At 34.6% G+C, this 61,130-nt stretch overlaps 2 protein-coding genes and 1 long non-coding RNA gene across 3 annotated transcripts; 2 read left to right on the forward strand and 1 right to left on the reverse strand.

Moving 5' to 3' along the window:
- The first annotated feature begins 23,884 nt into the window (after nt 1-23,884).
- LOC105060878 (polcalcin Cyn d 7) lies at nt 23,885-24,451 on the forward strand. Its single transcript, XM_010944732.4, has one exon. It carries the CDS (start codon nt 23,944-23,946, stop codon nt 24,235-24,237), a length of 294 nt encoding a protein of 97 aa, XP_010943034.1. The 5' UTR covers nt 23,885-23,943; the 3' UTR covers nt 24,238-24,451.
- Nucleotides 24,452-30,186: 5,735 nt separating this feature from the next.
- LOC105060877 (DNA repair and recombination protein RAD54) lies at nt 30,187-57,410 on the forward strand. Its single transcript, XM_073248091.1, is given in 24 exon segments — nt 30,187-30,555; nt 30,558-30,753; nt 32,830-33,210; nt 33,653-33,739; nt 33,848-34,088; nt 34,234-34,359; nt 34,635-34,691; nt 34,837-34,923; nt 41,369-41,464; nt 41,811-41,823; nt 41,826-41,860; nt 46,468-46,542; nt 46,656-46,742; nt 51,445-51,536; nt 51,615-51,747; nt 54,316-54,435; nt 54,513-54,626; nt 54,716-54,799; nt 54,944-55,021; nt 55,097-55,155; nt 55,768-55,972; nt 56,070-56,168; nt 56,460-56,742; nt 56,875-57,410. Coding segments are annotated over 24 exon segments (2,940 nt in total). The 5' UTR covers nt 30,187-30,521; the 3' UTR covers nt 57,033-57,410.
- On the reverse strand, nt 36,189-45,865 carry LOC109504837 (uncharacterized). Its single transcript, XR_002163251.2, has 4 exons — nt 44,952-45,865; nt 44,289-44,397; nt 42,321-42,392; nt 36,189-36,725 (listed from the first exon to the last, which is right to left on the reverse strand). It is a non-coding gene; the product is annotated as an uncharacterized lncRNA (long non-coding RNA).
- Nucleotides 57,411-61,130: the final 3,720 nt, after the last annotated feature.

Here is a 61,130-nt window from a genome sequence, read left to right on the forward strand (position 1 = left end):
CTGCACTTGTCTTGATTAGACAATCATGACTAAATCCTATTATTCCTAGCAAAGATCATATGATTTCTATCTATTCTGATCCCTTAATATGATCCATATGGCACTTACAGTCACCATCTAAGTTGTCAAGATCAAGTGTAGACACCTAGCAAACATCTGGTGGTTATAATGTACCCATTTCGGTTACTTTGTCTCTTCTTCGAGAAAGGAATAATTTTGTATTATATTTTATAAAATTTAGTAGGTATAATTATGTGGAGAACCTTCTCCCTCAAAAGAAAATAGTTTAGACAACTCATAGTACATCAGTGGCTGGTATCAAATATACCAACATTACAAAATTTTAGCTTTTTAGTAACATCAAAAGTCATCACTAAAAGATCTAAATATCACCACTAAAATTATTAGTGACGGCCATAATAGTTGCAAGTAAAACCACTATTACTAGTCGTTTTAGTGGCAACTTATACTACATCGCCACAAAAGATCATAGTATATATGGTGACTGAATGTCGTCACTAATACTCAAATAATTAGTGATGATAACTATTGTCATTGTAAGTCCTATTGTTTGTAATAAATAATACTACATGCCACTAATGGACTAACTTATCTATGATAAATTTTTTCATCACTAAATATGGAACTAATTATGATAACCTATTGGTGCCACTAAAACTCATTTATAATTAGTGACAATTTATGTTGCCATTAAAGAGATTACATTCTAATGATGATAAGTATCAATGTCGTAACAAAAAATTTATAACATTAAGCATAACGGTCATCATTATAAATACAATTTTCATTGTTGCCATGTAAGCATTTTATAATAGTGAATAGTCACCATAAAAGAGCTATTTTTTTATGTTTCTACTTGTAGATCCATAATAGCTATCTCTATCTTTACCATAGCTATCTCTATCTTTACCATTCATGATAGATGGAAATTATTCTAGCAGCATACATAATAACCATAAGAGCCAAGATGTCCTATAAGAGCCAAAAACAACATAAGCCAAGATCTATTTTCTCAATTCATCAATTAGAGAATAATAATTGTTAAATAAATAATGAAAGAAAGTGGCTTCCATTTATCATCCACTGAAATTCAATCATGCATTGGATCCCTACACAACAAAAAAGAAAAGAAATATATATCAATTAACTTAAAAACTATATCATAAGCTATGAATGAATTTATCATATAGACAAGATTAAAATAAAATGAAAAAGTAATCAAAGAAGACTAACTTATGACATCATATTTACCTAGTCAGTAGGAGAACGTGGTGAGGATGAACTAGATCATATGAGTGAAAAATTGTGTCTCGAGTGAATTGCTCAAACAAAATAGAATTTTACTTTTAGAATTTTGGCTTAAGTTTCTTTTCATTTCTTCTTATTGTATTTTGGCTTGCTTATGTTGCTTCTCCATCTTTTTATGTTGGGCCTTAAGCTCTACTCTAAGCCTCTCAATCTTTTGCTCCAACTAATTTACATGATTTAAGACATCCTCTTTCTCGAATGAAGCCTTTGTTTATGTGGAAGCTTCATACACTTTCTTTTAATCCAACAACGCATGTGCAACCTGACCTCTTTCCTAATACAATAGTAAAGTGCTCAACCAATAGTATATGCATATATAGCAGAAATTTTCTTGTGATCATGTATTTCAGCTACTTCTTTAAATTAATTATATATTAATATATAACAAATAATAAAAGGATAGAAAACTTATAGATTAATTAAAAAAGAGTCAATAAAATTTATACTCCTGACCATAAATCAAAATTAGAGATTTTTGCTCCCAAAATATTATGCTCCCAATTCTTATGAAAAAATATTCAACGGTATTTTTCCTGCCTTTCGAAGCTTAAAGAAATATCTTGAGTACCAGAGATCTCATGAATCTTCCATCGAATAGGAAATGCATCAATGATTCCTATTATTTTCTTTTATTTTCTCTTCTTCTTCAATATTAAATTTCAAAATCCTCTCATCCTTTAATTATATATATATATTATAAAAATTTATAATACATATATAATCAGGTTCGGATAGTGGGTATCCGAGGAGCAAATCTTAAACCCATCCTAAATTTGAATGGATTTTAATTTTGAATCCCAAACTGTTCACAAATCCTATAATTAAGGTATTGCTAAATGGGTTCTATTAGAATTTAGAATGAGTCAAGTATCCAAAAAAATCTGCCAACTATCATCCCTATCGATTAGGAGATCTTAGAAGAGAGTTGAGCCCTTGTTGTGGATATTCATAGAAGCATTAAATTTGGATCCGATTCTTGTGTATGATCCAATTTCATTTTCAAAATATATAAATAACTAGCTCTAGAACATCTATTTGTAATGTAACTCCAGAAATCCATGTCTTTGGAGTTAATCTCATGACAAATTTGATTACAAGTCAAACCATTGTAATTGACAGGATTTTTTATAGTTAATGCAATGTGATCCAAAAGGATAACTAAACTCATTGTGGACCACTTTGTCTATTATGAGTAGGATGGGATAGGGCCCAGGAGTAAGAATTGATACATCAGGAAGTAGAGTTGCAAGTCAAACTTTCAGAGATCATAAATTGATTATATGATATCTCATTTCAATAATATTTTTAAAAAAATTGGATAGTTTGTCGAGATCTACACCATAAAGCCACGGTTCTTAGGGTGCGATGCCCTAGAAATTAGGTCCAAATTCCTTCATTTGTAGCTCAAAAGGGACTAGTCAAATCAAAAATATTTTTTTTTGGATAAGATTTTGATCGGATGTAATCTTCCAATCTGAGAAGAATCTAACGAAGCAGCAGAAGAAAGAGTTGATGCAGAAGTCAAGATGTACCTTTCAAAAAATTTAGTTTTTCTAGATTATTTCTAATAAACACATCTATTTTAGGTAAAAAAATTATACTATAGCTAGGAAGAGGAATTTGTGCGAGGATGTATATCTTTCTAGAAATTAAGAAGAAGAATCCAATCCAAATTATATAAGGATGGATCTTGTTATTATAAGTAGAGGTTATATATCTCAATTTTAGATGAAAAAAATAGAATTTAAGCTCTACTTTCATATTCTTCTCTCTTCTAATTTTATTTTACAAAATTGAGTTAACTTGGTTGAAAAAAATCTTTCTTCTTCTAGGTCGATCATTATCAATATAAAAATAAAATTTTCTTTCTAATAGATTTTACCTAAAGAAATAATCATTAATACTAATATTTTTATCATATTTATTCATTCTAAATTTAAGAAAAGAGAAAAAAATCCTATCGAACATTGTGTGAGCGGCGACAAATGAAATCACCATCTATGTCCTTATAATTAGTGATGATGGACAATATATCAACATAAATAATCACATTATTTTTGACATTAGAATTATGTTGGCAGTAATAACTAAAATATTAGTGACAATGCTATTATCATCCCCTATTAAGTATAATATCAGTGGTAATGTATTAATTACTATCGCTATTATAATAACTATTAGCGATAATAAATCAACTAAAAGATAATATCATTAGTGACGATCTTTTTTATTCGTCAACTAACGTGGTGCCAATTTTTTTTACATGCTCACAAGAATGAGGTCAGTCTTTTTCTGACTATAAGTATAGTCACCACTAATACTAGATATTTGATGGCAAAAAAAATTATTACCATAAAGAAGATTAATATTAGTGATAAATTAATTTTAATAGCCATTACAAAAAGCACTACATCACTGATGATTCTAGATAGTTGCCACAAGAAAGTTGCCACTAAAAAGATGAAGCTTTGTAGTGAACTTATACTAATACAAGATGATTATCATTGTTGCTAACTAATAATTATTTTTAACACAAAGGTGATAACAAGATGGCAAAGTTTCTTGTGTTGACACGAAAGAATTTGGCTGGATTTTTTGAGAAGAATCACTTTGACTACAAAAAAAATTTCAATAAGACATAACTAAAATAGTTGTTATAGAATCATTGTAGCAAAAGAACTTCTAGATAGGTGCATGGGTCTCGAGAATTATGTTGTTTGTATCTAGCAAGATGTTATCATACCATAACAAAGTTTAATAATTAAAACATGCATACCAACCTGCCTTATCTCACAAAGAAATATGTTCAACAAAATGATCTATATATGAAGTATATTTTTTTTTCAACCATAACTTGGCTTACCCTACACCTAAAACCAAGAGATCTTTCCTACGATGCTATATTTTGAACTTTGCTCAACATTGCCTTTGGATAAAATGGACATAATTTGATCTACATTTCATTTATTAGAATTTTTTTGTCATCCTCAACATGTTTTCTCACCACCTTGAATGCACTGAATACAGATAAATATGTAAAAAATTCCTCTAATATTTGGCTATTGGCATCCTTCAGGTTTGTTTCTTTTATTAATTATATTAGGTTTCATATCCTTTTGGGTATTGTAGTTTTATTCTTTTTGACCTATTTAACTATCCATAGTTAATTTGATCTCTATTTCTTGTTAACCAATTGCAACTCAAACATTTTTATGGGCAATGGCCTATGAAGCCTAAATTGTCACTTTTTATTTAGTTTTCTTGATATTAATGTTTTGATAATGCAAGAATATTGTAATGTTACCATAGAAGACACTTTATTGTAGTCTTCTTTTTGGCATGGTTGATGCTTGGAAAGTTGGAATGCAATCTTTTTTTAGATGCATGAGGAACTTTATCTGAAAAAAAGATCTCAAAGAAATTCTAGAGTCGGCATAGAAAGTATGGCAAACTTTTAGAATTGGGTAGAAGAATCGATGTCAAAATCAAAATTTTCAATTGATGAGCTCTTATACTACTATGATCCATATTGTAGGAATGATGACGAAGATGACTACAGTGAGTAATATGTACCATATTTTGTATCGAGCGAGTTGAGTTGGGCCTTTCTCCAAAGCTATCAAATCTTTGTACCTATTTGATCTATATTAAGAATATAGTATCTTCTACTTCTTTTAAGTTGATTCTCTGATTGCTTAATAGACAATTAGATGTACTCCTCAAGCTAAAACTTTGCATGGAAGAGGCTATATGCCCTCATATTAAAATAATAAAGGCTAGGAAAAATCTTCACTTATTGTTGGAAAGCTATTTAGTTAGTACTCTCTAGATATACTAGAGAAGGAGTTCCGATCTAGTGCATTGAGATATTGGTTATGCATTCTTTAATCATATATATATGTAGATGCATAGACAATGAGGTTTCAAAAAAAATTAAAATGTTGAGTAGATGTACATAAGTGTTATGGACGGTGAATATTCAGTTCCTCAACCATCGAAGAGAGTTCAAAAAAAATATGCATAGTTATAAATCAATAATGAAAAGTTTAACCCATTATAAATACTCCACCATATTCATTGCTCAATTAGAACACAAGTGATGGCTATCTCCATCATGAACAAATAAGGACATACATAATTGGTTAGCCTTAAACATTGCTGAACCTTTCATGTTAACATGGACTTTGATCTCAATTAGATAAATAACATCGTATATCAAAGCGTAGGTTTGCTCTCTTATCATTTATATTTATTTCAATCATTGTGGTCCCTCCACATGTGAGGTACAAGCTAAAATTAAGCAATAGATTAAGCCTAATATATATCATTTACCCTTTTCCCATATCAAATTAAACTTTGGAATTGATTGATTAGTTTATCAAAAAGAATACTTACTCTTAATTTGACTTTAGTGATCACAATTTTTGCATAAAAAATAATTTAGTGGTCTTTTAAAGGAATTTTGATGTAGGAAAGAAGAATAGTTTTATGCATGATGCATATTTTATATTTTTTTTGAATTATTTAATATGTTTTTGATGGAAAGATAAGCAACAACTAGCCCATGGGATTAAATTTATCCTATATTAGATGATTTTTAACAGAAAAACATATGGGTGCCTTTTTTTTTTTGGTAGTGGGGTATAATATCTTTTACCAACTTAGATGACTTGCGTTATGAGAGAATTTACTAAAGCACTTTATCGGGACAATAGTATATCAATTTAAGTGACTCAAGATGTAGCATAATCCATCAATCAATTAAGTTAAAAAGGCTTTCCCCCTTTCTTTAGTAGAACAAACTTTATTTAACAATCCTTCTTAGTGACGAATAATCCACTTTAATATCGATAATGATATGAGATGCCTTTTGTCTCAATAGCTTAGCCATTTGATTTGTGGAGAGGTGGGGGACAAAAAAAACATGTGCTACTTCATTATGGTCTAACCCACTACTTTTGACCCTTCAAAAAGTTGTTTATATGCATTAATGAATTTTCAAAAGCAACATCAATTGCTAATGGTAATGTTCTAGTACTTCTAGTTTTATGAATTTTGTAGACAAAATCTATCATCTACTTAGCTATTATTTAGATAAGAAAGTCTGAATTTTTCTTTTCTAGCAGAAATTTTTGACTGATCTTTCTTTTATTTCTTTTTTGCTTCACTCAAGAGGGACATGTGTTTGCTGTAGTTCCAACACAACTATAACAATAGCAAAAGGAAAAAGAAAAAAGAAGCCATCCTGCCCAACCTTTTCTTAAAAATAGTTTTTAAGCTGGAAGGCCCTAAATCTTAATATACTTAACTTTTCGATTCCCTAAAAGGAGCAAAACATCTATCTCTTATTTCTTGATCCATGGGATATAGCAACCTCTCTAATAATCCTTTCCTTGAATAAAGCACATGCATTATATGCCATAGAAGAATTTTTTTTTTATTTTATAAGAGGATTTGTTTTGTTTCATTATTGCAAGAATAATATACTTTGATCCTTAGTGTGTCCTTATGCCCTACCATGTGAGTATCCATTAAGCCTCATTATTAAAGGGCATAACAAGCTAATAAGACCCAAATATATATTCTTGCAAAAACAAATATATAAGCCATTATTTTTGTGAAAATTAAAAGTAGTAATCTTCTTACAAATTATTGTTTTACATTATTTTTGTGATAACTACTATATATGCGTCCTTTTCAAATCTCCTACAAGGAACAATAAACGTTATTGGAATATGTATCCACCATATCAATATAATATCTCCTATATGTCTAGAAAAAGTTTTAGAGATATTTTATTTTTAGTCTATATTTCATAAGTCAAAACATAATGGAAGTCCACCATTTTTCAAAAAATAAAAAAATTAATAAAAACTGAACAGAGAAAGGGGATGCAAAAGTTAGGTGCGTTAGTTTACTGCAAGAGAATACTAGAATTAATTATTTCAAACATATTTTGATACACTTGGAAATTAAAAAAAATAAATATTCTTGTTTTCTCTAAACTTTTTGATAGAATTGTTCCCAATTACATTCTCAATCTGCTTAATTATAGATAGAAATTTTTCTCAAAAATGATTATGTTGGCTGAGGAACATACTTCTCTTAAGTAAGGTTGCGAGCAACATATCAATGGTGAAATAGCATATTGGATCTTTTGTAGGAGGGGCCTTCAGCAAGATGATCTTTTTTTTCATTTTCTCTTTGTCCTGTTAGATTGGAAAGATTGAAAAACTCATGGATCTATGACGGGACAAATATTCTTTAATATGCAAATGATATATTAGTCTTTGCCCGAGCAAGGAGATATTATATTGTTTTGTTGGAGATCATCCTCTACTATTTCGAACAGATTTCAAGGCTTTCCATCAATTACTAGAAAAGCTTAATCTTAGATATTAGTCAAAATTCGTCTATTGGTGTGAATTGTGCAACCTAGTTGAGTTGTTTACTAGTGCTATTACCTCTCAAATAATTGGGTCTAACACTCCATGAAAGTAAGCCTTCCAAGGAGAATGGGTTGCTGCTGATTCAAAAGGTTGAAAAATAGGTTGACAACTAGCAAGTATAAATACCTCTCCTTTGAGGGGTGTCTCACCTTAGTCAACTGGATACTCTCTCTTCCTTCCTGCTCTATTTTATGTCTTTGTTCAAAGAACCAAGTTGGGCCATTGGAACGATTCACAGAAGATCGTTGGAGAGGCATGTCAAATTCAAATGGAATCTCTTGCAAGGACAATTGGAGAATTATTTGTCTTTAAAAACAAGAGGGAAGACTTGGGAGTTAAGGATCTGAATGATACGACCCTATCCCTTCTTGCTAAATAGGGTTGGAGGTTTAGTGGAAGAGGCATATTCATTTTTCTTATGATAGGAAGGTTAAGCTCTCTATGTGTGAAGTCTATCAAAAGATACTCCACCCTTTGGAGGGACATCGTCAATGCCCTCCCAGCTTTTTTGGAGTAGAACAAAATACCAGATTGGTAGTGGGAAAAGGACTTTGTTTTGGAAAGATAGCTGGATTTGCGATGAACCACTTCAGTATATATTTTTCCAATTGTACAAACTCAATAGAACGGAATGGTTGCGGACACCCTCAACTCAAGGTCTAGAACTTGAAGGATCAGACTACCCACCCTTGAACTCCTGGCCCAACTTCATCAACTCTCATCCTTGTTAGTTTTGGTGGATGGAACTTCGGATGGAGATCAGGTGTTATGGAACTTGAGTAGTAAAGGTACCTTCTTTATTGCTGCTCTTACCAATTAATTCCTAAATTCTAGGGGAATCAAATGCAGCTTTGCCTCCTCTTTTGGGTATTATATGTGCCTCTAAAATTCAAAGGCTTTCTTTGGCTTTGCCAAAAGAGAAGACTCGATTCAAGAGACCTGCTAGGAAGAAAATTGGGTAAAGGTCTTGAAGGATGTGCTCCATGTCATCAGCAAGCTTGTGAAACAATAGACCATCTATTCTCTAATTGTGTTTTCTTTGCTACTACATGGAAAGTTGTTTGCTCCTTACTTGGTGTGTTGTATCCTCAGTCCTCCTTTGAAGCTATGTGCATAGATTGGAGATGGAAAAATTTTTCAAAATCAGTCCTGCCTATTATTCTTATGTCATTGCAGCTATGACATGAGGTTGTTGGAAAGAAAGAAATGCAAGGATTTTTCTCAACAAGATATCATCAATTGTCTTAGTTGCTATTGCATCACTGAATTTCAATGAATAGTCTACCCTCTTGTCTCTGCTTTTGGAGAAATATGATCAAAAGTCAAAAACCTGCAATCACTGCTTTCGGATGCATAATTGAGTTTCCTTGGACGTTGGTTTACAATGGCATTCTCTACTCTAGCTCAGCTCTAAGACCGAAATCTATTCTATAAAAATGAGTGGATCTTAAGAGATGAGCTAAGGAATCATCTGACAAGAAGATGTTCTTAAAAATGAAATTGAGTAGAAGATGGGCTCTCAAAGCAAAAATAAGATGGTTATATTGTGAACCGAATTAATTGGCGGAAATGAAGCAAGCTAAATCGCCTCTTGAAACAAATATTCAAGCCATTTTCTGGACCTTTAGGTCTAGGATGTAAAATGAGCCTTATCCAGCCAAGTAAATGCCAATGGAGAGCCACCATAGCCTCCTATGCATACAAAGTTTGAAAAAGATTGGATAAGCTAGCGAGGTTCTTTATCTAATCTAGACACTGTAGTTGCATGGGACTACATGATTGTTATAATTAGCTGGTGCTTATGGAAGGAACAAAGTTTGCATATTTTCAACTTCAAAACTTAGTTTCCAAGTTTATTTTTGAGTAGAGTCATGTTTTAATTCAAGGACCAGACTTCCATCACTTCTAGCAAGTATATATATGAAAACTATTGTTGCCCTCACAATTCTCCTTGCTGATGTATGAACTATTTCCATTTATACACAAGTTCTTATTTTGTAACTCTTCTACCATCTTAATCCATTTTATGTAATTTTCATATATGCTCACTATTCCCATATTTTGTATATACTTCATTTAGGGAGTGTTTGGTTTGCAACCTAAATTAAAATCGAAATCGAAATGGCCGTATCCCTCGGCATGTTTGGTTAGTGATTAGAATCAGAATTGGAACAGGATTTGACTACTAAGAGAGAGTAAATGACTAGGATTGAGGCTTTGCCATTCTCTCATGAAATCAGAATAAAAATAAGATTTTTTTTAACCAAATGACTAGAATGGGAGTCACTCATTCCTATTTCCATTCTAAAATTTAAATGCCCCCAACTAAACATACCCTTAACAAATTAGTTAGACATTCATAACTCTTGTCTCTCTCTCTCTAAAAGATAAAAAGAAGAGGTATAAGAAATGAACTTAAATGACAAATGAGTTGGAAAATCTATGATTTGCCTCAGCATTGTAGATAAATGGATTTTAAATTAATTTCCATGGGATCTGTAAGATTTACACTTGTATGCAGATGGAATCAATTCCCATAAGATGGTGGTCTAAAATCTCTCCATTTAATTTCAAGAAAGAACTTATCATTCTATTTTACCACTGAAGTAATTCTCTAATTGATTTTGTAATAACCCATATATATATAAAAAAAAAAGGGGACGGAAGGAGACTCCCGAAGGGAGTCTTCTTCTCCGATGAATCCCGATCGGAGAAGGACTCTAGGCCTCTTAGAACTCTAGGATTCTCTATAAATAAGACTCTCCTCTCCCTCACGAGCCTCCACCGGCGACCGTCGAGCCCGATTCCTCTCCTTTTCTCCGTAGAAGCCGCGGCAGCCTCTTCTCGTGTTCGTCGGAAATTGAAGGTCGAAGAGGCCACCGGAGTTCAGGTAAGGGTTCAATCTTTCTTTCTCTCCATCCTCTCTTTCTTCCCATGGTTTTAGACTCCTCGCCGGCCGTCAGGATCGCCGGAAAATCCATGAACAAGAAATCTCCTGTTTTCTGAATTTTTTTCTTGTTTTTGCCGCCGTTCTCCTCTTCGCTGCCGGCCGAACCCCATCGCCGTCGTTGCCGGATCTCCGGCCAAGCCGTCGGAGCCCGAGCCATCGAGGGGGGACCTCACGGTCCTCCCCTGTTTCAGCCAAGGGAGGCCGCAGGAAGAAAAGAAGAAGGAAGAAGAAGAAGAAAAGAAAAGAAAAGAAAAAGGAAAAAGAAAAAGAAAAGAAAAAAAGAAAAGAAAAGAAAAGAAAAAGGAAAAAGAAAAAGAAAAGAAAAAAAGGAAAAAGAAAAAGAAAAGAAAAAAAGAAAAGAAAAGAAAAGAAAAAGGAAAAAGAAAAAGAAAAGAAAAAAGAAAAAGAAAAAAAAAGGAAAAAGAGAAAGAGAAAAATAAAAATAAAATAAAATAAAATAAAATAAAAAGAAGAAGAAGAGAGAAAAATTTTCTCTCTCTCCTCTCTCTACCTTCTCTCTCTACAGTTTCTATCTCTAGATTCTCTTTCTATTTTCTCTCTCTAGATCTTTCTCTCTTTTTGTGGATTTTATCTCTCTAGAATCTTTCTACTCTCTCTCTCTGATTGCATCACAGACCCTAGGATATATTTGAATTAAAAATATGATGAATTGAGATTGCTCCAAAATTCATGCAGTAGATCTGATCCCAGTCCGATCCTATTTGAAATTTGTAACACTTGATTCATATTGAGTCACCCTGATAGAACCTCTGATGATCTCGATCATGAGTGCCTCATCTGAAGGATATGAAGATTCTCTCTCTAAAATTTTCTCTCTCTTCATGGATTTTCTCTCTCTAGAAGTCTTATGGATCGGTGGAGGATCCAGATACTTAGGTAAATCCTAATTTTGGTTAATCCTAAGAGAGATCCTCGATCTGTGTTATTAGGATCGATTATCGATAATTTTCTTTATATATGATTTTTATATTTGATCAGAGTTATGAAGAGATGATTGTCTGCATATGATATCGAGTGAAATATTTTGTTAAAAAAAATTTATAAATCAAAGAAGAACATCGATTTCTGTGCTTGGATCAGTCACCGGTAAAGGTAAGAATCCCTGTACATGATCACTATTATATATATATGCTATTTTACTGTTGGTCTTGCATTATTGATTTTGCATCATCGGATTTGAGATCGATGAATTTATTATACCTGAGATACTGTTATTTGATTTTGAGCATGAGTATGTTATGTCAATATATATGTATCAGAGATTGATGACATGATTATATGGATATGACATATCTAAATTGATCATAATGCAAGACAGAATTGATTTGATGAAATCAACACATAATGATTAAATAAAAAGAAAGAAATATATGGTATGGACTAGCCTTGTCATATGGAACAGCCGGTCAGGAGCTTATGCCTAGGACAGCCCGTCAGGAGCTTATGCCTGGGACAGCCTCCACTGGCTTACAAGTGGATCAGCCGGTCAGGAGCTCATGCCTGGGATAGCCCGCCAGGAGCTTATGCCTGGGACAGCCTCTCACGGACTTTGGTACGTGGGACAGCCGGCCAGGAGCTCATCCTGGGACAGTCTTGAAAGACTTTTTAAGTGGATTCGATCCGGATGGTGACTGAGGTATAGACTTGGATAGTCCAGAACCAAAAAGAAAATGTTAAAAATTATGTGATTATGAAAGGAGAAATGAAAGATAATACATGAAATAATTGTTGAATAAAAGGGGTTTCACCTGTTAACATATGATGATGCATCTATTTTAACAAGACAGAAAATTTATGGATGTTTGCATTATTCTGGATATTGAACATGAGATTTTATATTTTATTGCTTATTCTTATTTTCATATTATATTACTATATCAGTGTGATATGAGAATTCTTACTGGGCTGTAAAGCTCACACCGCTTCATCTTTCTTTTCTTCTCAGAGATACAGGACGTTCATGATTGGCTATGGCTTAGATTTATAGATGAGCAGATGGATAGATAGAGTGTCATAGTATCTGATCAGAGGATTGAAGAAATTTAATTTGTAATTATGCAAGGTTTTACAAATTATTATTGAAATTAATGGTATGAATGTTAAGATTGTAATGATTTATTTTTGGCCTTGCATATTCTTTAGGGCTTGCTCTAAGGAGTGTGCGGCCATCACGTATCCGACCCGGGTGTTGGGTTCGGGGCGTGACAGAATGGTATCAGAGCTTAGGTTATGAACATTGGAGATTACGATATAAATGATTAGGATGTGATAGAATAATATCATAGCTCAGATTTAAGGTCACCAGAGATTATGAAAAAATATTAAAACTTTATGTAAGATCAGTAGGATGTGACAGAGTGGCATCTGAGCTTAGAGCTTAGGTTACGTTCATTTGGAGACAATGATACAAATGATTAGGATATGACAGAATAATATTAGAGCCCAAGTTTAAGGTCACTAGGGATTGTCATATAAATGATATCAAAACTTTGGGATTATAATCAATAGAGTATGATAGATAATATAAGAGTTTAAGGTTATAATCATCAAGGATGTAATAGAATGATATTATAGTTTAGGTTATGATCATTAGAGAATATGATTTAGGTGGTATTTAAGCTTAAGATTATAATTATTCGAAATTATGACTTTAATGATTTTAAACTTAGGTTATGATCATGAGGAACATGATAGATATGAAAGAGGAGATTCAATATTTAGATTTTGAATCAATAGATATTAAGATAAAATTTATGTATAAGTGGCATATGATATCTATAATAAAATTGACGAGTTATATCTTATATTTCAATTAGTAAGGTTGACCTAAGTATGAAAGAGTTGATCTTGAAATGAAGTGGGAGGTATTGATAAGTTATGTTGAGTATACTAGATGATTTTAGAATATAAAACTTATATGATTGAAGATCATGATACTTTTCTAATTTTGATGATAATTGTCTGATGCGTTATGAATTTTGGATTTATCAAAAGAAAGTTAATTAGGGTATGGTCTAAGAAGAAATTCCATCATATGAGAGAAAAATATTTTTTTTAGTATTGAACCTACAAGAGGATCATATATGAAACTCAATTTTAAATGAAAAATATACTTGAATTTTATTATAAGAATATGAGATACACATCTTGGTGAAATCTTTGGTTACTCAAAATATCATATTCTGAATATGATTCTTTGATCTTTCAAGTTGCATTGAATTTCAAGTCAAAAGCTTACTTTTCTAAGTGGATCAAAAGTAATTTGATATTGTTGTTAAATTAAAGAAGAAAATTTATTTTGTCAGAGTATGATATATAGGTTATGATGAAATCTTTAATAATTCATATTACTATCTTTGGATTAGATTTTTTTTTAATTCTTCTTGTGATTGTTGAAGATGGTAAAGTGTATTAATTATTCAAGTCAAAGTTTGAATTTTTTTAAATTAAACTGAGGCATCTTGCTAGTGTTAAATTTTGAACGACTTATACAAGGGATAAGATTTTGTATGGATTTATCGATTAATATTAAGGGTTGTGATAAAGAGAGCTCTATAAGAAATAATCAAGTTGACTCTACTTAAGAATGTTGGCTTGAATTCTTCTAGTTTGTCAAGTTAGAATTAATTCTTTTTTTAAAAAAAAGAAGGAAGATTGATTTAGAAATTATCTACATGATTGTAAGTAAATCTAAGGTTAACTCCAATTGATTCTAGATATGTTGGATTCTTGAAGAGTGATGAAACTTATACAATAATTTCAAACATAGAAAGTGGATCAAGATTTAATATGCTATACCCGAAGGTAGTAAAGATAAAGAAACTTAAAATTTTGCCTTAAGTCTTATATGAAATTTGAAGGTTAGATCTATTCTGGATTGATCTAACATATAAGGATATTTTATCTTTGATAGACTTATATAATTTGATAAATTAAAATCAGAATGCGCAGCAAAAGCATGGTGGATTAAATTGATTAGAAATATTAATCTTTTAAATCAAAAGATATTATGATGAAATACATTAGTTGTAAATAAGGAAGGATTTTATTGATAATGAAAGGATGCTATAAATTTTGATCTAATCTGATCATAGCCGGATAATTTTTGTCAGTAGGTTGCTTCATTGTAGATAATGCCAAAAAATCTTAGATATCTCAAGTTTATTAACAGCTTGATAGTTCTGATATTAGCTCAAACTCAAAATATCCTGACATAGATCTCATTTTTTTTTTGTTACTCGAACTGATATAGAAGATTGAGATTTTTCTTAAGATGAGAGTCTACATATAAAATTTGATAGAAGATCAAGAGAAGAAAGAAATCGATGATTGTGAAGGGTGTCCGATGTTTGACCTTTATTTATTTTTCTATCATAGGTAGTTTGAGATAATTATGAATTTTTGAGTGAAATGTATTAGACAAATAATGGTAGTATATTAATACAAGACCAAAATGTTACAGTTCTTCAAAAAGTTGAGAAATCAATAAGAAGGGATGAGTTTGAGATTTCAAATAATTTTTGTTATAACAAGATCATGAGAAATAAATAATATATATGACATTATCGTAAGCTTAAGAATGACATGAAGAATGTATACTTTGAAATAGGTATCTCGAACGACATAACCTAATTTCGAGGATGAAATTATTTTAAGGAGGGGAGAATGTAGTAACCCATATATAAAAAAAAAAAAAAAAAATGGGACGGAAGGAGACTCCTGAAGGGAGTCTTCTTCTCCGATGAATCCCGATTGGAGGACTCTAGACCTCTTAGAACTCTAGGATTCTCTATAAATAAGACTCTCCTCTCCCTCACGAGCCTCCACCGACGACCGTCGAGCCCAATTCTTCTCCTTTTCTCCGTAGAAGCCGCGGCAGCCTCTTCTCGTGTTCGTCGAAAATTGAAGGTCGAAGAGGCCACCGAAGTTCAGGTAAGGGTTCAATCTTTCTTTCTCTCCATCTTCTCTTTCTTCCCATGGTTTTAGACTCCTCGTCGGCCGTTAGGATCGTCGGAAAATCCATGAACAAGAAATCTCCTGTTTTCTAAATTTTTTTTTTGTTTTTGCCGCCGTTCTTCTCTTCGCTGCCGGTCGAACCCCATCGCCGTCGTTGCCGGATCTCCGGCCAAGCCGCCGGAGCCCGAGCCACCGAGGGGGGACCTCACGGTCCTCCCCTGTTTCAGCCAAGGGAGGCCGCGGGAAGAAAAGAAGAAGGAAGAAGAAGAAGAAGAAAAGAAAAGAAAAGAAAAAGGAAAAAGAAAAAGAAAAGAAAAAAAGAAAAGAAAAGAAAAGAAAAAGGAAAAAGAAAAAGAAAAGGAAAAGGAAAAAGAAAAAGAAAAGGAAAAAGAGAAAGAGAAAAATAAAAATAAAAATAAAATAAAATAAAATAAAATAAAAAGAGGAAGAGAGAAAAATTTTCTCTCTCTCCTCTCTCTACCTTCTCTCTCTATAGTTTCTCTCTCTAGATTCTCTCTCTATTTTCTCTCTCTAGATCTTTCTCTCTTTTTGTGAATTTTATCTCTCTAGAATCTTTCTACTCTCTCTCTCTCTGATTGCATCACAGATCCTAGGATATATTTGAATTAAAAATATGATGAATTGAGATTGCTCCAAAATTCGTGCAGTAGATCTGATCCTAGTCCGATCCTATTTGAAATTTGTAACACTTAATTCATATTAAGTCACTCTGATAGAACCTCTGATGATCTCGATCATGAGTGCCTCATCTGAAGGATACGAAGATTCTCTCTCCACTTTCTCTCTCTAGAATTTTCTCTCTCTTCATGAATTTTCTCTCTCTAGAAGTCTTATGGATCAGTGGAGGATCCAGATACTTAGGTAAATCCTAATTTTGGTTAATCCTAAGAGAGATCCTCGATCTGTGTTATTAGGATCGATTATCGGTAATTTTCTCTATATATGATTTTTATATTTGTTCAGGGTTATGAAGAGATGATTGTCTGCATATGATATCGAGTGGAATATTTTGTTAAAAAAAAAATTCATAAATCAAAGAAGAACATCGATTTCTATGCTTGGATCAATCACCGATAAAGGTAAGAATCCCTGTACATGATCACTATTATATATATATATGCTATTTTACTGTTGGTCTTGCATTATTGATTTTGCATCATCGGATTTGAGATCGATGAATTTATTATACCTGAGATACTATTATTTGATTTTGAGCATGAGTATGTTATGTCAATATATATATATCAGAGATTGATGGCATGATTATATGGATATAACATATCTAAATTGATCATAATGCAAGACAGAATTGATTTGATGAAATCAACACATAATGATTAAATAAAAAGAAAGAGATATATGGTATGGACTAGCCTTGTCATATGAAACAGCCGGCCAGGAGCTTATACCTGGGACAGCCCGCCAGGAGCTTATGCCTGGAAAAGCCTCCACTGGCTTACAGGTGGATCAGCCGGCCAGGAGCTCATGCCTGGGACAGCCCGCCAGGAGCTTATGCCTGGGACAGCCTCTCACGGACTTTGGTACGTGGGGCAGCCGGCCAGGAGCTCATCCTGGGACAGTCTTGAAAGATTTTTTAAGTGGATTCGATCCGGATGGTGACTGAGGTATAGACTTGGATAGTCCAGAACCAGAAAGAAAAGGTTAAAAATTATGTGATTATGAAAGGAGAAATGAAAGATAAGACATGAAATAATTGTTGAATAAAAGGGGTTTCACCTGTTAACATATGATGATGCATCTATTTTAACAAGACAGAAAATTTATGGATGTTTGCATTATTCTGGACATTGAACATGAGATTTTATATTTTATTACTCATTCTTATTTTTAGATTATATTACTATATCAGTGTGATATGTGAATTCTTACTGGGCTGTAAAGCTCACACCCCTTCATCTTTCTTTTCTTCTCAGAGATACAGGACGTTCATGATTGGCTATGACTTAGATTTATGGATGAGCAGATGGATAGATAGAGTGTCATAGTACCTGATCAGAGGATTGAAGAAATTTAATTTGTAATTATGCAAGGTTTTATGAATTATTATTGAAATTAATGGTATGGATGTTAAGATTGTAATGATTTATTTTTGGCCTTGCATATTTTTACGGCTTGCTCTAAGGAGTGTGCGGCCATCACGTATCCGACCCGGGTGTTGGATTCGGGGCGTGACAGATTTTTTCAGAGAAAGTGCATTACAGTAGACATTCTCACAAATAAAAATACTCATTTCTTGTCTCTAAGCCATCAAAAAAATTGACATTCTTTTCACATTGATGTTTTCCTTAATCTTTACTTTTCCAATTTTAATATTCAATGCAATAGGTTAATTGAGGAGCTTGTTGTTCCCTCTCTATTTTTTTGAAAAAATCATGATTTCTCTGAAATTTGATTTGATATTTAATCTTTATCTTCCATTTAGCATAAATAGCAGGAGAAAAAATAGCTTTCAGATTCTTCTCGCAACATGTCTATGTAGTACCAATATTTACCACTTCTGCCAATGAACAAGATCTATCCATGAATGGCTTGAAAGTATTTGTATTTCTAACTCAGAAGTCTGATAAAAGAAGTAATGAACGAGGTCCAGCTCTTTTAAGCTTACTATCGTTTCACTATTTATCTCCACAATAAGCTTTGGTTAGATATGTCGTCCTCTTTTTCAGTTGCATAACTTTTAGTTCACTTATATTTAGGGAATCATCAAAATCAATCTTAAAAGTGCAAACTGTGGTGGCTTTTAGTAAATGCAAGTATCAGAGATCAGCATTAATCGTTGTAATCTTGAAGTGCTCTCATGATATATGCAGAAGTACAAAATAAAAAACAATTCATTATACAAAGACCACTGATTACGGTTCAATCAAACATTTGTTTCCAAAACATCCCCTTGGAAATTTGACATCACTACCCGAACATGCTAAATCCAGATGAACTCCATCTAGTGTCAGTATACATAAACCATCATAAATTCCAAGCCAAACATTACAGATTCTGATTCTGCCTTGCATCATGCACTATATAAACTGACCACATACTGGATCTGTATTCCCATAACGTTGAATATTATATTAAGAATACATGCACCAAAATGGAGAGCCATATATCACAGACAAATGTTGAATTTTGTATTCTAGTGGGCTCAAGTCCTCTTTTACCATAACAAGGAATTCTCACCAACCTGCATTAAATCCTTGCTGTGTTCTTGATATAAGTTTTACAAACACAACTTAGCATGAGCAAATACCCTATTTATGAATTGTTCCATATCACAATCTTTAGTTTTTTCTTTTTTCCCTTTTGTTTGATAACAGAGAGGATAAGCCTCACCAAAAGATTCGAAATCAACAAAAGATATATCCGTAGCTATCAGCCACATTTTATCTGGTGTGGATATGGTCCTCGAAGACTTGATTACAATTGAAAGATATTTAGGATTCACACTCAACATATCACCTAGAACAGTTGTATCTTTTGCACCCAAAAGTCAATGAATGAGATTCTCATCAATCCACTTATCGTGTCCTCCAAATCTTATTTCTTACAATGCAACCTACAGTCATATCAAACAAAATGATAAGATCTATTTACTATGAGGACTCACGTGGGGATATGTATTTAGTCCCACCATAGTACTTGGTAGATCTTGGATATCTATGTCATGCCCCGAACCCAACATCCGGGTCGGATACGTGATGGCCGCACACTCCTTAGAGCAAACCCTAAAGAATATGCAAGACCAAATTAAATCATTACAATCTTAACAACCATAATATTTAATTTCAATAATAATTCATAAAACTTGCATAATTACAATTAACATTCCTTCAATCTTCTGATCAGGTATCAATGGTACTCTATCTATGCATCCGCTCACTCACAAATCCATACCATAGCCAACCATAGACATCTTGTAACTCTAAGAAGAAAAAGAAAATGAAGGGGTGTAAGCTTTACAGCCCAGTAAGAATTTCCATATCACACCAATATAATAATATAATCTAAAAATAATGATAGACAATAACACGTAAAAATCGATGTTCACTGTCCAGAATACTGCAAACATTTATAGATTATCTGTTTTATCAAAAGAGATGCATCATCATATGTTAAATAAGTGAAACAATTTTATTCAACGATTGTTTCATGTCTTATCTTTCTATTTTCTTCTATTATCACATCATCTTTAATCCTTTCTTTTTGGCTTTAGCTTTAGCTTTGGCTTTGGCTTTGGCTTTGGACTATCAGGATCATGCGACGATCTTTTATTCGGATCGATTTCTGTGATCTTCCTCGGATCGAAATATTCATGATCTTTCTCGGATCAAAGTGGCCATGATCTTTCTCGGATCAAATCATTCATGATCTTTCTCGGATCAGATTCTTCATGATCTTTCTCGGATCATATTCTTCCACACATAAGCCTGTGGGGGCTGTCCCAGGCATAAGCTCCTGGCAAGCTATTCCACATGACAAGGCCAATCCAAATCATATTTCTCTTTCTTTTCATTTTCATAAAATTATGATATTTAACTTCATTAATCAATTCATCTTTTGCAGTGTAAGAAATATGTCATACACATAATCATGCCATCAATCGCTGATACATATGTATTGATATAATATACTCATGCTCAAAATCACATAAATAAATAACAGTGTCTCAGATATAACAAATTCATCGATCTCAAATCCAACGTTGCAAAATCAAGGAGATAAAACCAACGATAAAATAACATATATAATGATGATCATGTACAGAGATTCTTACCTTTACCGGTGACTGATCCAAGCACAAAAATCAATGTTCTTATTTGATTTATGAATTCTTTAATAAAATATTTCACTCGATATCATTTGCAAACAATCATCTCTTCATAACCCTGATCAAGTATAAAGATCATATATGGAGAAAATTACCGATAATCGATCCTAATAACACAGATTGAGGACCTCTCTTAGGATTAATCAAAATTAGGATTTATCTAAGTATCTAGATCCTCCACTGATCCATAAGACTTCTAGAGAAAGAAAATTCATGAAGAGAGAGAAAATTCTAGAGAGAGAAAGTAGAGAGAGAAGTGAAGAGAGAATCTTCGTATCCTTTCAGATGAGGCAATCATGGTCGAGATCATCAGAGGTCCTATCAGGGTGACTTAATATGAATCAAGTGTTACAATTTCGAATAGGATCGGACTGGAATCAGATCTACCGCACAAATTTCGGAGCAATCTCAAATCATCATATTTTTATTTCAAATTTATCCTAGGGTCTGTGATGCAATCAGAGAGAGAGAGTAGAAAGATTCTAGAGAGATAAAATTCACAAAAAGAGAGAAAGATCTAGAGAGAGAAAATAGAGAGAGAATCTAGAGAGAGAAATTGGAGAGAGAAGGTAGAGAGAGGAGAGAGAAAAAATTTTTCTCTCTTCTTCTTCTTTTTATTTTATTTTATTTTTTATTTTTCTCTTTCTCTTTTTTCCTTTTTTTTTTCTTTTCTTTTTCTTTTTCCTTTTTCTTTTCTTTTTCTTTTTCCTTTTTCTTTTCTTTTCTTTTCTTCTTCTTCTTCCTTCTTCTTTTCTTCCCGCGGCCTCCCTTGGCTGAAACAGGGGAAGACCGTGAGGTCCCCCCCTCAGTGGCTCGGGCTCCGACGGCTTGGCCGGAGATCCGGCAACAGGTGGAGGCGGCGGTGGAGCAAGGGACGGCCGGCGGCAAGGTTGGGACGGCCGGCGAGAATCAAGAAGAGATCGAAAAACAGGGGATCATTACTTTTCTTTTGTTTTCCGATCATTTGCCGGTCGCCGGTGGCCAAGATTTTCAGGGAAGGAAGAGAGAGATATGGGAGTCCGGTCTCGGGGATGGGACGCCGCAACCGGCGGCGCCGGTGGCCGGAAAAGAGAGGAAAAGGTCCGGACGAAACAGAGCAAAACAGGATTCACTATTTTCAAGGATTTTCCGACGATCCTGACGGCCGGCGAGGAGTTTAAAAATATGGGAAGAAAGAGAAGAGGGAGAGGAAGAAAGATTGAACCCTTACCTGAACTCCGGTGGCCTCTTTGACCTTCAATTTCCGACGAACACGAGAAGAGGCTGCCGCGGCTTCTACGGAGAAAAGGAGAGGAATCGGGCTCGAAGATTACCGGTGGAGGGTCTTGAGAGAGGGAGAGGCTTATTTATAGGGGGTCCTAGAGTTCTAAAAGGCCTAAAGTCCTTCTCCGATCGGGATTCATCGGAGAAGGGAGTCTCCTTCCATCCCCTTTTTTTTTTTTATCTGGGTTATTACAATCTATATGGTGGTAAAAAAAAATCCAAGTGGCATATTTTATCTAGCTTTTCTAGATGAGGTTCTAAGTTATTATAAGTAGTATTAGGATGAACTTAGTTCATGACCTATGCGAACTAGGGGTTAGGGCTGATCATGAATTGTTCATATTGTTTATGATTAGATTTGGATTTTTAACCCGATAAAGATATCAGGACTTAAACAAGGAGAGTGTGTGAAGACTAGCTTAGGCATATTTTTAGTCTCATATTGGCTATTGAATAAGGTAGTTCTTGAAAAATTATATGGGGCCAAGAAACCAAATAATATCTTCTTGGTTAGCCTTTTTAAGTGAAGTTTTAGATTGTTACAGTTAAACTAATCTAGCTTCATGTTGGGCCCAAAATCAAAATATGCTCAAAGGCATGAATATTTACTCATAGAAACACTGTCACTGGTATCTTTGGGCTCGAGTATGGTAGCAGTATGGAAATTGTGCAAGAGTGCCAACTCTTAGTGGTATATGGTTAATCGAAAATCAGTGACAAAATTAAGGAGATCATAGTTCTCTATATCACAAGAATGCTCCAATTAAAGGCTGCAACCAAGGAATAAGATCATTCACCGATGACTTGGCCAGAAACCATCGCTCCCATTGGAATCCATAACCCATTTCCCATTAGAAAATCTATCTTTAAAATTTGATATTTGTGCTGTGATAATTCATTCTACAAGCAGACATGCATTCGCCCACATTGCTTAATTGTTCATAGAAGTTCATAGAAATGGTTAGTGTCAATTGAGGTATAACAGAACCAAACATTTGGCCTAAAGCAATTATAAACTTCGTTATACTCAAATCTTTATCTTCCACTTCAGAAAGTGATCACCTAACACTTCAGTGTGATTCCCGCACTATCACTAGAATTTGGTAAATCTGTGTCCATTTATCTGGATACGCTATCTTGTCCGGTGTGATAAAATATATCTTGATTTTGAAAAGGGTGGCAATGGAGAGGCATCCGGAATTTTCAAGATGATCCCCACAAATTATAAATATGATAACGGTTGGAACATATCTTTCAAGATGACCTCAACAAAATGTTTCATGCTGCACTGCCCATGATTCAAATTCATCTCAGCATCTTATTGGAAAGAATAAGATCTCAGCATCTTATTCTTTCCAATTCTTCAATATCGGCTGCCCTGCTTTGGAACCCACTTTTTGTGATGGGTATTCTCTTTGCTTTGTACGATTCTGTTCTCATGACATCATTTCACGTTGCTTGGAAATTGGTTTGTATTAGCATTCAACATTCCCATATAACACAAAGTATTAGTGCTTATTATCATGGCCAATCAAATCTGAAATATGCCAAGACATCTGCCTGTACATTCCACTGATAAAAAGATTTCTTTTCTACTCTCTCTTAGTGATATATATATATATATATATATATATATATATATTGTTTACTATCTTGTGACATGTTCTATATTACCACTTTCTGAACACAGAATTAGCTAGTTTCAAAATCAATATACCAAAATAACATGCTTATTATAAAATTCTTCAGCCTTCTATCTTGACTGAGACAAACCAATATCTTTTTTGAGAAGCCAATACAGATATTTCGCAGCTGCTAGGCCCGGCAGTGTGACCGAACTTTCCAGGCTACTTGTTTCAGATTCGATGGCATAAACATCACTGTGACTTCTATACCCATAAAGCTAAATTTAGCCAAGCTTTTGAAATATTCTAATTGGAATTCCCTACCTAACAATTATCTACGAAGGCACAGGGAGCTTTCTGGGCATTATTTTAACGAGACGGAATAAAGTGATCAATAATGGTCTTGGTTTATAAAAAGAGAGAGAGGCTTCTGAAACCATTGCAGATTTGAGGAATTCACAGGCGCAAATTAATAGAACGGTGATGGCCATCAAGAACGGCGTGACCACCACCACCCGATCTTTGGACGGGGACATGACTGTGGAGGAGTTCAAGGAGTGGCTGAAGAAGTTTGACACCAACAAGGACGGGAGGATAAGCCGGGAAGAGTTGCGGAAGGCCCTCCGCAGTGTCCGCGTGCGGTTCAGTGGCTGGAAGAGCAGCCGTGGGATCCGATATGCCGACACCGATGGCGATGGGTTCATTGAAGATGGGGAGATCGACAACTTGGTGGAATTCGCCCAGAAGAGCTTGGGTTTGAAGATTGTGGCCTATTAGCTCTGGGCATAACGAACAAGACGGTATATGAAAAATAAGTGTTATTGTTGCGATGATATCCGCTAATATGAAGAATATTTTGGGCGGGGCTGTAGGGTCTAAGTTATGTGTTATTTTGTTTATTGCACTTGTGTGATATGTACGTGATCTATGCTGGTGCAATCGGTCGCGGGGTAATCTGCACTACTAATATGCTTGAATTTGTTTTTCTTGATTCGGTTGTTGTTTTGGTTATTACCATCATTAATTATCATCATCATTCATCGTCATCATCTTCTTTACAGTATAAAATCAAAGAGTGATAAAGAAGAAACAGCTGCATGGTTATAGGAGAGGCCTGTAAAGGAGCGGTAAAATACGTGAAAAAAGCTTCATTTTATTTTTCTGATGAAATGAATTGATGAGCAACCCCCATCTCTCTCTCTCTCTGTATATATAAGGTTTGAAACACTTGTCTTGATTCTACTTCTTCATTTAATATATAATTTAGACATAAACGAAAATTAATGCTCGCCTCAGGGGGGAAAAAAAAATCAAAGAAGCAAAGAGAACATAATGTGAACACATATATATCACCCAAAACATTACCATGACATGCTTTTTTTTACCCTCTAAAAGAAATCACGCCCATAATATGTCCTACATTTGTTGCATAAAAAAAATATGTTGACAGTAGTAACTTAATCCAAAACATCTGACTGGGTGATATAATCAAAGATATCGAATGTTTCCTCTTGTTAAATAGCTGGGGACCAACGCTTTTCTCTCCTGCCATTTTTTCTTAAAAAGAGGGAAGGACTTTCCTTGTATTATAACTATGAGGATCCGAGATCATGGAAAAAAAAACAATGCATAAGACTCGAACATTGTTAAGCAAAGAGGTATGACCATTAAGGCAATCCTCAATTCATGCTTGATGCTCTTTATTCTTACCAAGAAACATAACTATAACTATGCTTTGATATCATTCTAAACAGGATATGCTAGTAGATCATAACTCAATTAGTTGGCACCTCTCTCCATAGTTCATACGCACAGGCTTCAACACTATGGTGCCATTCACACCTTACTCTTAATCTAACTAGGATACTAATTCGATTGGGAACAAGAAAAATTCTTCTCAATCTGTTCAATTCGAATCTCTAAAAAAAAATTAGAATAAGATGGAAGAATTGTGAAAGTAACATAAATCTCCTTTTCTTTCATTGATGATCTAAAACCGAGGTACATAGATTTTATTTATAATAATAAAGTCTATCCTTGCATAATTTTGATTGGGTTCCTCTTTTAATTCTAATAAGACTCTCGTTTCTAAAATAGACATAACTAGTAGAAATAAATTTGAAAAAACTAAAATATTTTAGGAGGTAAATTTCAACTTTTACATCAACTCTACCTCATGTTGCTCTATTTGATTCTTCTCGGATTGATATTGCCTGGTTCATGATTAATTGGTACTTAATTATAGATATTATATTGAATAAGAAAAAATATAATTCAATATAATTGATGGGGTGTAGGTGGCATCGAGGTTAATTGATCATGCAAGAAATATGATGCTTATATTGGATCAGTCTCGGACTAAGGTATGACATTGTTTTTGGCCTATCATGGCTGGAGCATGACTATGACTAATCTAATATCAAAAATTAAATTATAACTTTAATAATATGGATGGAGCATGGGCGGTATTTAGACTAATTGGATATGCAAAAAATGTAGAATGTGTGTTGGGTCAGTCTTAGGCTAGGGTGTAGCATTGTGTTGGCCCACGGTAGGCTAGAGCATATATAGTTATAATTAGTCCAATACCGGAAAGATAAATATTAATTTTTATAAGTATAAAAGCAAAAAAGAGTATGTGGACTAGTTGGCCATATGTGAAACATGGCTATAATCCGGATTGAGATATGATTTATGGTTGCCGGCCATGGATGAAAGCATGGTGTATGTTTAGCTTACTATAGGCTAAAGCATAGTGGTGATTGGTCTAATGCTAAAATCAAATCAAGATGATGATGAAGGATATTTGAACTAGCCGGCACATGTGAAATTAACATGGTATTTGTGACATCAACTGCGGGTTAAGATGTGATTGCCGGCCATGAACAGAAATATAATGCATGTTTGGCCTACCACAAGCTGGCCCATGAGCAAAATCTATTCTAATGCTGGAGTGATAATGTTGTCATGATCCAACCATGCTAATCACATAATGACAAATAATTTCATTAAAATATTATTGAATCAAATGGTTGCCTATAAGTGATATGTATCTTGAGATTTTTGTATGGTGATATATATGCAACTGAGTAGTTATACAATTAGACTTGATGTATGTATTGGCATGGTCTATGTATGTATGTTTTATAGCATACATATTGATATGTTGAGCATTATTTAGTTTATTGATATATGAATTTTACTGCTCTCTTATCGGCTAAATATTAACTCAAAGATATTTCATATTCATGCTGATGTAAGTGTGGAGGATTTTGACTGGGTTCTAAAGCTCATATCCCTCTTTTTCTTTTAGAGTCGCAGGATGCATAGCATTGGTCAGATTGATCATGGAGTTCGATGGAGTGATTAGTTAGTTGATTTTTTGATATTAAATAAATATTCAATCTTGTAATCTTATTCAATAATGATGGCTTGGTTTGGTTTGATGAATATGGTTATAATTCTTTTGATATTTTTGTGGGTTTTTTTTTATTATTTAGGTTTTGCATATTGTTTAGAGCTATGCCTTAGAGAGTGTGTGGCCATGTCACGTGGCCGACCTCGGATGTTGGGTTCGGGGTGTAATAGAATGGTATCAAAGCTTAACATTTAGATTCTCCTAATTTAAGTTCAAGGAGAGCGTATATGGGTAAACTGCTAGGTTGGGATAAATTAAATTCATTATGAATGTGAGGCTTATTTGTTGCCAAAACTAAGTAGTTTATTGGATACTAATAATGACCTATGTTGGTTGGTATGGCATGAGGGAGCGAACTTGGGTGTGCTAGGAGGTCTACCAAATTTACCGATGGCTCTAGCGCCAGAGAGCACTCTAGATAATAGGAAGCTGCCCCACCATCACCAATCAATGATACACATTAGCAAGAGCATCCCAATGAGCCTACTAAAAATACTCAAGACATAGGGATCTGGATGAACCCAAAATCTGGCTTGAGAAATACATTACTACCTCTCAATTAGTGCAAAAGCAAGCTACCATGGGGGCGAATATGAAAATGTTGGAGATACAGCGGAAACAATAATAGCAGATGATACAACAACTAATATAGGGGTGACAGTCTCTGCCACAGGGAGTTAGAAACCAATGAGAGCGTCAAATTAATTTGATAGACTTCAAAAAGTATGCATCCTTGACATTCACAAAAATCGCTAAACCCATGGAGCTAAAAGTTGGTTGAAGTGATAAAGAAAGTATTCTAGGCCTTAAGATGTTCTATTGAGGAGAAGGTGATTTTTGCCACCTTTATATTACAAGGTGAAACAGTTGATTAGTAGAGATGGAGATCGAAAAGTTAGGGCCAAATGATGCACCTTTCATATAGAAAGGATTTAAAAGGGTTTTTTATAGAGGTATTTTTTTCAGACTATTTGATTGTAGAAATTCAAATTTTTGTCCGACTGAAATATGGTAGTATGATAGTTGCTCAATATGCGACAAAATTTGAAGAACTATCCAGATATGTTCCAACACTAATAACTGAGGAGGGCATGTGGATCAGAAAATTCAAAAACGGACTTAGAGATCGAATCTAATAGTTGGTAATTGCATTTAAGTTACCTACCAATAAGGAGGCTATTAACAAAGCCTGATGATAGAGAAAGAACTTAATGATGTTTAAGCTGCAAATGAGAAAAATTTGAAGAAAAAAATCGATCCAATGATTCTCAGAGTCAAAATGGTGGATCCTCGAGTCAAAGACCAAGAAATCAAACTCTGCTGTGGAAGGCAAAGAACGATCTTAAGATAGTATTAAGTGTTATAATGTAGTGTGCCTCATTACCTTAGAGGTCCCCCTGGGAGACCAAAGGATGTAGAATGAGTATGGAAGGTAGGCATCCACTTGAGAGTGGCTTAATTACTATGGAAATTGGTGTGGGATTGATTACCATATTGAAGCATTCTCCATCATAGGGGTATCTTAGTTTTCCCTTTTGTGATCAGTGTATAAAGGAAGTAGAATCCATTAATCAAGTTTTTTGATTGTCCTAGTGCGGTATACATTTGGAGTTAGTGTTTCAACTTTTTATCTATTATTATTCTGCCCTAGATCTATAAGTTTTTTTTGACAAATGGCCAAGAGAGGTAGACAAAGAAGGGATGCTAATTGGAGGTCGGTTGCTTTATGTTATATTACCTATTATATCTGGCTAGTAAGAAACGGGAATATTTGAGAGTACCATTGAAGGTTGCATTGTCATTGTATTAGATCTCTACACCATGCCTCAAACTTCATGTAGGCTAAGGAATCCTAAAGGTTATTGGAAAATAGTGAAATCTAGGTCTTCCCATCAGTAGATTCTATGTCCCATTTTTTTTATTTTATTTGGGAATGCCCATCTCCTGATTTTCTTAAAATCAACTTCGATGGCAATATGCAGAATTGGGGACAGATTGGTGGAGCAGATTTTGTCATTTGAGATACTAGATCAACTTTTGTGGCAGTATGCAGATTTTCTCCTCCTGAGACTACAGTGTCACAAGCCGAATTGAGAGTGGCATGGGAAGGGTTGGTATATACAATTACTATCCTTTAGGTAGATCACATAATATTAGAAGAAGATTCCATGGTAGCAATTTTATGGATTTCTACAGAAGCAGAGCATCATGTGCCTAATCATTCTTTGGTGATGGATATTCAGAGACTTAAGGCGAATACTACTTCACGTACAGTAAATCATGTATTCAAAGAAGCTAATAGGATGATAGACTAGGTGGCTTCCTATAACCGATCACAATGGATCAGTATTTTGGGAGAATTTCTTGCATTTATCAAGTACTTCTAGCGATATTGTTGTAGCTGGCACCAGTAATTTTATCTACCCCATGTAAAGCAACTGGACCAATAAAAAAAATAAAAAAAGCTCACTTACTTATTTATTTTTAAATCAATAAAATTAAACCTCACCAGCTATCCTACATCCATGTCTCACATAGATTTCAGCTTTGGGTTGGTTTGGCGCATCGCCGGACAATTTTAGAGGATAACGTAGATTACTTCAATATAAATTATTATTATTAAATTATTAATAATATTATTTATTATAATTATATATGCAGTAATATATAGTAAAATTATTAAAAATCTTGATTGACATGTTTGGTATAAGAATCAGGTTATCGATAACGTGAATCAAATTTTAAAATAACCTCATAAAATTTTGTGAAATTTTGAGTTATTGAAAAAAAATTAATTTAAAATTTTAAATTTAAATTAAAATTTCTAAAATATTCCAATAAAAAAGAAGACGGCGGCTGGATTGTGAAGGAGGAGGCGGCGTGATGGAGGCGAAGGAGAAGAGGTCGATATAAGTGTAGAAGTGGGAGTCGTGGCCAAAATAATGAGGGCACGGGCGAGGGAAGGTTGTCAAAGGCGGCGAGGATATGGAGGAGTTCGGAGAAGAAGAGAGGATAAGAGCCACTGGAGAGGGGGATAAAGGGTGGGTTTTGTGTGATTTTTTTTGGAAATAATTTTATCCAAAAATTTTTACAAATTATCAAATAAATAGATCTAATAATTTGAAACGATCTCTCCCGAATCCCTCTGGATTGCCTCCTCTTAAAGGCAATCTAGATTACTATCCAAAAAAATATGTTAAATATAGTAATTTGATGGGTCTAATTTAAATTACCGACAATCTAAAAAAATTATCAGCTGCCAAATACGAGTTACCAAAAGCGAATCTCATAATGCAATTAAAATTTACGGAATTACTGTCCAAAAAATATAACAGATACAGTAACTTAGTGGGTCTATTTTAAAATGCCAAACGCTACTCGCATAACGTAGTTGTGGCTTACGCAATCGAGAATCTGCTAACCCAGGATCTAAGCGAGGGCGCAACCCCAGCCTCGGTAGAAAGAGTGTCATTTGTTTCAAAAAGAAGGGCATGGTAGGAACTTTCCAGATCCATTTGCGCCTCCTCCCTGCCGCCAAAATTTGCATCAATTCAACATTAAATCCCGCGTGGGCGGAAAAGTGTGCGAGAACGAAGAAGGCAGAACCTTTCGAAATCACACAAAGGAAAAAGCAGCAGCAAAAATGGTATCGAGGAGAGAAGACGACGAAGAGGAGGAGAAGAAGAAGTAACCGAGATTTCCTCCGATTCTAATCCGAAAGGCGAGGAAAGCGAGGACTACGACGAAGAGGACGGAGAAGATGTAGAAGCCGATCGAGACGAAGACGAAGAGGAAAGCGAGAAAGAATGGCGTTTTTCCGAATCCCCACCGTCCGATCAAGAGCGGAAGTCCCAGAACATAGCCGCTCTCGTCAGGTATGCTGGATTTTCTACTACTCTCCTCTCTGATTATGAGCAATCTAAAGGTTCTGGATTTTCTTCATAAATCGCTATTTTTTTTTATTTATGATGGAATCTGATGCTGAATCTAGGGTTTTATCTGAAAAATATTAAGACAGGATCCGAACAATGCCGATTTTTCTTGTTGAGGAAGGAAGAGCGAAATTTGTGATTCAGAAAGAGAGAAGGCTGGAGTTTGGGGCAAAAAATGAGAAAATTGGGGCATTTATAGGATTGTAAGAATGGAAATATGTAGGTCTAACTCATTATATAGATGGAGCATTGAGATAATAATTCAAAAAAAAGAAAAAAAACTCTTTACAGAAACTCCGGTTGAGAAAATTACACTCTGATTTTGCTGTAAATTGAAATTATTCCAACGTTTTTTGATATCTCTCAATATTTCTTACCTTCTATCATGTTCAAACAATGAGACCAATTCTTCCCTTATATAGTCTTTTCTTCTATCACAAATCAAAGCATAAAGTTTAAACTTCTAGGCTACCTGGAAGCAAATACTTGTAGAGGATGCTAATCAAGATATATTAGAACTTCAAAAAATGAATATGTGTAGTGTGTGTCTTTGATTCTTGATGTGATCACTCATATTATGTAAGGGGAAAGTACAAAGCTCCAACAAATTCTTGATAGGTACAGCGTTCAACCCTGAGTTATTATTTTTAACAGATATTGCAACTTTTTCTGCAAAGAGTGTGATCATGTTTGTTAGATATCTTCTTCTGGTCATTGTATAACCAATATTGTGACAGGAGTGGCTGTGTATGCATATATTAAGCATACTATATTATCAGAACTCTAAATTACACAAGGCAGTGGCATCCTTTAGGTTTTCAGATTTCTAAGAACTTTAAGGAATTAAATCTTTAACTGATTGTGTACTTTGCATACACTTGAAAGGAAGGTCATTCAACTCCCAGCTTTATCGATCACCAGATGCTTCCATATCCTACTATTTTATGCTGCAACTTAGGTTGTTTATATGTGCAATCCAACCTAGATTTCCAACCTGGATCATTTTCGCTAGTCAAATACAAAGTACTAAAAAGAAAAAAGAAAAAACACTTTCACCTGTTGCCTCTTATTAAGCGTTACAGCACTCAGTTTTTCCTTCCAGAGTGAGATAAGACACAAATTAACATTTTATTGAAGGCTCATATATTTAATTTATATGGTAGCTTAGCTAAATAATTTATAATTGTGTAACATAATGATGTCATTTTTCTGTCGTTATAAATGTGTTAAGATCTATGGTAATACTTAAAATTGGCAAAAACACATGAGATAGGAGAGGAAAGATGGAGGTAGGTGGAAAGAATAGTCGATATGTGTTTAATTTTTCATTTGTTTATATGCAAGCATGTTGAACTAGATTTCGAGCAAATTTTCAGCAAGCACGGACTTATACAACCAAATTTATAATCCAATTTTTGTGGTCTCTGCATATGTTTGTCAGTTGTCCTCTTCCTTTTTGCCACTTGCTACTGTAATCTGAAATTTTAGAATTTTTTATTATCCTCCAAACCAAGATTTCAAATTCTATGGGCGGGACTGTCTCTTTTTTTTCATGGAATGAAATACGCTGCCGCCCCCTTTGTCCTGACATTGAGATAGAGGATGTTCCAAGATATCCTGATTGGGATGCTAGAATATTAGTTGGACAGTCCTGTCCGACACATGGAATAGTATCCTGTCTCGATGTCCCATGGGACATTCTGTTGGGATCTGAATCTTTGCTCCAAACAACTTCTGTTAGACACCATAAACTTTTGCAATTATCATTTCACAAGAATATAAGAATCACAATGTTCTAGGAATGTGAGGTTACAATCAATTGGTGGATTACCGCCTGTCATTATAAATATAAAAAGCATGATAGCAGTTTTGATCTTTAAAAAGGACAAGTTGTTATTTATCTTTTCTTCTTTCTATATTCCCCATCTCTGCTTCTTATTTATGCAAACCACTTTGGTTAAGAATGCAATAGTTTAATAGTTTCTTTAATAATGATCAATCTGCTCCTATATCTGACAGAGGAAACCTTCTTGTAAGAAGACAGCCACTTATTCCACGAATACTGTCAGTTTCTGATGGAGCAGCAGTAGCTAGAAAGCCATTTAAGCCACCATGCCCAAAGGCATATAAAGATAATAATGAAGAACTCACTCGCCGCCTTTGGGCACGTAAAAGGTTTGTTCCATGGGGTTCCCAGAGGCCATCTTTGGTTGCTATATGCAACCTTCTACATACCCCTAGTGTTTCCAATGATGATCCTTCAGAAGAGAATCAGTGTCTGCCACCTGGGATTGAGCCTTTGATCTTATGGCAATCTGGAGGATCAGATGTGGGAAGTAGCAATTTTGTGCAGATTGAGGTAGATCCACTACTTGTTCGTTATCTTCGACCTCATCAAAGGTATTGTTCTTGTTTCTCTTGCATGTTACATTTCCCTTCATATTCAATTACGAGAGTTTTCTTTTTCCTGTTCTTTCTACTCAAGAAGCATTCTCCTTGCTAAGCTATACCAGTTCTCTTCACTTTTTTTTGTCCACCTCCAAGCAACCCCTCCCAACCCGGGGGGTTGCCCCACCTCATGTCTGTACCCTGGTTTCTCTCTCAGTGGCTTAAGACCATATAGACTTCTCAATGCTGGGTTGTTGTTAATGGCTCTTGTGACTGACAGCTCTATCTATATGATTAGTAAATTATGAAGGAACTAAATCTATGTCAAACAACAAATGGAAGGTAATTGCTTTCAGACTGTCTAGTGTGCTACAGTCTTTCCTGCTCCTAATCAAGATATTTGAGCCTTTATGTTCTGTGGTGAAATTTCTTTAACTTTTGCAATTTAATGCAGAGAAGGGGTTCAATTTATGTTTGACTGCGTTTCTGGTTTATCCAGTTCTGATGGTATTTCTGGGTGCATTCTAGCAGATGATATGGGGTAATCAGCTTTTCCTTTATTATCTATCACTGATTTCATACTCCATTTATCTGTTCAGTATTTCTTCCTGAGTGCCTCTTTTGTCAATTATTTTCTCATATTCTGCAGATTGGGTAAGACTCTACAGTCAATTACTGTGCTGTATACCCTCCTCCGTCGGGGCTTTGATGGCATGCCAATGGTTAAGAAGGCTATGATTGTAACTCCTACAAGCCTTGTTAGTAATTGGGAATCTGAGATTAATAAGTGGATTGGTGGAAAAGTTCAGCTACTTGCTCTATGTGAAAGCACAAGGGCAGATGTCCTGTCCGGGATCGAAAGTTTCTTAAAACCCTGCAGTCCTTTTCAGGTTTACCTTTAAATTTTTTTTAATTTTTCTCAGTTAATTAGAATTGAATATTAATCACTTATATGGCACATCAACTGGCAACCTATTTTAACTGTTGAGTAAGCTTCACTTTTGACACATTTATTAATGCATGATACTCTTCCAGGTGCTCATCATATCTTATGAGACATTTCGAATGCACTCAGCAAAATTTGAAAAGAGTGGAAGCTGTGACCTCCTTATATGTGATGAAGCTCACAGACTGAAGAATGACCAAACATTGACAAATCGAGTATGTGAAACTGCATCATAGGCTTCTCAGATAGATGGTTGGATACTATTGTGTTTGTAAAGTGTTTGCTAGATGTTTCTTTTGGTATTATTTCTTTTGTCAACATATTAATATGGAGTTCCTTGCCGGCTTTTTTAGAATTAACTGCTAGATTAGGAATTCAAATTATATTTCCTTTCATTTGAATTGTTTTGCTTACTTTGATAGAAATTATATCCATATATTTATCTTCTATAATATAACATTTATAACTTAAATTATTATACTTTTGATAGGCATTGGCTGCTCTTCCTTGTAAACGGCGTATCTTATTGTCCGGAACCCCTATGCAGGTAACTATAACATATATACATATATGTATGCATGCATGCATGCATGATAGTATGTACGTATGTTTCTATGTATATTAGTTTCACATGACGTGGATTAATTTTCTCGAATTTTGCTCTAATTAATTTAGCTATTTTATTTCTACAGAATGATCTGGAGGAATTCTTTGCTATGGTGAATTTTACAAATCCTGGAGTTCTAGGGGATGCAACATACTTCCGTAGATACTATGAGGTGATTTGATTGCCTTACACTTAGTCAATGTTCAAGAACCCATGCATGAATTAGGGAATATTAATACTCTGCTTACACCGGCATTTTTTCCAATTTCCTGAGTAGAGATGGTAATATATTTTCTTCAGGCTTCTATTGTCAGCCACAAGCCATTCAAATTTCTAGCATATTTTATCCCATGGCTACAAAGTTGATAGTGAAGTGAAATAACTGAATCTGGGTTACAAATACATATGTAATTTCCTTAATATCTTTTTTGAACTTAGCATAAAATTTACTAGAATGTCAGAAGCATTGAAATATTTCAACCTGCATGCAACTATCCAATTAGAGTTATATTTGAACATGATATTAGCTTTCTTGACTAATGGATTACTTAGAAGAAAATATGTTTAAAAGCTGCACCATGCATTTAGCCAGTTATCCATAACTTTATTCTTGGCATGGAGATAATTGATTCGAAGTTTTCTTGCTACTTTATGCATCGGATGCTGGATCATTTAGTTTAATCGATCATTATCATTAATAAGGTGAATCTATATTCATGCTTAACAGATCATCTGATGCAGGACCTCTCAGCGATGCCCTGCAATGCATCAGAGGTACCTGGAGACTAGATATGAAGAAAGTTTGTAACTTTATATCATATTGGTCACTTGTTCTCCAGGATCTGAGTATGGAATAGCATAAAACTTGCTTTGAAGTTATGGATAAGTGATTGGTATAAAATTATGCCTTGGGTTACTATGGGCAAGGAATAATGGTAGGAACAGGAAACTAAGAGGTTTAAGGCTGTAATTGAAGGGTTCATTGTAAACTTATAACCAGACTTCAGTGTATACTATATAACAAGCACAAAGTTGAAAGACAGCAGCAGATTTGAATTTCCGTAATTCATAATAGAAGAATCAACATATGAATCCCTGTTGAAAGAAATGGCCTAACACATCAAATCCAGCAGATTTATTTCAGTCATTAAAATCAGCTTCCAAAAGAAACCGAAATCTGATGATAGATTAGGAATCATTAGTGGCAAAGAGTAATCAGGATCAGTAGAGAGAGAAGGATTAATCAATGAAGAGGAGAAGTTCAGGAGCCAGGAAAGGAGGAACAGCAGGCCTGCTATCATATCATTTCTTCTTCTATCATTTATTTGCATGACTCCCAAAATAAGTCTACTTTTAAACCATCTGGATCTACCTACAAAACCATCTGGTCACCTATCTTTTTTGTGAGATTAGGACTTTGCAAATGAGGAAGAAAAAGAAAGAAAGGACTTTAGTCAAATATTACTGTTCACACAATTGTAGCATCAATAGTTCTGTGAAAATTAAATTTCCATTAATATTGAGACTCTAAACATAAACAAGCAATCAGTAAACACTAGAGGCTCAAAACTAAAACTGAATCTGAGCAGTTTGAGCAACCTTTGAACTCTGGTTTGTTTCCTTGATGCGTAAATAGATGGATGTCAACCAATTATTTCTTTAATGTTGATGATTGCTTCATTCAACTCTCTGGAACTTAAATTGGTGATCACAAGCCTTTCGAGCTGATTCTTTCATCCATTATATCCTCCCTTCTTGCACATCCACTGATCCTCAATTAGTGTTGCATTGGTATCTCTTCCATCTCTTCAAAATTTCTAAGTTATTGGTTTCTCTTATTATTTCAACCTTGCCTTTCCATCCTTTGGACCAGACTTCAGGGTCTAGATGCTTCAAAATTTAAAGAAGCTTCACTTGAACCTGCAGAGGTTAGAGCCAAAACTTTTGCATGCATTGCATTATCACTTCTGTGACCTGCATGGAAGAAAAGGTCAATCCTAGAAATAAACAAGTAGATGCAAAATTCTGGTAGAAATATAAAAATTGCAACATTGGTGAAATTGAGGGGTGACAAATAGCAGCATCTGGAGTATGCAATTCAGAAAAGTTGTGGAAGTGAACACAAGTTGAAAATTAATAGTCTAGGGGCTGTTGTAGGAAAAAGTCCTAAAGCATGATAATTATCATGGGAAATTCCATAGAAATCCTTAGTATTACTTTGTTAGTAACTAAATTTCTTCAAAGACTGAAAATGAAACTGAGGAACCTATTAGATAAAATAAAATGTAATGCCAGATTTGTCTTGTCCATGGGCAATGTCTGAATATTCATTTTTTTTAAAAGTTTGGTGAAATTTAGTGGATTTAGTATATTAAATACAAGAACTATGAAAATGGCAAACGGATATTTATATATTTTTGCATGTTAGGGGAAATCCCATCACTTTCAGAAAATGAAAGGAAGCAACACACATATATATGTATTAAAAGTCCTGATATACAGTGTTGACCCCTTTCCCGACAGCTTAAGCTTGTGGGTTCTAGCGGTTAGTTAAAAATAAAAGCACATACATGTATACATACATACATATGTACGTATGTGTGTGTGTGTGTCTGTATGTATATATGTATGTGTGTGTAGCTGTAGGCAGTTTCCTAATCTATGCCTTGATACGTCTGGTCTCAAATATTCTAAGGCATCTTTTCCTAGTTAAAATGGGTAGTATCCAAAGTTTATAGAGTCTCTATGAAGTTAAGAAATTAGAAACTACATAGAAGATTATTAGTGAGTTTGAGATATTGGTTGAAAGAATGGGATTACAATATGGTATTGCTATCCAAGACCATATTGCCTTATTTCCAAGCCTCATATAAGATCACCAAATTTAAAAAGAAAACAAGAATAATTAACCATGAAGAAATCAATTGAAAACCTGAGATTAGTTACCATAATGAAATGGTTTATCTATAGGGTGGGCCTTGGTACAATAGTAAGTTTGGTCCATTGGGAGTCATGGGTTTGAAATATAGAAACAACCTTTGCACAGATGGCGATAACATTGCATATATCTGACCCTCCCCCCTTGCAGTGGTGGGTGCCTAATTGGCAAATTGTCATGTCCTGAGACTTGAATGATTTAATTTCGAGATGTGACCATCATAGTCAATTAAATAAGATGTGAAACTAATGCTTACAGCGAGTCATTATGAATATGCCATATGATCGAGTAGACGCTGCTGGATATCACTGACCATAAAAAATGAAGTAAAATATAGTCGTAAAACTTTGGATCTAGCGTATTTCACATAGAAACAGTGCCTCTAAAAATAGAGATAAAATGGGAAATGCTATGTTGCTGGGTCACTTCAATGATTACTAGATCCAAAAAGCAACATCAAACAACGGAGCTCCTTTCTTTGGGATCGTCCACACTATATCCCTCACTAATCACTCTAAAATGGTTGGACACTTATATCCTCATAGCAAGTAGGTGAGGTCATTTATATTCTCAACAATGTGGTCATTATGTTACCTAACAGACGTCCACTTATATCTTCTTTGATAATTTGAGTGAGCCTACTGATATTCCACCTAGCTAGTTGTCCACATCTAACTTCAAGTATGATACGGATTTTCAGATTTGGTAGAAACTAACATGTCATACGAATGCTTGTTAGAAGATTTAAATGAAAATAAACAGATTAGAAGAGGATCTAAAAAGGATGAATCAAAACAGAATGAATACACAGAATTTCAAAAATATTAAATTTTGAAAACTTATTTGATTTCAGAGTTTCCAGATAGAAACCAAATTTTTTTTCAAGTTCCATTTGTATTTTCATGTTTGAACATTCTTTTCGAATTAAATGGAAGCTAACATATGCCATTGTGGAAAGTTATCAAAAAAGCTCCAATTGAAAGAAAATAATCCATTACAAAACCAATTCTTCGAAATCTGAGATAATTCAAAAACTAAAAGTCTAGATTTCGAAGGAACAAGGTAAGTCAATTTACAGAAAAACTTCAAACTTTAAGTTGATTATATATCCCAAAATTTCAGAAACCATAATGTTCATGTTTAGAACTTCAAAGTAACATTATCAGCTTGGGCTTGAATAAAAGTGTTATAAACATAAGCAAATCTTGATTTCAAGTTGCATCAAAAAACTACTTGTGAAGGGATCCTAGGTTTTAGTAAATATCATAAGTTTCGGAATTTTACACACTTGAGCTTGAGCATTATTAAGAGACTTAGATCCAAAATACAAAACTTGAAATCTTAAATTCTTCTAGGAGCATGGAAGAGTCACTTGCAAAATGATGCAAAAGAAAGAAACAAGATTGTCAACCAATTTTCGTCTTCTCTGTCTGCTTCTCCTCCTTCTTTCTCTCTTTGATGTAGCACAAGGTCCAGCCAACATGTACTATGAGTCTATGAACAACTAGACCATGCCAAGCATCAGAGGAGCTAGCTGACTTGTGGGCAAAAACTACAGGAGGTTTTCAGCAGATTTTCTTATAAATTTTCATTTCAGCAGATTTTCTTATAAATTTCTCATTAGGGATAGTATCAAATTTTAGTCACGTTTCCATATTTGTAATAGAATAATTCTAGTTTGTTTTCTTATTATTGAGTCTTATTTCGAGTATGATTCTACATCAGGTTTAATGCTTGAGTTAGGGTTAGGATATCATATCCTATAAATAAGCATGTACCTCATTGTAAGGGACAATCTTTCAGATATTAATAAAATTCTTTTCGAGAGAATTTCTTTCACCAAGTGAAATATTCTTCGTTGATCTTCAAAGCATGTCCTTGTCGATCAAATCGCCCCTTCTTCCTTTTCTCACTACATCACTCTCTCTCTCTCTCTCGCCCCTCCTTCCTTCAGTCTCCTCCTTCCCTTCCTCCTTTCATGCAAACTCCTCCTTTTCTCCCCTAGTCTGCTCTCCTTGGCCTTTGTTTGTAAGTGTTTAGGGTGGTTAAGAAGGGGTAGTTTACTAGTTTGGTTCCCCAAATTAGTTGACGAGGTCAGCCAAGTAAGCTGTTCAATGACGTAGTAGGCATACTGCTAACATAGCTCTAGGAAGGTGTGCTTGTTTACATAGACAGTACTGCATTTTATTTTTTTATTCTTATTACATGCTCTTGTCAGATACATCGTCTCGGTACCCGGCCTTGTACCGGTACCACCCTATCATTGTGTCAATACACCTTGTATAGGGCTGGTTTAGCATACCAAGTATTGGTATGCCCCTCGTGTCATGCACTGGTACCAAACCGGTAAGGTATGGTACGCCCCGTACTGATCAGTTTGGTATATATGGCATACCTTGCTCTTATTTCTTACTTACATTTTTCATTTACTTAATACGTTACATGTAAATAAGAAATTATTCTCAATTTAAGTATGATATAATACTTAAAAATTCAAATGTCATTAGAATAATTAAGAATGAAAGTTCAAATTTCAAGCTCAAAAAACTTGACTTTAGGTTTTGGTCAAAGAAAATTATAGAGACTTCAAATACTAAAATATTTCTTAAATCTTAAGAGCTTCTAAGTTCTGTTATTTTGACATGTTATTCTAACTTAAATGTCTTTAAAAAGTAGTATATCTCAATCTCCAGTAAATTTCATCTGATGTGGCTTTAAGCATATGCCATCAAAATGATTCACATTCAGAATTTGTACTCGTACAGCAAAATATATATTCATGTTGTAGTTTGTTATGTTCAGAAAGTGGTAAATATCCCACACCGGATAGGGAGTGGGACTTAATGCTGCTTATATACTCATGGGTCCATCCATCCACCAATTGAAACTTTTGGGTTGGATTGTAACACAAGTGTTAGAGCTCCACAGATCCTTCAACATCCTCACTTCCAATCTACGTGTTTCTTCTCTTTGAGTTCCTTCCGGAAGGGTTCCATCCCACCTTGGTTAGTAAATGTGAGAGGTGGTGTTGAGATAGTAGTAATAATCCCACATTGGATAGAGAAGTGGCCTTAATAGTGCTTATGTACTCATGGGCCCACCCACATACTAGTTTAAGCTTTTGGGTTGGATTTCAATATGTTACATAAACTCCATACTACCTATGAAAATTACATTGCCCCAGAGTTGGGATATCAAATTACCTCATCACAATGCATTCTTCTGTTAGCTTAAAACTGCCCAAATTATTTACCTCGCTTCATTTAGAGCCCTTACAGTCTTGATTAGCAGTTTTTAAGTTGTACATTGCCATAACATGCTAGATAACTTCTACATTGGTTTTCATATGTTGTGAAAATATCTTAGATGTTATATTTCCTCAAGTAAAGGACCTCTAAAAGATTAACAACCTTGGATTCTTAGTTGATAACAACCTGTACACATGATGATTTTTCATATTCCAAGTGCTGCAATATGAAATAAGTTGAGTTATCTTTAGCTCATGAAAAGCAATTAATTAAGTTAAATATTTTGAGAGACAGTCATAGAAGCAGACAGGACAGTTTTTCTATGAATTTGTAATTCTTGATGGTATAGTCAGTGCATTTATTGCAGCCTTTACTTACTCCAAAATATGTAAACTCTTTGTAATGCAATTTTTTGATGGCTTTAATTTAAGACACCAATCATCTGTGGGAGAGAGCCTATGGCGACCATAGAAGAAAAGAAGTTGGGTGCTGAGAGGTCTGCAGATCTAAGTTTAAAAGTAAACCAGGTAAGCTTTCTTCTAGATCATGCTGAGGCCCAGCTGACATGCATAATTCTGTAGCACAACACAATTGACCTGTTTTTGTGCATAGCTTCTATGTTCATATGGACACCATGAGCTTGATGATGCTTGAGCATAAATTGTAAGCTCTCTTTCAGATTATGGCCCAACTGACGTGCATAATTCTGTAGCACAACACAATAGACTTGTGCACAGCTTCTATGTTCATGTGGACACTGTGAGCTTAATGATGCTTCAGCATAAGCTGACATAGGCCATTCATCCTTAGGCATAAGGCTCAGCTGCTAAATTCCTGATAGTTTTTTTCTAATCTATGGATCTATTTTCTCAGTTTATATTGAGGAGGACAACACATTGTTGTCAAATCACCTACCACCAAAGGTATGATGCTTATTCTTGTTTTGAATTCTTCAATTTTGATGTGCTGCAATTCCATAGCTTCTATACGTTTTGTCTTGTTGAATTTTGGTAGTTTGGAACTTGGAAACTGGAGAATTTAAGAATCATTTTCCCATAGATATCTTTTCCACCAATGAATATCATGTCTCCTTTTGACCAGTAATTCTTCCATTTCTTGGCATGAAGTTAGTAAACTGTTGCTTGCACTCTATGCCCCAATATTTGTTTTTTTTTAACAGTTATTAACATTAAAAACCAAATATAAGTGAAGTCCAACCGTAGAGTTTGGCAGGTTAACAGTATAGGCCAATGAATTTGTAGTGGAAATCTTAGCATGCATAACCAAAAGAAACAATATTGGAAAGATTGCTTGGAGGCAAGTCTACTTTCACTGCAGGATGTGAAAAGATCAAGATATCAGAGGATGCAGGAACCCACTCACCTTATATGATTTTGCTAACTTGGGGAATGTGGTGGAATGTGATGGGCTGAGATTCCACTAAATATCAGAGACCTAGTGTGAAATGTTAGAGCAGAACCAAGCAGACAGTTAATACCATGAAGCTTCTTATTGAAATTGACAATTGAGATGTTGTAGCTAAATGCCTAGTGAAAAATTGGATAAATATAATGTGATGAACATAGATATGTCCACAAATACATAGATATACACCAATATGAAAGAACAAAATTAGCACGCCTTTTTCTTGAGGAGGCCTTTTGCTGTATATTAGTTGGCTTTGAACCAAATATCAACTTAAGGACTGCAACATGATGTTCATCAAGGTTTTATGTACTGGTAGGAACCATCCAGAGTGTCAGATGGGATTAGTTAGGAAATGGACTAGGATGAGATGGGACATCAACCCAGTTGAAGTGTTGGTTCATAGGGTGTCACGCCTTGAACCTATCTGGGTTGGCCGCATGACAGCCACACATTCCCTAGGCAAGACCTAAAAGAATATATAAGGCCTAGAGATTCATTACAACCTTAATACCAATGAATAATAATGATCTCAATTCATACCAAAATATTCCATATTAATAAATCTTAAAACTTGTACAATTTCAAAATTCAATCATCCAACTAGTATCAATGATGCTCAACTATTCATCCATTGACTAATGATCCCATACAGCAAACAAGCACTAAACATCCTATGACTTTGAAAGGAGAAGATAAGGAGTGGTATGAGCTTTATAGCCTAGTAAGAATGCTCTATGCATGTATATCAGCATGAAAATGCAAACATGTTTTAGCAAATATAGAGCTAATAGGAAAAAATAAGATTCATACATCAACAATATGATAATTTAATAATGCTTAATGAATCAAGTATAGATGTTTATAAAACACCCATATAAGCTATGCAAATATACACATCAGGTTTTAACCTTATAGCAACTCAATTGCATACATATCACCATAATAGGAGTCTTGAGATGCATGCCATATATCACCACAATTTTGTTTAATACATGATATATATCACTCAGTCAACAATTCTATTTAACAATAATTCAGTGAGATCACTTATCATTAATTGGTTAATATAGTTCGAATCCTGATACATTATCATTTGAGCACCGAACTAGTCTCGCCCATGCTCCAACCCATGGCAGGCCAAACAAACACACCATGTTTCTGCCCATGGTTGGCAACCACAAAATTACATCTTATCCTATAGCTGATATCATATATACCATATTTCACACATGCCGACTAGTCTAGATGCCCCTTTTTCTCCTGATCTTGTAGTTATACAAAACTCAATTAAACACAATTTATCATTTTGATTTGATTTCGATATTGGACTAGTCACAATCATGCTTTAGGCCGTGGCAGGCCAAATATGTACCATTCTTTCTCCCATGGCCGGTAATCACAATATCATATCTCAACCCATGGCTCATACACCACGTTTCACATATGTCTGACTAGTCTAATGCCTCCCTTTTTCCCCACTCTTACAATTTAGTTTAATTATGTCACAACTATGATTAGTATAGTTTATTATCTGGAATTGACTTTCTGACATGGGACTAGTTACAGCCACACTCCAACCTATGATAGATCAAACACAATGTTGCATTTTAGCTCAAGGCTGACACAACACATACACCATGTTTCTAGCATGGTCGACCAATCTAGATGTAGCCCATGCCCCATTAGACAATTATATCAAAGTCATGATTTTTCTTAATTTATTTGCACTCTACATGATCATTATAGTTAAGCACTAATTTATAAGTTTCATACAAAGCTAGACTAAGAAACGTCATAATCTATGCAACATCATAATCTATAATAATCTATGCCAATATGTATAAAATATCTACAATCATGCAAGATACATTTAGATATAAAACTTTCATAATCATGTAGATGATTATGTTGAGGGATTCTTACCTCCATTAATGACAGGCTCAAATATAGTAAACACTGACCCACTTCTCAATCTATGAACTTAGGGGCAACATGTTCTACTCAACACCATCTTGCCCAGGCAATTGCTCCCCTACATAGTCAGGCCTTATCATTAGAATAATTGAAATGTCTAGGGTCCATAGTAGATAATTATAGAAGAATAAGGTAAATGGTTGCACAATGCTAGCTTGGGATCCCTGATCACACAGTGCCAGTCTGGGACCCCTCCAAGGGTCAATCGGTGGATCTGGGGTTTACCTAGATATCTAGAATCTCCACTAGTCCATAAGATATCTAGAGAGAGAAAGTATGAAGAAAAGAGAGAGAGAGAGAGAGAGAACTTCTCTTGCCTCCTCAAAACTAAAGAAGACCCTTCCTTTCTTCAAAGCAGAGGAATATCCATGCTTCCAAGGGGTTGTGGTGGGCCAATGGGTGGCTACCACGGTGGCGTTTGGTAGCAAGGCAATGGTGACGACCTAGACGATGAGCCACGACTGGCAGCTGGCGATGGTGTGGAAGGAAAAGAAAAAGAAAAATAGGTGAGGCCCTGTTTAATGAAATCCGGCCATCAATTGGCTTTAATCCTATCGGCAATGGCAGCCTTAAGGCTAAAAAAGGTGAGGAGAGAGATTAAGGGCCTATTACCGCTGTTTCCGATGAAGTCATGAGGCCGGATTAGTGGGAACTCAATGAAAGACCAAAGGATCCTGCGTGATAATCGGTGGTGATTGCTTATGGTTTGTTAACAAGGTGCCTAGAGGAAGAGGAGAGGGGTTTTTATAGATCCAATCTTGGGTATTGCCAGTCCGGCATGCCTTCGGATTCCTTTCCTTTGATAGACTTGGGGAGGAAGATGACTTCTTTCAGGAGTCTTCCTTCCTCGTCTCATGTGCTTGGTGCATACTAACTTGCCCAAGTGGCTGGTCCAGGCCAACCCAGCCCAAACCAGGCCCACAATAAAATCAGCTCTCACACAGGGAATCCCATTCCACTATAATCTGGGGTCCCTTGGTATTTAAACCTCGATTTTTCATTTACCTGATTCAAAACTATACTGGTTGGGTCTTTGCTTTAAGTGTTAGTTTTCAAAATTTCATACTAACATCTTTGATATTACATGGCTAGCCACTGGCATGAGCATACTGATTCACAAAGGAAAATAATATTGATGAACAAATTTGTGTTGCTTTTGTTTTGATGATTCTGTGATGATACTCTTCTTTGATAAGTTATATGTCTTTTTGAAATGATCTCTTGATTAAGAAATGAGGAAAGTGCATCTTCCCCAAAAAGAAAGCAGTTTTGTCAACTGATACTTGCATGAAATGTGAGAGAGGAAAAAGTGAGTCTGACTTCCCAAAAGCATGGAACTATGAATTCATGCCGGAGCTAAGAGTAATATAAAAGTAAAGTGCTGAGCACACTTTGCTTTTTAGTTTTTGAACAAGCAGGACTAGATATATGAAATCTAATTACTTCTATTTTTATGGTAAAACACCAAGATGATTTATAAATTCTCTCCCTTTTATTGACTATATGCTTGCCCATTGTGACTCTCTCTCTCTCTCTCTCACACACACACACAAATGAAAGTGCATATTATCAAATAGTACTATTTTTACTGAATTTCATTTGTAATTTCACAGCGGAGGACATACCTTGAAAAGAAGAGGCAGTCTTCCTGGTGTGTTGTTTTGGGAAGTTTATCAGGAGTTTTCATTAAATAGTGTGTTATATGAGCGTCATTAATGTAAAAATATAGTTCACTATACTCGAGCTAGATTTGACACATCAGCAATGTCATATTGTATGAGAAACTTATCAAGTATATACACATGATTCAGTAGGTTGAGTAAAGGTAAATCTTTAAACAGAGTTGTCATGATGATGCTGCATTATACAAGCCTTCTCATGAATCTGTACATTCTATTAGCATGCTTCATTTTCACATCATTTTCTTTTTTGTAAATCCGACTATCTTAGTTTCATTTCATTTAAGTCCTGATGCACAAATAATGGTATGTTAAGAAAATTGACTAGTTCAACATTTGGTACCCAACAATCAATGCTCACATTGCTTTTATCTACTTAGGTGTTCATTTGCTAAATTTTGCTTTCACAGACTGCATTTTTAGCTACTGACTGGGCTATGTTTTTCTAGATAGTGGAAGTGGTTTGTTGCAAGTTGACTCCTCTGCAACTTGAATTGTATAACCATTTCGTGCAATCCAAAAATGTGAGAATACATCCTTACCTTACATCTACCTTCTTGACATGTTGTGCAAATACTGCTTTTGGTAAAATAATATATGATGTGATTGTTATCTTGTATCTATGCTATATTTATAGGTAAAGCATGTCATAGCTGAAGAGGCAAAGCAATCAAAAATTTTAGCATACATTACTGCTCTTAAAAAGCTATGCAACCATCCAAAGGCAAGCCATTTGTAATTTGCACTTCTTTCAAGTTTTTTCTTGTGCTTTCTGCATTGTTATTCTGTGTATTTGTAGCCACAGAAGTACCTTAGTTTTGCATTTCTTGCACTGCAAAAGTCGGTAGGAGTCTTCTAATTCACTACTTTGCTAAAAATGTCTCTTTTGAACATATTAAAAATAAGCATTTATGCATAAGGGTTTTTCTGAAAAAAGTATTGTGTACGAGGATAATTAGTTCGTTGCTCATTACATAAGCATCTTGGATATATTAGGCAAAAGAATGTCAAAATAGATGAAGCCATGCTTAATAAATTAGGGATAGTTGGATAGAGAGAATATTCTGGGATATGATGTGGTCAATGCACATTGCTTGACATTTTAAATGAAACTTCTACGAATGCATCAAAACCCCAACATTCACATGGTTCAGAAAATTGCAAAATGAAGAGGATCCAAGAAGCAATATACGCATTGCAGAATTAATCTATTGAGACAGATATGTTACAAAAGCGGGGAATATAAATCCAGGAATATTGGAGAAAGCATAAGAACTGGACTGAAGGACAAGGTAATATGGAATTGAATGAGATGGTATATGAATGTGTACAAATGATCTAAGCAACTTTTAGCAAAGTGAGGTGCTCAAATTTGTTTTCACGGGCCTAGATAGAGGAGAAGGGCTAAGCTAGAGGTTATGAAAATGGACACGGAAAAAATTGTAATAATAGAGGTAGCCTTCTGTAGGAGTGAATACCAAAATAAGGATTTGTAATAGCTTCCCTAATATTTGGGGAAATGCTTGATGGTTATTGTCATAGACTCATAGTTACGGTTCTCTAAAGTTTCCCCATTTAGCATGTGTTTTGTGTGGGTGTGGGGTTGTGTCTGGGTGGAGAGAGTGTTGAGGTGGAACTTTAGACAAAAGGATCTTAAATGCTATTGGTAAGAGTTTCGACATGCCTAACTTAAATTGAGTAAACATGCTTTAAAATATTTAAAGTTGTGACAACTTAAGTAAGTGTTTCTTGAGTCCAAAGCACATAAAAATGCCACGACTGCAATGAGTATACGAGAAGAGGCAAAGGAAACAGGAAGATGAAGGTGTCCTCATGTTGTCTGATTTACTTCTACAAAGGAAACAGTGATAGAGAGATCCCTTGGTTTTCATTTTCTCTTCCTCTCCCTTATTAGGAAAGGAGATCATGAGAAAGAATGAAGAGAAAAAGGAATCATTGGAATGGAATTCGATTTCTAACATGCTTTAACCAAGGTTTTAAATATTGTGGGATGGGAGTATACTAGTTTTTCCATGAATGAGACTCCTTACATCTAGATATTTGTGATAGGGGATGTTCCATCTTGTTTTGGGCCCATATTTGGACTTGTCTCGACACTTGTGATGGTGCCTCATCTCAACAGTTAGGAAAATGTGATGCCTTGTCATCCTAACGATATTTAGAACCTTCTCTTTAGTGGATCAATCAATTCATGATCGTTGGTGGTCAGCACAACTAACAAATACCATATCAATCAGCTTTTTGTTGGAAATCTTTATAGAATCTAATATGGTGCTCTATAAATATCCAATCTTTTTGATTTTTATTTCATCTAAAATTGTTAAAGTAGTTATCATGAATATATATTAAAAAAAAAAACTTTAGATGATAAAATCTTGGTCAAAAATTTACAGAGGGGGGCTACAGATTTTATTTTATTTTATTTTATTTTATTTTGAGTGTGTGGTGGGGGGGGACATCCAACCTGTGTATAGGTGAATATATAATGATCGTTCTAGATTGGAAGAGGGTGCCTACATTTGAAGTAACTACAGCTTGATGAGTCATATTAGCTACTAACCATTATTTTGATTGTTATACTATTAACTAGTTGATCTTGTGCTTCAAAGATGACAATGCTTTCTTCCAATGTTTTTGTCTTTATGACTAATCACAATAATGAGATTCTACTTACGAATATATTTAATAGCCACTATATACACTATTTGTACAATTATTACTGAAGGAGGCACTTGCATTCTTTTCTTTATTTTCGAATTACACAATAGCACTTTGTTGCATCATTCTTCCTTTCTCTGTAGATCTTGCAAATCTGGTGGATCTATCATATTTTTTGAACTTACGTGAAAATTTATAATATTATCATTAGAGATATGGGTGTTGTTTTTTCTAAATATGCTGTAGGCCCTATTTGGAATTGCTGTTGGCAATAGAGCTTTTAAAAATTGAACTTTTGGGAAGTAGAGTTTTTGCAAAAAGGTGTTTGTTGTTTGGTAACCATATTTCTCAAGTGCTGTAAAATTTTAGCATTTGTTTGTAATCAAATTGAGGAAGTACTTTTGATATGACAAAATGACAATAAAGGATATTGCATAGTATTGTATGGTATACTATACTATACAATATTATTACATAGTATAATATTATTATAATTTAACATAATATAATGTTTTAACTTAATATGATATGATGTGATATCATATAATATAATATAGTCATGTACTATTACATAGTATGATATTATTATAATGTACTATAATGTAATGTAACATTATAATATAATATTATTATAATCATACTGTAATATAATATTATTATAGTATGGTGTAATAATATGATATGATATGACATGATGTAATAAAATATAATATAATTAATATATTATTATATATTAAAATATTATTACATCATATAATATTATTATAATGTAAGATAATGTAATATAATATAACATAATAATATTATAATATATTGTAATATAATATTGTTTACACCACATCCTTGTTTGGGTTGACATGGGAGACATGTGCATGATTAGCTGCAAGATAAGAGGAGAAAATGTATAATGAGCCTTCAGAGAAAATTCCAAGGGACAAGATTGAATGCACATTGAATAGAAGCCAGTGGAAGGTATCTCACCAAAGACTGAATGTGCAATAATGGCCGAAAGAATGCTGATATGAAACAAGCAGAATGAAAATCTAGCAAGGATTTTGGCTAATACACGCTATGGGCTGATAGTTGGTGCTGAGTGATCATGCTAAAGAACATGCATAGTTGGAAGACAACAAGCGTCAAGTACCATAATCGTCAAGAGCGGAAGCAGATGTAGGAATAGCTTTTTAAAAGTTAGCTATTATTTTACTTTAATAAAAATATTGAATCTATACTCTATATGAAAGACTGTTCGATAATCAATCTTAAGTACTTTTTTATCTTAACTTAATTTTACTCTACAAGTAGTTCTACCATAAGAGTAGTTGTAACTTAGATTTATACCATAATCTAGCATTACAACCTTACTATAACCTAGCATTACACCCCTATCCAATCCATCTCCTTCCAATGGTGTGATAGTGGTGAAAGTTCCTAAAGGTCAAGTACCTGAGTCTATGCTACTCTCTATCCTCCCTTCGTTCTCTATCATCATCTTTTTGACTGATCAAATGCTGGTGCCACACTCGCGCACATAACCTCATTGCGGTTGAGACTTGATACCTTTCTCCAGTAGCCAACCAAGTTCCTTGAGATCTTGAGTTCTCTAGTGCTCGCTTGGATGGGATGGAGAAATGGCCAACAAATATTATATTATACAGTATAATAATATGATATGATATGAAATCATATAATATAATATAAAAATAACATCTTAATGTATTATTATATTATTATAGTAATATATTGACCTTATGTGATTTATTTGTGACATTTTGGTCACTACGAAACTTTCATTAAAACAAAAACAGCTTCCCAACTTCAACCAAGTAGAGCTTTTGGGGAAATCTCCAAAATGGAGTTTCTCTCTAGTAGGGATTTTTCACCTTTTTGGGGAACCAGAAAGCACTTCTCAAAATTTTACCAAACATCCCCATATCTCCTGAAAGTGCTTCCACCCTCTAGAAAGCACTTTCTTCCAAATAGAGCCCTAATATTAGTGCTCATTAAACTTATAGTTCCATAGGCTTATATTTTTTCTAACTATTTTATTTAAATTTGCATTATTTTATTTTGTTCTTGGTAAAGTTGTTGAAATTGGAGCTAAAGTAACAAAAACTACTGAAACTATATCCAAAAGTAAGCTTTGTGAATCTTGGTGATGATGATCTTTCTGGTGAGTGTTTGTTTCTAATATCATTGGTAATATTCGTTGAACTCATGAATGCTATGTAAAAATATGCACATGCTAGGAAGAAGGGGAAACAATCCAATGAAAGTACAAAACCTATTTGTATATAGCTATAATTTCGGTGATTTTTATTTTGATATGGATAAAGAAGCCTTCCATGTGTTCCTTTTTTTTTTTTTTTTAACTTGACTGTTGGTTTTCATTAGAAATTCTCCTCATTATACCATAATATGCAATAAATTATGTAATTGCAGATGGTTGGTAGCAAAGAAAAAGCTATTTAACTTATGAGGATAGAAGGTCTTGATCTTCTCCTTATTAATAATACTATGAGAATAATGAAACCACTGTTACTATGATGTGATGAGACCCTGCATTATGTAGCTGAGGTGTTTTTGAGCTGTATCAAATTTTTCCTTTTTAATGGGACTCCTCATTGTTGATATTTTAAATATACTTGACAAATGATTCATGTCAAAAATAAAATCTCATTTTCCTATTTAGTGAAGAACAGCATTTGCAATATTAATTTTTACATTGAATTTTCTTTGTAGTGCAGCTCATTTATGACACTATTAAAACTGGAAGTTCAGGAACATCAGGTTTTGATGATTGCATGCGCTTTTTTCCTCCAGAGCTATTTTCTGGGAGGTAATCTTGAGTAATGTTATCTCATTGCTCTGTTAGTCAAAGTCTTTTATATCACTAGGTTTTCATTTGTCTTGCTAGATCTGGATCTTGGACTGGTGGTGGTGGAATGTGGGTAGAACTGTCAGGGAAAATGCATGTCTTAGCTCGATTACTGGGCCATCTCCGACAGAAAACTGGTGACCGAATCGTTCTTGTATCAAATTACACTCAGGTACACTAAATTCTGGCTTGGTTCTTGTATTTGCAAACATAAACAGCACTACTTTGCTGGTGTCTTATTTGCTTTAGAAGAATTTGAGTAAGCCTAAAATGTTGACTGGGCTCTGTATGATGAGACAACAACAATATATATTTAAATTGATATATAAGAAGAAATCGGACAAATATCATTGAATAAGACAGATTCAGAGGTCTCCAAACAGATTACAACCAACTTGTGTGCATATAATTTTTTTTTCTGTTTATAGTCTTTGTTTACTTCGACAACTATTGTATGCCTGCTATTTCTAGTGACTTCTAACTGGACATGGTAGCCACTATTTTTTTTCTAAACTTCATATGACCTATTACTGACGTGCTAGCTGGATATGTTATGAAAATTGATGCTCTGTCCTTTAAAAGAATTTTAATGAACTATGTGGAAAAATGACAGCAGTAATAAGGTTCTTTCGTTGCACAAGGTCAAAATTTGGCACAAATAGATGCTGATCATTGGACAAAATTTTTATTAAAGATTAAATGAATTTCCACAGATAAGATAGATTTGTATAGAAGTTCCATCCTATTAGAAGCTATTACAGAAAGACAATTCTGAATTAAACTGGGAAGTTTGATATGCAAACAAAGCTGCATTGTAACATTCATGAGAGGGCGCATAAAAGTATTTGGAAGAATTATATTTTAAGCTTGAGAAGTTTGCTTGAGACTTGGGAGTCACTACAACAAATGCAGTAATTGGGCATTGGAGGTACTTAGTTCTTATAAAGCTACAATCTATTCTACCTCTCTCTTGAAAATGAGTATATAAATGGGTGTATATTGTAGAAGATGCACTATTCAACTTGTACTACTACCATCAACCATCCATTTTCTATAATGTACACATTACATATAAATCCAGAATCTTCCATAAGTATTGAACAAATATGAAATATATAACTTTGTAAACAATTTGTCAACTATTAATGTCAGCTTATGAATCTTTATTTGCCAAACCTAGTTTTACAACCTCTATCAGTGCTAGCCTAAATCCTTCCTCCATTTTCTAGACCCCTTCCTACATGCTTGAGGTCAAATCTTTGTTTCACATGTTCATACATATCAGCTGGTTTTCCATCACTTTGTCCTCAATTTGGACACTCCGTTGTTTCTTCTTGTGTCATTTATTTTTCTAAATTTTAGTACATGTCCATCTCAGCATTGTTATTTATGCTATTCCTGTCTTATGTTTCTGGCCTTTTTATGGTCCCACATTTTGAGCAAAGCAGCATTGCAGGTTTACTATTGCCTTATTAAATTTTTCTTAAGTTGCCAAGGATTAAGTTGGTCAGACAGTGCCCCATTTATGCTAAATCTCAATGCTAAGCCTCATTGCCGGAGCTAATCAGTCTTCATTTAACCAACTATGTAAAAGTGGCCTTTTTATACATATTATCTCTTTCCAAAATTTTCAGGACATATTTTTGGATCCTCATCTGCACATCATTTCTTTATTGCAGTTTGCATTCATTTGACTGTCTCTCCTTTTTTTCCTTTTTTTTTTCCTTTTTATACATATTATCTCTCTATTCTGTCAACCAATTTTGAAATCTTTTGATTTTGTCTCACATTGGACTGGAGCGAAGGACCACTGGCCAAACAAAACATAGTAGCCTCTTAAAATGCAGCAAACATGAATCCAAGCACCCACTTAACATTTTGCATTAGATTAGAAAAACTCTCTTTAAAATTTGAGTATGTAATAGTTTCATGTGGTCTTTCAAGTTTTTAGTGTGAAAATCAAAACAAGAATTTAATAAGAAGAATTGAATGAAAGCCATTCACAAAATAACAGTTTAGTTTGAGGAAATATAATTAAGCATAATCCAATAAGATAATACAATAATAGAATGATAAATGGAGTTTGGTTCATGTGATGCAAATTAAGAGCACAAGTATTGAGACAAAACAAATACACTAATCCAAAAGACAAGTCCAATTTACCAATCCACAGAAAAACATGAGCAATCTAGACCTAACGGATGATTTTTGTTCAATAAAGACTCTTGTGCAGGTTCTTGGTCAATCCATCCAACTAACAGAATTTTCACTCAGATCAGCTCGTTTAAAAACATAAGTTTTAGTTCAAATCGATGCAGATTAGATCTGCTTTGTTATTTTACTATCCATGAGGGACTTTTTACCTCAAGGCAGGTCTAGAGATTCTTAGATTTTCCAAAATTGTTGCTTCAAGTGACTATACAGGACGAAATCTTATATATGAGCATCTGTACACATTATTTTAATTGCTAACTTGATCTTTTGATTGAGGTTGGTCACCACCCCGTGTAATTCATATAGGCATAAATGATATTGGTGATCCATAAGCATGCACCACTAGTTTGCTACTACATGTGCACTGTGCGATATAATTTCAGATTTTCTTGTTTAATTTTCCTAAAGAATTGTTTTGTTCGTGTGCATGTGCTTGTCTGTATTTGCATGTTAGAAGTGCTCTACTTCTTTACTGTTCCAGCTTTTGTATCCTCCATTGATCTTTATTATTGTTGAATTCTAACAGACATTGGATCTTTTTGCTCAATTGTGCCGGGAAAGAAGGTACCCATATCTGAGGCTTGATGGGACTACATCGATCGGTAAAAGGCAAAAGTTGGTCAACCGTTTCAATGATCCATCTAAAGTGTGTACATTCTTCTCTTTCATCTAAGGATGATCCATTGCAGCAATTTTGCTGAACAAATGGATGTGATATTGCAGGATGAGTTTGTATTTCTCTTAAGTAGCAAGGCTGGTGGTTGTGGACTTAATCTGATTGGTGGAAATCGCTTGATCCTCTTTGATCCTGACTGGAACCCTGCGAATGACAAGCAGGTAATTATCTGTTTTTAGGGACATGATACTTTGTCTTGCAAAAAGTTGTTCATATCTTTTGTTTTCTTGTATGTCTTTGATATAAAAAGGCTGCAGCAAGAGTCTGGAGGGATGGTCAGAAGAAGCGAGTCTACATATATAGGTTCTTAAGCACTGGAACCATTGAAGAAAAGGTCTTGAACCCTAGATTTCTAAATTTATAGTAACTTTTATGTATAACTAGTTCACCATTCTATATTGCTTTAATTATATAAAGAATTTATCAATTGAGCAGATTTTCCATTTTCATCAGAGACTGATATAAGAATATTTTATAGGTGTACCAGCGTCAAATGTCAAAAGAAGGCCTTCAAAAAGTTATTCAGCAGGAACAAATAGACAATCAGATGCAAAAAGTATGAGAACTTGATGTATATGCCTTGCTTTTTTCCTCCTTTGATGCCAGAGTTATTACATATCCCTTCTTTCAGGGTAATTTTCTTTCAACAGAAGACTTGCGTGATCTTTTCACATTTCATGAAAATGTCAGGTAATTCCTGTTTTCCATTGTTGATCCTTTCAGCTTATTCTAATGGTGTGATACGCATTTTTCTTTTTATTTTTGGAATATAATTGTTAATTGGGAAACCAGTTCAGTTTTGAATTTTTTACATATTAATGCTTGGGAGGTTTGAGGAGAACTACCATGTCAAAAATAGGAAGAGATGAAAATTTTTGAGTTGTAAATGTTATAATTAAGTGTTGTTCAAACTTCTAGTTGCTGCAACTGTGAAACTGATACTCAACATGTTGAGGTACTATTGTTGCACATGTATCCTGGTTTTTTTGGTCTAACTATTTTTATTAGGCTATCATTTCTATGTTATATATGTTAATTGATACTCTCTCTCTCTCTCTCTCTAACTGCTATGTGCACGTGCACGTGTGGGGGGGGGGGGGGGGATGCAGGGTGGTACGAAGGGTTAGGTTTGAGTATTAAGGACATTGTGCTATCCTTGTTGAACCACTACCCCAAATCTCTTATACCATAAACAAGTGTATGTAATGATCCGTAGGCCTCTATGTCATTGGCAATTCAACAGCTGAACTCATAAATTTTTAATGTTTATATCAATCTCATGATAATGGGACTTTCTCATAGGTCTGAGATTCATGAAAACATGAATTGCACCCGTTGCAAAACAGATAATCTAATGTCAGTGAATCGTGATGGTAATGAGATAGAGCCTAATGACGATAAATATTCAACTGACAAAGGCTATCAGGCCAATCAAGTGGTTGATGATATTGGCGGGTTTGCAGAAATTGCTGGATGCCTGCACAAATTAAAAAGCTCAGAGAAACAGGTAGGAATATGCTGCCAATCCTGTTCACTGTATGGTCTAATCTATGTTTTTGCTACAATTCTTTCTTATATGTTTTCTTTTTTTCCTCATAATACAGCTTGGAGCCCCGTCTGAAGAGGATCTTGGAAGTTGGGGTCATCATTCTGACCCAATGACTGTGCCTGATGCAATTCTTCAATCTTCGGCTGGTGATGAGGTGTGATACCAACTTATACTTTTAATGTTCATAAAGACTTTTTGGTAGAACTTGCATCACCTTCTGATATGTACGTCCACTGCTGTAGCAACCGTCATCAATGAATCACTTTATGTCTGCTTTATAGCTCCTGGGTTTGCATTTCATCGATCTCAGAAGCTTCACTTACAAAATGAAGTTTACGAGCTCCAAAATGACTTCTTTGTCGCAAGTCCTTGATTATGTCAAATTGTTACATGCATGAGGGATGATTAATCATTTGTTGACCATGACATTTTTGCTTTACTGTAGATCACTTTTGTTTTCACCAATCAAGTTGACGGGAAACTTGTACCAGTTGATTCAGCAGTAAAACCGACCAATCAACAGTTGAATGAACCAAAAGACTCCAAGCAAAAAGATGAAAAATCCCCGTACTCCTACCAGCAACTTAGATCGCAACCTTCAACATCTGATGAAAACTGTAACAGGAAGAGTCCTATGTTAAGCACACCCTTTTTGAATAGACCTACTAAGTTGATGAGGGCACCACCAAATAGTATGCCTGCACTGAAGCAACCCAACACCTCTTGGGGTAATCAATCATCCTGCAAAAGGATTTGTGTTGCTTCTGATACATCTGATGATGATTTGTGTGAATATTCCCTCTTAAATCATTATCATTTTACCTGACGGGTTTCCATTTCATTCTTGGAGTTTCATACAGAGAGAGAGAGAGAGAGTTGTTTTCAGATCACCATTCCATTAAGTAGATTGTTCATGGGCCTACCTTCGTATCTGCTGGCTGTCATCTGTCTCGAACCTATTTCTTTTGTCGAAGATGGTTTGAGGAGCAAAGTTGCCAAGGTGAATCAGCATGTCTGATATTGCTTCCCTTTACATTAGAATCCACATAAGCCCAAGAAGAGTTGGGCAGTCTAACCAAATTGGCTGACGAACCCGAACTAGCCTTGGAGTATGGATTTTTCCTGGCACTTAAAGATACATCTCTAAGCCACGTGTTAAGGTAATCAAGGAAGATGTTTCTTTTCCTATTCTTTTTCCTCATGTAATATCTTTCTTTTTCTTTTTTTTTCTTCTGTATGTAATATCATAAATGCTCAATAAACTTGCTATATTGTTTTAAAATGATCTTGCACTCTTTCATTTACGTCGGTGCTTCGTTATGAGCAATTTGTTTAACCTGCACAAACATAATCCCAGTTTGCTATTTAATGAAGTTCCCTTTCAGCTGTTGTTGGATACCCCAGAGAAATCTTATGCTGGGTGGTTTTAATTGATGAGGGATCAAAGTGTGCAGTGCTGTCTTAACATGAACAGGAAATATAGATTGGTTTCATTCGTTACAATTATATGGCTAGTCCCTCTTCCAAAAACGTAGATTAAGGGATTTATGCTTGCCAAAATTTTTCCAACTTGTGCACCTTCCAGGCCATCTTGCCTCTTTTTACATATTTAACTAGAAGAATGCTTCTTGTAAGACAATGAAATGATAAAACAGGATTAAATCACCTTTTTCAGAGCCTCTTTGTGGAATGTTTTTTTTTTTTTAATGAATGTTCTGTTGAATTTTTACTTTTCGGTGATTATCAGCCTGTTTTGCATGAATGGGATAGGGCACAGACAAATCTTGCTATCCTCCAACCAAATTGGACCTAGGTGCACTGCCCTTTTTGTTTATACCTAAGTGAAATCTAACCAGGCCATAAGTCCAACAGCAATCACTGCAAAGGCTTAATATCAGATTTTTTTTTTGAAAAAGGTCATTTTAGTTTAATTCAAATAAGGTACATGAATGCACTACAAGGCCAAACGTCATTGTAGGGTTAAGCTTCAAAGTGAGTAAGATGTATAAATGCCAAAGTAGACCATGTGCTGACATATGAACTCAAAATCAAGCTCTGGTACAAGCAAATTTTTATATGAGACCTACGAAATGTATGTGGATCATAAGCCCAGACATTGTACCAACTGAGGTCAATCTCTGAAGTGACTCAAATGAATCTCTAAGGAATATATAATTGTGAATCAAAATTATGAACATTCCATGGTTATGATGCTGGAACAAAGAGTCAAAAAGAAAAAAAAAGGTGTAGAAATAAGCCCAAACATAACATGGACTAAACAAGCTCTGAGTGAAATGTTTGTGGATATATCACAAGCCCAAGTAGTTTACTAAAGTAAATCCAATCTCTCGAAGAGAATTAGCTATTTCCACCTTAGATCTTTTGAGATCTTCCACTTCATCAACAAGCTAAAATTTGAATTTCTCCACCTCATCCCTTGTGCTTAAAGATTCTGTAGTTTCGTTTTGTGTTGATTAACTTTGAAGAAGTTAAGCTCATTGACTACTCATAATGCTTGGCTTCTTATTATTATAAACCGAAAGCCATCTAACTCATGATGGTCCTCATCCTACCCTTTAAAGAAATATGATAACATGCTTGATCTTTGGATCTGACATTGGCTTAGGGAACATAAGACTCACACTCCTAAAGAGCTTAAAGCATTTAACAATTGTGCCTCTTCCAGTATATAAAACCCAAAGCGAGGAAGCCTTGCCGCTGATACAGGAGACCAAAGCAGAGACAACCCAGTCACAGGTTCCTTCCTATCCTTAAAGGCGATTCTACTCAGTTTGACGAGGCCTCAAAACCCCACCTGGTTTATATACCTTGCCACCACGTGTCCAACCCAGCCATGTGAGTGACAGCCGTACCTTTTGTTGGTAGTAAAACTAGTCAAATCCTAGCTCCCGGGTTGGTGTTGGGGGGGGGGATTAATTAAGTGCCAATTGAATTAGCCTGCATCCCTGCTAGTGAGCGAGGGCTGTCAATTGGATTGGGTTGGATTGAACAAGATATGGATTGGATGATATATCCAAACCTACAAATTCAAATATGATCTGTTTAATAAATAAATTTAAAATTAATTATTTTTTTAAATAGATAAATTAATACAATCTATAGCCAGTTGAAATAAGTTAAACAGATTAAATAGTTAAATATCATCGTCCTTATTTTTACATAAATAGATTTTGGATGAAAAATTCAACTCTTTGGATTCCTCAAATTTTACAAAATGCACCTTTTAAGTCATGAGAGAGACATTTATTTGTTGATTTATGAAATAGTACTTATTCAGCATCTAATGATTCATAATCATTCCCTGTGGTGCCTATCTATATCTTAATGTGAATGTGTCAAGAAGCTGGACACATTAAATCCATTTTGAATACCTTAATAGTGGCAGGTCATTGGAAGGGTTGTCCAAGTCAAAAATCAAATAGAGATACTATGGTAAGAATAATCTCAACACAAATTCCACTCTAGCTTCACAAAGTTCTAAATATGTTTACATTATTTTTCTTTGGCATATCCACGCTTACCAATTGCTCCCAACCAATACACCAAGATATATATTGCTAGCTCTGACAAAAGGAAACAACATGTGCATGTGTAATTATCCACCAAACTCCACATGTGTAGCAACAATAGCAGGACAATGGGCTAAGTGAGGAGCGGCGCATGTGACCACGTTGTGCCGCAAACCTTTCCATCATAAAAAGAAAAGGAAAAAAAAGGCTGTTCATTTTTTACCAAGAAAAGAAAACTAAAAAACAAAGTACCATATTCTCTTTCTATCAGAATTTTTATAGCACAGGTGTCTTGTTTGTGATGGAGGGCAGGGGGGGGAGACGGCCCTCGGCGTCACGTGGTCCTATGGAGCTGTCGATATCGCCAGCTCACGCCTTGCTAATAACAAATCAGTCAATGACCGGTCAACTGAGCCCCTCTTTCCTTGAAGGAAGCCTGTGGCCCTGTCCCTTTCGACCCATAGATTTAATGATATACAGGAGTCCATAAAAAAGTTCCATTTTTTTGCCGATTTGTTACTCCCAATGGTTTCCAGGCCAGCCTGGGAATCTCGGATACTCGCCGCATCATGAACTCATGTCATGTTGTACGCATGCATGCCCATCATCTTCCACCCATCCGTCCATGACCCGTCTTTATGGACTCAAAATTTAAAGCATTTGTGGCTCTTTAATTTGAGGTTCAGGTTGTATCTTTTGCGTGGAAGAATGGTTCACCTTCTCTCATGACGTCCACCATTTAGATTGATGAAAAAAAATTTAAAGGGCTTTAAGATCTATATAAATATGATCTAGTAGTTGATATCATGAAAGAAGACCAATCAGTTTTCCATAAGAAAGGAACAATCCAAACCCCTTTGTTTGGTGGACTAAACTTGGGCAATTACCACCTATGTCTAGGAATTGAAAAGTCGGATGCTTTTTCTTCAGTTTTTTTTTTTTTTGAAGGGGTAGGCAGTTGTGCAATTGCCACCCTTGAGTTTTAGGGTTTCGCTAGTTTAGAGAGAGATTAGTGATTCTTTACTTCCAATCTCCTAAATATTTAGATTCAATAACTAATTTTTTATTTTTTTATTTTTCTTATTTATTTGATAAAAATTAAGATATGTTTTTGAAACCTTGATAATATTATACACATGTCCAACTATGATTATAATGTTGTTATGAGAGATGATCATATAGAACGATATGCTATGTGGAATAGATCAACCATGCCAGATTAAGATCTAAAACAAACATCAAGTATAAAAAAAATATTAAAAATAATTATGAGAAAAAAATAATTGTGGAAGAGAAATTTAGAGGGAAATAAATTTATTCAAAAGAAAAATAAAGGCCAAAATAATGAGTTTAGCTCCTCTCACAAAGACACCTCACAAAAGAGGCTCCACATATGAAAAAATAATCTCTCCTCTTTCATTCTTTCTACGCCCTTTTTTGCAACTTATAAAGGAGGCACCAATGATTTCTTTAAATAGAGTATTATATAGGTGGGATGTTAATTTGACTTCTATCTAAGCTCAAAAATCAAAAATCACTAGAACATATACTCTAGAAACCTCTAAAAAAAAATTAAATGGAGTTTT

Source organism: Elaeis guineensis, chromosome 13, assembly GCF_000442705.2.
Source record: "Elaeis guineensis isolate ETL-2024a chromosome 13, EG11, whole genome shotgun sequence".
Classification (NCBI taxonomy): Eukaryota; Viridiplantae; Streptophyta; class Magnoliopsida; order Arecales; family Arecaceae; genus Elaeis; species Elaeis guineensis.

Bases quoted from the DNA above. Each gene is read 5' to 3' on its own strand.
- LOC105060878 (XM_010944732.4), top strand. From the start codon at position 23,944: ATGGCCATCAAGAACGGCGTGACCACCACCACCCGATCTTTGGACGGG.